General features: G+C 41.0%; 2 protein-coding genes across 6 annotated transcripts; one reads left to right on the plus strand and one right to left on the minus strand.

The window, feature by feature from the left end:
- Nucleotides 1-9,561: 9,561 nt before the first annotated feature.
- Nucleotides 9,562-15,535, minus strand: LOC121857108 (sulfotransferase 1C4-like). The gene is made up of 8 exons (XM_042352991.1): nt 15,458-15,535; nt 12,946-13,118; nt 12,079-12,224; nt 11,385-11,589; nt 11,070-11,196; nt 10,696-10,862; nt 10,380-10,503; nt 9,562-9,978 (listed from the first exon to the last, which is right to left on the minus strand). Exons 2-8 carry the CDS (start codon nt 13,111-13,113, stop codon nt 9,872-9,874), a joined length of 1,044 nt encoding a protein of 347 aa, XP_042208925.1. The 5' UTR covers nt 13,114-13,118; nt 15,458-15,535; the 3' UTR covers nt 9,562-9,871.
- Nucleotides 15,536-26,179: 10,644 nt separating this feature from the next.
- LOC121857106 (zinc finger MYM-type protein 1-like) lies at nt 26,180-59,136 on the plus strand. Of its 5 annotated transcripts, XM_042352985.1 has the most exons (5): nt 26,180-26,268; nt 26,658-26,805; nt 28,765-29,138; nt 39,444-39,595; nt 56,670-59,136. In XM_042352985.1, the coding sequence occupies exons 3-5, from the start codon at nt 29,044-29,046 to the stop codon at nt 58,994-58,996; spliced, it is 2,574 nt and encodes an 857-aa protein (XP_042208919.1). In that variant the 5' UTR covers nt 26,180-26,268; nt 26,658-26,805; nt 28,765-29,043; the 3' UTR covers nt 58,997-59,136. The 5 variants fall into 5 exon arrangements, with proteins under 5 accessions (XP_042208919.1, XP_042208922.1, XP_042208921.1 ...); XM_042352987.1 differs by lacking the exons at nt 26,180-26,268; nt 26,658-26,805 and adding an exon at nt 32,511-32,655 and having other exon boundaries at nt 29,035-29,138; XM_042352988.1 differs by lacking the exons at nt 26,180-26,268; nt 28,765-29,138 and having other exon boundaries at nt 26,565-26,805; nt 56,670-59,135.
- Nucleotides 59,137-72,089: the final 12,953 nt, after the last annotated feature.

The raw sequence follows: 72,089 nt of genomic DNA on the forward strand, positions 1-72,089 counted from the left end.
TCCACTGTTCCACCATCCACTCCTGTCTGTCCCACCAATCCACCCTCCATCACTGTACTGTTCCACCATCCACTCACTGTACCATCCACTCACTGTTCCACCACCACTCACTGTACTGTTCCACCATCCACTCACTGTCACCAACCACCATGTACTGTACCACCATCCACTCACTGTACTGTTCCACCATCCACTCACTGTACTGTTCCACCATCCACTCACTGTCTGTCCCACCAACCACCATCCATTCACTGTACTGTTCCACCATCCACTCACTGTACTGTTCCACCATCCACTCACTGTACTGTTCCACCATCCACTCACTGTCTGTCCCACCAACCTCCATCCACTCACTGTACTGTTCCACCAACCACTCACTGTACTGTTCCACCATCCACTCACTGTCTGTCCCACCAACCACTTATTTTCCACCTGTCTCATAACCACCCAGTCGTTCGGTATCTTTTTATTATCAGTATTTCTAAGTTCCCTGTTATCGCTTTTCTAATTAATTACATACACAATCTCTGTTTATGTCCTGGCAATTGTATTTATGTTTCTTTGCCATCTTCTATATTTTTGGAGGAGACTTGAGATTTGTATATTTGTGTCTTGCAGTTATAAACACCTCCATCATTGCTGTGTAGGATTCTGAGACTTCTTGACACATAACATCAAGTGGGTTGTTTTTGTTCAGGTGATAGGTAGCTGCGTGGAAGTCTTCGCTCCAGTGGATGTACAATTTTTTTTATTGTCACCTTGTTGGAAAGGTTTTGCCGTTGTGTTATAATGAGTCGCAGTGAGGCTTGCTTGTTTTAGGGAACTGCTTCATTATGTCAGCAGTGTTTCCCTTGGTAATGGTTCGCTCTTGGTGCTTTGACTACTGCTTCAGTATTTCGATTCGTTAATACACTGTTCTTGAACTAGCATATCCCTCAAGTCCCTTTTTATTCTGTGTTCAGTGTTTCAGAAGGAGGTTTCATTTCCACGAGGGTTCTAACCAAATAATTGTACAGTCTCACGTGTTTGTTATAGACAGCCAGATGATAAGATTCAGTTTGCACATTTAAGCTAAAAGAATCTTCTTGAAGTCTTATGAAACTTATAGAGTATTATATAAGTTTTGGTAGACGTGTCTCAATTGTGTATAAGCTAAATTATGATATAGTATATATAGATGTGGAATTAAATAATAAAACTTTTAATGTTAATTTTATTTATCTAGCCTTGATATTCTGATTAATGTTCTATCAATTTTACAATAATGAAACTGAAGGTAACTGATTGGTACGGCTGGCAGTGATATTACTCAACAATAACAAATGCTAAGTCCACACAACAAAGATAAAATACTGTTTTTAGTCCTTGCGTTACAGTACCTCCCTTGAGTGTACGTGTGTTGACTGAGGAGTAAAGCTTACTCTTCCTGTGTTCATTGGGGTTACAGTATGCAATCATTATCATCACAAAAATAATCTTTATTAGTGTATATATATATATATATATATATACATATATATATATATATATATATATATATATAGAGAGAGAGAGAGAGAGAGAGAGAGAGAGAGAGAGAGAGAGAGAGTTTTGTATTATTTGTATGTGCGAGTTTCAAACTCACTGTAGCGAAGTATTAAGCACGATCGTGGGTTTGAATCGTAAATACTTCAGGTACAAAGGTCTTTAAGTGGGCCAGTCACTGCCTGTAGCTCGGTCACCAATAAGAGAAAAACACTCGACGGCACCTACACACAAAAAAAGGCAATTAGGAACTTATCAAGACAAACAGTAGTCAGTGGTGAGATAAGATTATATAATGCACTTAGTGTAGGTGTTGGCAGACGGGAAGTTGAAAGTTGATTCTTATCGTGATTGACTTGGAAATGACTTGCAGATATTAAACTAGGTTGCAATTATTACTTAACTCATCTGCCGCGGTCACCCTCATCTTTCGCTACCTCGAAGAATGAGAGCTGGTTGACTCATCAGTCCAGAGTGGCATCACACCTTCACACAACTCGTGGGGATTTAACATCAGATAACAGTCTTGATTACGTGGACTGTCACTTATCTAGGTGTGGGGGGTTGGGTTGGTTGAGGGTGTATATTTTGACGTAAGTATGACCGTGGTTTAATCTCGTGTTTATGTTTGTCTATACGTGTAGATTCAAATGTTTGTGTGTGTAGATGGAGTGACATAAATACACTGACGTTTAATGAATTAACTCCATACCAGCATTCTCCTACAACCATGACAACAACCTTCCAGGAATGAGAGGTATAAGATTCTATCACTCTGCATTTCGCCACTTCAGTTAGTCGCAGTAGTACAAGTATGTAGGGGGACCATATTGAGTACGTACTTTTGTGGGTCTTAACAAGCATGGACGTCCTAGCTCTGTGTCTCGTCTGTGTAAAGAAAAAGCATGTAGTTATATATAGTAAGGTTAGTACTCTCTCACGTGTATGTACATATTGTTTGTCACAGTTCTCTACATAGTTTACAGTTACAGTGATTGCCTTGTTTGTTTAGTTACAGTGATTGGCTCATTTGTTTACAGTTACAGTGATTGGCTCGTTTGTTTACAGTTCTATATATATAGTTTACCGTCACAGTAATTATTTATCTAATTTATCATGTAGTTGTATACAGTAGTTTACCATCGCAGTATGAACTTTACCTGATAACTTCAGGACATTTTTGTTCATATGAGTGAATAGGACAGGGGCCGCATACACCTCATCAGTTACGTGCAGTAGCAGAGATACAGGGGCCGCATACTCAAACACATTTACGGGACTGCATCTCTTTGTTTACCCCGTAACTGGACTTACAGTCTCTGATCAGTATACTTGAAACAAATATTTGGCAGCGGACTCCGGAAGTGAGCCCGTAATCTAGCCCTTAGCTTACAGGACCTAAGGAGATGCTGTAACACGATCAACCTGGATATAGTAGTCGCTATTTCCCAATTGCATAAAAAAATACTATATGTTGTAATAATGCTTGTTAGACTTGTTGTATCATAGAATAATAAAGAAAATGTTTTGTACATCAATATACTTAAATACGATATTACTGTTTGTCTTTTTAGTTCATTTTTTTACGATAATGAGAGGCTCGACGCCTGTATTATTAAACAACATCTTCCCTTGAAGAGGGTCGTCGTGTTTCAACCCGAGTTTCAAACTAAATGAGTCCTAAGGGACACCGCAGTACTGTACTTAACGGGGTGGTGTGGCGGTAAAATTAACTAATTCCAATAATATTAATTTATAATATTGGAATTAATTAATTTTACTGTACAGTGCAGCATTGGCGGCTCGTCCATAGGGGTGGCAACCTCCTACAAAACTGCCAGATGTATGATACATTAACTTCTATACCAGAATTAAACAATTTCATAAAAGAAATATAAAAAATTCAGTTAGATTGTCGTGTTCTTTTTTTATTGACACAATATTCATTTGAATAATACACCTAAACTTATGTGAGTCCTATCTACAAGAAGGGCGATCTTCACTCCACGAACAACTGTAGACCAGTGAGCCTGACCAGCATAGTATGTAAATTACTTGAGAGTATTATAAGAGATGCCGCAATGGAACATTACTACGAAACAACCTTGTAAAGGATTGCCAATGCGGTTTTATGCTGGGGCGCTTCTGCTTAACTCAATTGCTCAAGGTATTGGATATTTGGACCCATATTCTGGAACGGGGTGGCAATATCAACAATATATACCTAAATTTTGCCAAGGCTTTCCACAGTGTGCCCCACGAAAGGCTGAAAATCAAACTAGAAGGGTACGGAATTCGGGGAAATGTCCTAACGTGGATAGAAGACTTTCTACATGACTGCAAGCAGTGTGTGGAGATGAATGTCACGAAATCATCATCTGTACCTGTCACAAGCGGGGTACCATATGGCAGTGTATTGGGCCCGCTGTTGTTTGTTTGTTTCATAAATGACATGCCTGACGTTGTACACTCCTCCATAAAAATGTTTGCCGATGACGCCAAGTTATTTCGGAAAAAAAGAACCATGTGGATTGTGAAGAGCTGCAGAAGGATCTTTATGAGCTCCAAGAATGGTCGAAGAAATGGCTGCTGAGATTCAATGTCACGAAGTGAAAGAGGATGCACCTGGGGCGTACCAACGGTAAGGAGGCGTATCATATGTCCCAACGGGATGAAGAAACTGCACTGTTTGAGAAGGACCTGGGTGTATATGTTGACAATGAGCTGAAGTTCTCTGGCCATTGCGAGAAGAAGGTAAATCAGGCAAATAAATTATTGGGTCTTATAAGAAGGTCGTTCAGATATCTAGACGGTCCGTCCCTCGTAACGATCTTCAAGAGTGAAGTGCTTCCCCATCTGGAGTACTGTCACCCCATCTGGTCCCCAAGATATGCTGGGGACTGTCAGTTGGTTGAAAATGTTCAAAGGAGGGCCACCAGACTGGTGGCTGCACTTCGGCACCTCAGCTACCCTGAGAGATTGGAGTGTCTGAACTTGCCTAGCTTATACTAAAGACGGGCAAGGGGTGACCTAATTGAGGTGTACAAGCATCTCAAGGGGCACTACTCAGTCGAGTGTCCTTACTTGGAGCTGGCGGACGCTCGCCCCACAAGGGGTCACAGCTCAAGATTGAAAAAGTCGCAAGTCCAGAAAACTGTGAGGGAAAACTTTTTTGGAGAGAGGGTTGTAAACTCTTGGAACAATCTACCAGAAAGTGTTGTGACGGCACCGAGTGTGAGCTCTTTCAAGACAAGGCTTGACCAACACTGGAGCGGGTTCAGGTACATTCAGGAGCCGGTGCATGCCCAGTACTTGCCAACAGTGCATAACAGAGACGTGACCGATCGCCCAAGCGGCTAACGAGCCGATGAGTGGTGAAGAGTGTAAAAGTAAAGTAAAAGTAACTCAGTCGCTGTACATTTAACTATGAAAATAAATGCCATGGGTCAGGTGAATTTCTGACGTCTATTCTTATGATCTAATCAGAGATTGAGCTTGCCAGAAAGAAGTGAAATACACACGCTGTTAACACTAGTTCTCCCTGTAACGGGCCGAGTTCTTTTCATTTTATATCCCACCTAATCTGCCATCATTTGTGGTGGCGCAAATTCATTCAGTTTAATATTCTATCTAAGCTGCCACTATTTGTACTGGGCCGAGGTTCTTTACTTCATATTTTATCATCCAGATATTCTTTTCTGTTATTATTCTTCAATTCTTTATTTATAATTATACTTTATATTCTTATTTTGTATTCTTATATAAGTAATTCTCTTCTCAGTTATGTATGTTTTTTATATTAAACTTTCATGGTGTAGTTATTTAATAATTTCTATGCTGTGTCTTTAGTTCCACATTGTACATACATGTCTTATCTGTCTTTTCTTATACTTTCCAAGTCTTTCATTTCTTTTCATATACTGTATATTATATTTTCTAAATTTATATGTCCTTACCTTTCTGAAGTATTTACTCTGTTTTACTTATATTCTCATACATGGGTTAGTCTGGGGAACCATGTTATTCTTAGTACCACACTTATTATACTTACAAAGGGTAACTGCCACCACCCAGACTTTTTATTATATAACATAACTCATGGAAAGCTTTGGGTAGTGTGGTAGATGTATAGGCACGTGAGTAAATCTTATTTTCTGGGAACCAATGTTTAGAAGGAGTAGAGAGGTGATACTCGTAGATTACTAATGCAATATTTATTAACACAGTGAGTGAATGCGATTTTACTTAAATTCACCCAGACAAAACTGGACCCTTCAGGTCTTACTGTACTATTGACAAAACAGAACCGCAATTACTTATCAATTCATCAAACACTTCAAGTACTTATTATATCATTAAACACCTCCAAGTACTTATTACTTCATTAGACAATTGTTGTATTATTCCTCTGACAAATGAGATTCAGTAATTATTGTACACGATAAGATAACACTGGACCCTCAGGTCTTACTTTATAAGTAACAATTTACATCTTCAATTCTAAGTTACAACATTTATCAATCATTATATTATTCCATTGTTACTGCAAATGGATATTATGACACACTTGACACTATCCCGAATTAAAATAGTCTTTATAACAACAGGTGATTTCGGTATGACTAATGTGACACTTTAACGAGTATTCAGTGGTTTGGTGGACTCAACTCCGAGAATAACAATAACCCTGGTACCACCAACATTCATGGATTCAATACTTAACCTGGGATGACTATATTTCTGCTAATCATCCCCAAGCAGGGATATTAATACGGCTCCATACATATAACCAAGAACAGTAGATGGACCACACTCAAGACGGAGTCAGTGGGCCAAAGTTGTTTACAGGCTCCTTCTCTAGCTCGGAGCGACCGCCCCGGGAAAGGTTGAATCGTGGCGGTGGGCCGTGGCGTCTGCCAAGGAATCTCGCCCTGGGATTCTAATCTCGCCACCTTAAAGACATCCTTCGAGAGCCATCTCGCCCAGAGGCGGCTCCCGAACCTCAGTCGTGTTGCCAACACACACAAACAGTTTCTGGAGACGTGGAGGAGAAATCACAGAGGGAGTGAATATTTAACTTCACTATACAAAACATACGTCTGGCAACGGTCCAGACGCTATCTAAATCTCTACGTTACTCGACCTAATTGGCACAGAAGTTACTATGTTAAAACATGAACACTGATATTCACAAAAATCGACTAAGTTAAACTGAATTAACACGGCGGCGAAAAACAATCATCTACACACCTGGAGACGTGGAGGAGAAATCACAGAGGGAGTGATTTTTCCCCGCGCGTCGGCATGTATACGGGCCTGAGGGCATATCCCTACTAGAAAGACTAATTTTACTAACAATAGGCCTTCTATTCAAATTAGTCGCTGGACACCTAGCTGTGACCGTCAGTGTCACAGATCAGATTAATTTTCTACGTTTATCTTTATGATCTAATCAGAGATTGAGTTTGTCAGTAAAGAGGTGAAATGGAGTTATATATGCGTTCGCAACTCTACTGGCCTGACCGCAAACCACAGCCCAGGCCGAAACAGCCGTTAAGTCTTGGATATTTGAGTTTGACAGGAAACGTTCAGGAGATTAATGACTTTCTTAAATAGACAACTGGCACGAACTAAACTACAAACATCAGATTCTCTGATGTCTGGGCAACAAAATAATATAACTTCAGTAGCGATCGGAAATTCAGGATACTCCCACGAACGACATAAAATACGCCACTCTAGCTGGCAAACTCGACACTCACTTACTTGACAAGTTTTACTAACAATGAGGACAGTTGAAGCTTTCAACACCACTCACAATGGATCTTGAATGTTCCAACTGTAAACAGACATATCTAGGTTGCCTCACCAATTGCAACCACAGTTGCAATTTCAAATTCTGTCATTACTAAGGAATAATGAAGTTCTCGGGTACATTCAAGATTGAGAGAAAACGGCAGACTCAGGCGTTCTGAAGCGCTGAGAAAACGGACTCTTCAGATGGGGAACTTCACTAAGAAAGCATAGCTACATGGTTTGTGGGCTATTGAGCGTAATATGAATCGTCTGATTTTACGATGACTGACGTGTACGACTGTGGTCATTACACTCGAACCTCTTCCGCTTCGTGTGGGACCAAGTAGGGTAGATCTGATAATACTGTCCACTTCGCTGATGCATTATGGGTCGTCTTACTCGTGTGTTTGTTTACCTTCGTTGGCGCTGTAATAAAGAGTACTGCGCTCTCATGGACATTTTTTCCTCCCAATCACCAAGGTCAATCCTATATTACAGAAAGAACGTGATTTTAGTCCATTTGATTGGGGAGGAAAAGATTTTACAAAATATAAATACTCGTGGAGAGCCTGTTAGTTACAAACACAGGGGAAATATAATTTTTCTAAGGTTTCCAATGTAATTTTCAAATATAACCAATGTACAGTAATGCATAAAATAACAGGAAGTGGTTTTAAGTGCTGATATGCCCTTATATTGTCACGGATTAAAAATTGTGGTTTACAGATAAAACAAATTTATAAACGCCGCAATTTCAATACGTTTTATAGGTAGACGGTCGTTTTATGTCAAATGTTTTAGTTTTATTTACAAGTTAGTTAACGTAACCTAGCATAACTTATCACATGCCGTGGGCGAACTTACTATTACTGAGACGGGGGAAGCTGCTGTGAAGTCCTCTATATTAGCCAAAATACTGTATCACATATGCTTCAGTCACATTATCATTAAATAATCAAACTCCATCTCCCAGTGAACTTGTTTTATTATGCACCTAATTCAGCCAAATGGAAGTTTACCAAAACGAAATAATGTAATTGATGAAAAATTAGAGCCTGCAGTATTTCACATATTATATCATGAACCACTGTTTCAAAGGTGTTTTTGTAGGTAATGTTACCATCAACTCAATTTCAATTTCAATTGTTTATTCCTTGATAGAGGAAGCGGGATCCTAGTGCTGTCACTAGGTACCCCTGTACAATAACACCAGAAGCATCTGGCAAGTGTGACAAGTATATACAGTATAAATATTATAAAGGGGCTTACTAAAGCCTAAGGAAGGAAGGATATTCCTTTAACACATAATCAATGTTATTTACATAATATCTGGCCAGTATGGGGAGGATCATCGTGTCTCCGTCAGGGGGTCGTGGAGTGGTGGTCCAGCAGGCGTCACGGAAGCGTTGTGTGTGGGGACATCTTAGGAGGTAGTGGATAAGGGTGCGGCTATCGGGTCATCTGCATAATGCACAAGAGCGTTGCTCAGGGGATGCGGGGATACCAATCTCCCAAGCAAAGTCATGTGCAAAAAAGATGCACCTGGATAGTACCAATAGTAAGGAGGCGTATCACATGTCCCAACAGAATGAAGAGACTGCATAAATTGAGGCTGAATGTGAAAAGGACCTGTGTGTGTATGTCGACAATGAACTTAAGTTCTCGCGCCATTGTGAGAAGAAGGTGAATCAGGCAACGAAACTAGTAGGTCTTATAAGAAGGTCGTTTAGATATCTGGATGGTCCCTGAATCGTCACGATCTTCAAGAGTGAGGAGCTTCCCTGCCTGGAGTAATGTCACCCTGTTTGGTCCCCGAGGTATGCTAAAGATTGTCAATTGATTGAAAATGTTCAAAGGAGGGCCACCAGACTGGTGCCTGCTCTACGGATCCTCAGTCATCCATAGAGATTGGATCGCCTGCAACTGCCTAGCTTATACTACAGACGGGCGAGGGGCGACCTAATCGAAATGTATAAACATCTCGGGGGGCACTTCTGGTCGAATTTACATACATGGAGCTGACGGATGTCCGCCTCACAAGGGGTCACAGGTCAAGGTTGAAGAAGCCACTAGTCCAGAAAACTGCGAGGGCAATTTTTTTTCGGTGAGAGTTGTGAACTCCTGGAACAATCTGCCGGAGAGCATTGTGACGGCACCGAATGTGAGCTCATTCAAGGCCAGACTTGACCAACACTAGAGCAGGTTCCAATATATTCAGGAGCTAGTGCATGCCCAGTCTCTGCCAACAGTGCGTATCAGAGACACATGACCGACCGCCCAAGCAGCTAACGAGCCGATCAGTGGCAAAGAGGATAAACGCTAAAAAGTACTTGAGGATCATCAAGTGGTTCTGACTTAATATGTGATGAAATGCAGCATTATTGGATATAAACCAATCATATAGGTGAACCAGAATTAGATGTCAGATATTGCTAAATGTTCAGGGACTTTTGTCTCCCACTGTACATGTTTTGCTTCTAATAATGTTACTACCGTTGTTGTTTTCGTTGTCGCTAATAGTGGAGACTTGCTGTTATTAGTCAACACATGTTTATAAGGAGTATCTGAAAGGGATTTCCCTGAGGTTTTTTGTGGTCCACTGGTCGATCTTGTTCACCATTTCAGGAGACAATTTCTCCTTCCAACTACACACTGTACCTGATAGTGTAACAACAAAATTATTAATTACACAGTGGACATCCCTTTCCTGGTATAATTGTGATTTTTATCTGAAAACTTTTATATTACAATATTCACTGATTAAATTACAAAATAAAACTCCATTTTTGAACCAAAATATACCTGGAAATTATCATGTAAAATAATATTATGTAAATCAGATGAATTCTATCACCTGGCCTCTTCACGAGCCCTTTACCAGCACATGTTTGTTCCTTAATTTGTTTCGTATTATTTTTCAGTTGAATGAAATTTAGTTTTCAAAAATAATATCTTCAATATCTATGGATTCCCCAGGCAACGTTTCTGCATAGTCCTAAAATATCATTGTAATTTCATTAAGCTATTATCATGTGAAGTTACTTCTATTTTAAGCTCACCTTTCCTAAAGAAGCCCCCGTCTTGCCTCACTATCTCCTTGAAGAACATAGGGTTGTCTTCTGTTTTGGGTCCTAACAATTTGTCCCGAGCTGCCATCCGATTGAAACTGGTGTAGTCAGCTACCTACAGTATGGATACAAGAAAGTTTTGTGAGAAAACAAACAAAACAATTGAATAAATGTCATTGTCTAAAGACACGTGGCATATTTTTCTTGCATTTTCTCATCCTATAATGATATTAATAGCTATAGGCTAAAGCTATGGTGTACGCAAACGAATACTTCATGAAATCTCTGAGAACGCATGTCATCATACATTACAGAGTTGTTTTTTAGTGAGGTTTAAGCCTAGAAACTTGTTCAGCTTGTTCAGTTCAGTCATAATGTCGGCCTTCAAATCTTCATAGAAGATGAAATGAAAGTTTGGGTGGTGACGCTTCGCCCACGCCTCCTGTACGTGTAACCAGTATGGTCCATACAGCACTGTAGGGAAAAACACCCACATCCTATCATAATGAGTACTGTATTCCCACACGTATAACGCGTGTGAAATTACATGATATCTGTAATTTCATTATTCATACTTACAAACTATTTATAATGCATCTGATGTTGAGTAACTTAAAATACTGTAATAGCATCTAATGGTACTACTCATATTGTGACATTGTTTTCGGGAAGTCTTCTAACATTTGTCGTTGACGAAATAGTTGACGAAATTGTCCATGCTTCCTGTGAAATTTAAAGATTTAACGATACGGTAGTGATGATGAAGAGAGACAATCACATCCCTGGGGTTCCTGGCCACGAAGACAACCTTAGAAACGATATTTCTATTAATGATAATTCGTCAGAGTTCCTGTGGAATATACTGTATACTCAAAAATATGATATGTTAATAACAAAATCAGGGCAGGCATGTGTGTGCACAGAATGACTGCAAATTATTTTGGTGAATGATCATAATTTGAAGTACAGGGGTGTATTGACAACGTTTATTATTACCTTACTGTTGTCCAGGATCGTTGGATGAAGGAGTGACAGAGGAATATGGGTCTTGATGGTTCTAGGGTCAGGCATAACGGTAGCTAGCTGCAACTGAACACCATCGGCTGGGTTGGCTCCTGGACACACCTTCAGGAAGTCGGATAGAAGTGGGTTGTCCGGATTGGGGTTCTGGAGGGTCTCGGCTAACATAAACATATCCATGCTGTGGGAACACCGGAAGTCTTATACACGTATTTTGGTCCCTGTCAGGTAGTTTTCATAATATCTACTTTATCAAGTAATTTTATATTCCTTTAATGTCACTCAAAGAGTTTCAAATTGATCTAGAGACACTTGGTAAACAAAGTACTGTACAGGAGTACTGTATTACAATTTATAAAGACTAATACTTTTAGCCAAGGTGTTGCCTGCTATAAATCTATACAGTATTATCATATTGTCTTACGTTGGAAGATGACGCCTTACATGTGGGAAATACACAAAACTGTAACATATTAAAACAAGCCTTACACTAGATGTTAAGTTTAATGCAAAAATAAATTGTATTTCCTGTAAGACATCTTTGAACTTGTAAAGTTTATTTTAGTGTAGTTTTTGACCAACAACTCATTCCTTACATAACAAGGGTGAAATCCCTGGGTCTCATGTTTTAGAAGAAAAAAATTGTAAAATGAGAACCGTCACTAATTACTCAATGAAGGGAACTCGGGAAGTAATTGACATGTCAGCCAAGGGGTTGTTCAGGTCAGGGTTGTTCCTCATAGTCCAGATGATCTCCTGCATCCATGTTGTGCCGCACTTGGGCCACGTCATCACCACCACGTCGCCCATTCGCCACTGTGGAGACAACATGCAGTACATATCCGAGGCCATTGTGTACCTGTTTCATGCCGCTAAAACAATATTCTTTATTCACCATATTACCTTCATAGGGCTGTAGCATAAAGTTAATTTACACTTTTGTTCTTGAATGTGATTTATTTGCATGAATACGGTAGGTAGTAGGCAGCTACCACACAGGGAGGTACTACCGTAATGTGTTGTCTAATGGTAGACCCTGCTACCATATGTGACCAAGTCCCAGGTTGATGATCTGACTTTCTGCCTCATTTACACACAATTGCAGGGTCTCAATTGTTTCTCTCACTTTGACAACACAACATACATACTGTATATTGTTTCTCACTATTGATTTTGTTTTTCATTTTTGTATTTCTTTATAGTTCTTTATTATTATTATTGTTATAATTATTATTTTAGTTTTATTATAAATTTTATTTACTATAAATTATTATTATTAATATAAATTATTTTTTAGATCGCCCCCGAGGGGGCTAGTTTATTGGGCACCCCCTTATATCCAGTGCAAGGTGAAGCACAGAAGCATTTGCAGCGCCCATCTGGGAAGCATTCGTAGTTCATGCTTGCCTTTATGACTCCACTTATTAATACATTTTCGCCCCCCAGGCCCCGATGTTGGTCAGTGACCTGTGCCCGGGTGGGTTAATCCCCGTAAAAATGAAAACAAATAAATAAACAAAAAGAGTAGTTTCCTCACCTGAAAGTTGTACAACTTGTCTGCATAATTGAAAAAGGCTCCGGGGAAGAACCAGTTACCAGGAGTCAAGCGAATCATCCCACCAGGCAAAGATGCAAATTCCTTCTCCATCTGAGCCTCGTGATCCTCCTCCAGTGGCACCACTTCATGGCCGCTTGCAAGAAACATCGTCCCTGAGGAAAGTCACCATAGCCAAAAGGAGTTTGATTCTCTTATGTTATTTTTCAGTGATAATGAAAATAATGGTAAAGATTCGTTTTATACACAAATTATTTTTTTATTACACACACCACACAGTCACACACCACACAGTCACACACCACACAGTCTTACACCACACAGTCACACACCACACAGTCTTACACCACACAGTCACACACCACACAGTCACACACCACACAGTCACACACCACACAGTCACACACCACACAGTCACACACCACACAGTCACACCACACAGTCTCACACCACACAGTCACACACCACACAGTCACACACCACACAGTCACACACCACAGTCACACACCACACAGTCATACACCACACAGTCACACACCACACAGTCACACACCACACAGTCACACACCACACAGTCATACACCACACAGTCACACACCACAGTCTTACACCACACAGTCACACACCACACAGTCACACACCACACAGTCACACACCACACAGTCACACACCACACAGTCATACACCACACAGTCACACACCACACAGTCACACACCACAGTCACACACCACACAGTCACACACCACACAGTCTTACACCACACACACACCACCAGTCACACACCACACAGTCACACACCACACAGTCATACACCACACAGTCACACACCACAGGCCACACCACACAGTCACACACCACACAGTCACACACCACACACACACACAGTCACACCACAGTCACACACCACACAGTCACACACCCACAGTCACACACCACAGCCACACCACAGTCACACACCACACAGTCACACACCACACAGTCACACACCACACAGTCACACACCACACAGTCATACACCACACACAGTCACACACCACATTCACACACCACACAGTCACACAGCCACACACCACACAGTCACACACCACACAGACACACACCACACAGTCACACACCACACAGTCACACACCACACAGTCACACACCACACAGTCATACACCACACAGTCACACACCACACAGTCACACACCACACAGTCACACACCACACAGTCACACACACACCACACAGTCACACACCACACAGTCACATACACCACACACACACACCACACAGTCATACACCACACAGTCACACACCACAAGGTCACACACACCACACAGTCACACACCACACACATACACCACACAGTCACACAGTCACACACCACAGTCAACAGCACACACCACACAGTCACACACCACAGTCATACACCACACAGTCACACACCACACAGTTACACACCACACAGTCATACACCACAGTCACACACCACACAGTCACACACCACAGTCACACACCACACAGTCACACACCACAGTCACACACCACACAGTCAACACCACACAGTCACACACCACACAGTCACACACACAGTCACACACCACACAGTCATACACCACAGTCATACACCACAGTCACACACCACACAGTCATACACCACACAGTCACACACCACACATCATACACCACACAGTCACACACCACACAGTCACACACCACACAGTCACACACCACACAGTCACACACCACAGTCACACACCACATCACACCACAGTCACACACCACACTCACACCACACAGTCACACACTCCACCACACACACAGTCACACCACACCACCACAACACACACACAGCCACACACAGTCACACACCACACAGTCACACACCACAGCACCACACAGTCACACACCACGCACCACACACCCACAGTCACACACCACAGTCACACCACACAGTCACACACCACACAGTCATACCACACAGTCACACACCACACAGTCACACCACAGTCACACACCACACAGCCACCACACAGTCACACACCACACAGTCATACACCACACAGTCATACACCACACAGTCATACACCACACACAGTCATACACCACACACCACCACCACACCACCACAGTCACACACCACAGTCACACACCAGTCACACACCACAGTCACACACCACAGTCACACACCACAGCTGCACACCACACACACACCAGTCACACATCACAGTCACACACCACAGTCACACACCACAGTCATACACCACAGTCACACACCACAGTCACACCACGTCATACACCACAGTCACACACCACAGTCACACACCACAGTCACACACCACAGTCATACACCACAGTCACACACACCACAGTCACACACCACAGTCACACACACCAGTCATACACCACAGTCACACACCACGGTCACACACCACACAGTCACACACCACAGTCACACACCACACAGTCACACACCACAGTCACACACCACACAATAATAGAGGACTTGCTGGTCACAGAGGAATCGTCGGTCCACACTGAACACTTCGTGCAAATCACACTGACTTGCAGCTGCTGGTGGTTGCCCGGCAGGTAGGCAGTTCACAGATTGCGGTGGTGCCAGTTCTCCTCGGCCAACCTTCTCTAGATGAGCCTACAAAAATTCCCTTTTTGTCACAATATTTCTAGGTTTCTTACATTTACTTTTATCCTCTTCACCACTGATCGGCTCGTTTGCAGGTTGGAAGGTGGGTCAGTAGTCACGTCTCTGCTACGTACTGTTGGCAAGTAATGGGCATGCACTGGCTCCTGAATGTATCTGAAGTTCTGAACCTATGCAGTACAGTGTCGTTGTCTGGTTGGTCAGTCTTGAACAATGAGATGAAAGCGCGGCGCTCTTGAAGAGTATCCCGTGTGTACTCTGATAGATTACCAAATATCCTATATCAGTACGATTTTTACTCTGTGTAAACCCCGCCATCTAGTGCGTGAGAAAGGTGCTGTATTAGAAAATGGCTCAGGAGTAACTGCTTTAAAACTCGGGACCCTATTCCTCGCCTATACCCCTATACTGCCTTCAGTATGAGACTTTTTATTATTAATTTTACCTAGTTAATGTTATTAGAAAATTGCAATTCATTATGTACTACACCATATGGCATGCTGGAAATCAATCAACACAGGCAATGCAATCTGAGGTAAATGATCTACATTTGTAGATATTGTAGTGTTACTTCACTCCCATATACAGTGACTAGTTTACATGGTATATACTGTACTTGTGGGGCAACATTTCATATGGTTGTTTTCAGTTATCATTATTACTAATGGCTCCACTGTGTTCACAATCATTCAAAGTACATAAACTGAGAATCTTGTGTCCTCTTTATACTGAAAAATTAGTTTTCTTGCACTACAAAACATTCCCCCAAAATGTATGGGAAATACATTATAATGGAATTTAAGTTAAAAAACAGTAGTATACTAATATTGATTTTTATTACAAGAAATGTCAGACAAACACAAGCACAACGATTTCTTAACACATGAAGTAAACATTGAAATGTTTTAGTAAAAGAAAGGAATAAAGACAGAAAGAAGAAAGATATATATATATATATATATATATATATATATATATATATATATATATATATATATATATATATATATATATATATATATATATATATATATATATATATGAGGCTGTGTATTTAAAATTCTGCTTAAATAACTAAGTACCCCTCGCCAGCGCCCGCCAGATGTTACGTGGTTTTATATTTAGACGAGGGTGTTAGATATAAACTGTCAAATCTAAAGGTCCATAAGAGTCCCGACATGATGCATCCCAGAGTGCTAAGAGCGTTGTGCAACGAGCTTGCCGAACCCCTGAAGATCCTGTTCTGTAAATGCCTGGATGAACAAAGGGTCCCCAGTGATTGGAAAAGGGCTCATGTGAGTCCGATCTTCAAGAAGGGTGATCGTGACTCCACGAACAACTATAGACAGGTGAGCCTGACCAGCATAATATGTAAAGTACTTGAGAGTATTATCAGAGATACTGCGATGGAGCATCTACTACGAAACAACCTTGTAAGGGATTGCCAACACGGTTTTATGCCGGGGCGCTCCTGCCTAACACAATTGCTCAAGGCATTTGATATTTGGACCCATATTCTGGAACAGGGTGGTAATATCGACAATATAAACCTAGATTTTGCCAAGGCTTTCGACAGTGTACCCCGCGAAAGGCTGAAAATCAAACTGCAAGGGTACATAATTCGGGGAAATGTCCTAGCGTAGATAAAAGACTTTCTACATGATCGCAATAAGTGTGTGGAGATTAATGTCACGAAATCATCATCTGTACCTGTCACAAGCGGGGTACCATATGGCAGTGTATTGGGCCATTGTTGTTTGTTTTGTCGTAAATGACATGCCTGACGTTGTACACTCCTCCAAACAATTGTTTGCCAATGACGGCAAGTTGTTCCGGGAAATCAAGAACCAAACGGACTGTGAAAAGCTGCAGAAGGATCTCTGTGAGCTCCAACAATGGTCAAAGAAGTGGTTGCTGAGATTCAATGTCACCAAGTGTAAGAGGATGCACCTGGGGCGTACCAACGGTAAGAAGGCGTATCATATGTCCCAACGGGATGAAGAAACTGCACTATTTGAGATTGAATGTGAGAAGGACCTAGGCGTGTATGTTGACAACGAGCTGAAGTTCTCTGGCCATTGCGAGAAGAAGGTAAATCAGGCAAATAAATTATTGGGTCTTATAAGAAGGTCGTTCAGATATCTAGACGGTCCGTCCCTCGTACTGATCTTCAAGAGTGAAGTGCTTCCCCACCTGGAGTACTGTCACCCCGTCTGGTCCCAAAGATATGCTGGGGACTGTCAGTTGGTTGAAAATGTTCAAAGAGGTGCCACCAGACTGGTGCCTGCACTTCGGCACCTCAGCTACCCTGAGAGATTGGAGCGCCTGAACTTGCCAGCTTATACTACAGACGGGCAAGAGGAGACCTAATTGAGGTGTATAAGCATCTCAAGGGGCACTACTCAGTCGAGTGTCCTTACTTGGAGCTGGCGGACGCTCGCCCCACAAGGGGTCACAGCTCAAGATTGAAGAAGCCGCAAGTCCAGAAAGCTGTGGGGGAAAACTTTTTTGGAGAGAGGGTTGTAAACTCTTGGAACAATTTACCAGAGAGTGTTGTAACGGCAGCGAGTGTGAGCTATTTCAAGACCAGACTAGACGAACACTGGAGCAGGTTCAGGTATATTCAGGAGCCGGTGCATGCCCAGTACTTGCCAACAGTGCGTAACAAAGACGTGACCTATCGCCCAAGCGGCTAACGAGCCGATCAGTGGTGAAGAGGATAAAATTAAAAGTAAGTTGAGGTGCCGAAGTGGAGGCACCAGTCTGGTGACCCTCCTTTGAACATTTTCAATCAACTGACAGTCCCTAGCATATCTCTGGGACCAGACGGGGTGACAGAACTCCAGCACTTCACTCTTGAAGATCGTTACGAGGGACGGACCAACAAGATATTTGAACGACCTTCTTATAAGACCCGTAATTTATTTGCCTGATTTACCTTCTCACAATGGCCCGAGAATTTCAGCTCGTTGTCAACATACACACCTAGGTCCTTCTCACGTTCAGTCTCAAATAGTGCAGTTTCTTAATCCCGTTGGGACATATGATACGCCTCCTTACCGTTGGTACGACCCAGGTGCATCCTCTTACACTTCGTGACATTGAATCTCAGCAGCCATTTCTTCGACCATTCTTGGAGCTCACAGAAATCCTTCTGCAGCTCATCACAATCCGCTTGGTCTTTGATTTCCCGGAATAACTTGCCGTCATTGTCAAACATTTGTATGGAGGATTGTACTATACTGCCAGACTGGGGGTCACTAATTCTAAGGGTAAATACTTAACTCTAATCTTAATCTCTAAGGGTCGCTGCCACCAGACCCCTTCTGGACAGCATGTAGCTCGTTAGGTAGCGGGCAGAGTGGACTAGGCATTGGGTTAGGCTTTTCATTGACCAGATCGATAAGGGGAAAGAAGGGTGAAACCATAACATGTCTTAATTAATTTATTCCTTATAAAGCATACTGGTAAAAGACATACAAATGAATTGGTCTTCCTCAGAAGAACAACGAAAATGTTGGTTACCCAGATGGGCACCAGACGTCTTACATTGATGGCGTGTCATCCACATACTTATTGCATAACAATCTGCGACCACCTTACCTCGGTCATTCCTTCTTACACTATCCCTTAACATGTCAGACTGCTCCACCTGTATGGAATATAGCACCGTCGGTTATCATACATAGTAGCACCATCTCAACGCACATGTTACACTCCACACCTGCAGGTATGGGACTCCTTGTAATTTCTAGGTATACATAACAGGCACCTCTTTCGCACACCGTCCTCGGTGGGTAGAGACGAGGGCTACACCAAGAGACATACCAGTACTATTTCTACGCCTGGTATTATAGGTCGCTCCAAGTGACGACCGCAGAGTTTCTCACGGTCTCCTTATTTGTTACTACTCATTTGGAGTGGTGTGCTGGGAATCCATGGGTTCACAGTGGATTGGCATAGCTGGGAGTAGTCACCACCTGTTGGGACGCTCACAGGGATAATTTCTCTGTCATCTTCCCCGCTCTGCCTTTCGCTACCAACAACTTTTTTGGAGCTTCTAAACTCGAACTGGGATAATGACTGCCGCGCAGAAAGGCACTCCGACCGCATGGAACCTGAGGTGACGGTAGAACGAAAGGGACTCAGTAATAATGCCTGACGGGCGGTTATCACACACCCTAACACATTACTATTACACTTATACATCAGGCAAAGCTTTAAACTGTAATAACTTCTATATAAGCCTTAATAATAGGGCTGGATATAGCCCGATAGGACACTGACCTGAGGTGACGGTAGAACGGAGGGTACTGAGTGTAGTGCCCCGCCGCTCGTCACCGCATAGGCCTACAGTTTCCAATCTTTAATTTTTACTTTTATTTCTTACGGTTCTCACCTGAACACTTTCCGGTATATTGTCACTCATGCCTTATAAACACATATTTTAATCCTAAATTACACACTAAGGTAAGGTCTTGGTTTGCTAGTTCGTGGGTAAATTCATTGGGTTATAATATCAACGCGGCACTCTCGAGGCGGGTACAGGGCGCTCCCCAAACAAAGGCAGAATGTTCATGGCGTGGGTATATCCACTTCACTTAAAACTTTAATTAGGGATCCTCCTCTCACACATTGCACTATTTGAACACAGACATAAGATTCTCTGATCACTGTACATGTCGTGGGTATATGTCACGTGAGGATACGAGGTGTATTAAGTTCACACCAATACATACAAGATATTTCCTTTCAAGTATAGTTTCTGGGTCACTTCCAACACCTCACATAGTACTGATGCATTTATCCTTTTTCCAGACCATTGTTCTCATGTATTTTCATATGATATCTGTGGAAGTTATGTTCGCTACACGTTCACAGACGTAAATAGTGTGACCTTCAAACCCTGATCCACACTTAGTCCTACAGTACACTAGTCCGGCTCAACTGGACTTTAACATTCATCTTATGGATACCCTGAGTGATCCTTAATGCTATGAATACATACAATTAATATGATATAACTGTACCTGGGTACAATACAACACATGGTCTAGTAACATTGAGTAGGTGAGTAATCCTTTATCATTGTTTCCCGTTTCCTGAGATTCTACAAGTGCGGTGGATTTGAATGTTATGTAGCGTAATATGAATTAACTGGGTTTTTTAGGAATGACAATGATGTGCGCAGTACAGTACAACGTCAGGCATGTTATTTATGAAACAAACAATCGTACTTCGTGTTGCTTTCATCTGTTTGCAATTATTCCATGATAATTATTACATGATATGAGTAGTCTACCATGTAATTGAACGTTATGTCATGTGAGCAACAGCCATACGTGAATATTCACTTTGCTAACGTTTGTTTACAAACAACACTCCTAAGTGCTCTCTTCTCCCCCAGGTAACAGGTGACCCAAGGTGGATCGCTATATATGCCAGGACGGGGTTTGCCCATATCCTCACCACTATTTTTAATCCGTTTCGTCACCACTGCTTTACCCGTTTCGTCACCGCGTTCATTCCCACCAATATATACACGAAAATAACTGTTGTTTGGGATAGAAAATAGTAAAAAACTCGAACACAAATTATAAAAAAATAATGTTAATACGTCTGCCATCATCTCACTGTTCGGTGATTTATGAAAATATTTACCGATGTTTAATCAAAACATTTAGTTTACAAAATTTTATTACGAAATTATGCCTCGGCATAACAATACATTTGTGGGGTATGGGATGTTTGGGTTCACACTCAGGATGGGATGGAGAAAGGAAACTCACAATGTGCTCTCTGTATACATGTTGTATTGGATGTACAGTGCAGCTTGGTGCTGGGAAGTGGCAGCATGGTTACAAGCGTGATGTAGAGAGAGCTGGTTGGTGAGGATGCTCAGAGGAGGACAGCTTGTGGGTCGCCATGCTCGCCGGCGGGAGCGAGGGCCGCCAGGCAGGAGGAGGAGGAGGTGTTGCTGGCTGCGGCTGTAGCTAGAAAGAAGAGAGAGTTCACCACGAGGTCAGGTCTTTTATAGCGGGGGTAGGCGTGGCTTAGTAGTTGACCTCCGTGATGTATGGCGGCGCTTGTTGACCCAGACCACGAGGCATACACTGGGGAATTCGTGGGGTCGGCTACTCAGCGACAAACAGCGTTTGTAGGGGAGAAATCCACTACACATTGGATCCTGTAAGCATCTCACTCGGACAATTTATTCAAGAAGAAAATGAGAAAATAAAACCGTTATTACTCATGCAAGCATCTCACTTAAATAATTTATTAAAGACTAAAACGAAAAAATAATAATAATTCGCTGCAATCATCTTAGTTAAACAATATGTGAAATACTAAAATTTACCCATGCAAGCTTGGCTGAAGACAATGACAATTTCTTTGGGAAATTAGAAGTGGTGATATTTGTTTCTGCATATTCATCCCACAGCTTCCAAAGATGGACTTATTCCAGGGCTGGATTAACCATTAAGCAAAATAAGCACGTGCTTAGGGCATCAAGGGAAGGGGGGCACCAAAGAAATTTTCCATAGCCGGATTTATCATGGACCATGGACCATATGGTGCAAAACTGCAAATGGTGCAGCTGAACCAGGGTTCACAAAAAGAGGCCCACACATTAAATGAAAAAAATACATACATATATATACAATAATAAAAATAAATAGTAATTATAGAAGTTAATGATATACATTAATCTTGGGGATACAGCACAACAAAATTAGGATCTGGTAACTGCCCCATGGTCCACGGAGGCTCACGTGGACGTTCTTGTCTTGCCCGGCCGCCTTGGTCATGTTGGCTGTCCTGTTCAGTCGTCCACTGAGTCTGAGAGTGTGTGCAGTGGCGCTTGTAGGAATTCGTGGTATAATGTTGTCTAGCACTCAGGATGGATGGAAACTCTAAGGTGGTTTTCTTGTATAATATAAGTTATATGATAGACAGTCTGGTGCTGGAGGTGCCGTGTGGTGAGGAGCTGCTCAGTAGAGACGTTCGGTGAGTAGCGTGTTGAAGGAGGTAGATGTGCAGGAGCTTCGTTAGAGAAGATGTTGCCTGTTGCTGGCCTCCTGGTTGAATGAATGCTGGACAGCGTGGAGCTTGCTGGAGTAGGTGTTGCGTGTTCAAGAAGAATGGTCAGAATGAATCTCAATGGAGAGACAGAGCTTATATACCCAGCTTATATACTCATGGTGATGGTGGTGAAATGATTCAGTCTGCAAAAACTGAAGTAAATATAGCAAACGATCCAGGGTTGTGGCTTGATTTCTCTGCTGATGATGTGGCTTATTGGACTGCTTGTGGACCCAGTGACTGTCAACACCACAATGGGCCATTTGACAAGTCTTACCGGCATTTCAGTAGTGGCAAACAAGTAAGATACTGTTCCCAGAAACTTTTTGTTGGGACAAAAGCCAATGGTGAGAAATACAAGAGAGAGTGGTTATTGTATTCACCATCAACAGGATCAATTTATTGTTTTGTTTGTAAACTGTTTGCTCCTAAAAAATTCTCACGTTTTGACCATCATGAAAAAAGCACTACTCACCGAGACTCTATGCTAACATACTTAACTCGCAGACAGGGTGCGGGGTTGGGGCAACAGTTGGAAAAACAAATTCAGGAAGAGTGTGATTACTGGGAACATGTCTTGAGGCGTGTTATAGCTGTTATTCGTACGTTAGCTGAATGTGGCTTGGCTTTTCGAGGAACAGAAGAAAGGTTTGGATAATTGCAAAATGGGAATTTTTTAGGGCTGCTTGAGCTCATAAGCCAGTTTGATCCATTTTTAGCAGGTCACATTTCGAAATATGGAAATTCTGGCAAAGGAAATCCTTCTTACCTGTCCAAAACCACCTGTGAGGAACTCATTCAACTACTGGCACAAAAGGTCCACGCTCTCATTGTTGACGAAGTAAAATCTTCTGGTTATTTTAGTTTGTCAGTTGATTCAACACCACATCTATCACATATCGATCAGTTAAGTGTTGTACGTAGGTACTTAAAAGATGGACAGCCTATTGAACGCTTTTTAACCTTTCTGGAAATGAAAAGCCATACCGGTGAGGAAATGGCAAATCAGGTATTGCAGTACTTACATGAAGTTTGTACGCTAAACTTTTCAAAATGTAGGGGTCAATCTTACGACAACGCTGCAAACATGTCTGGGCGTGATAAGGGGATGCAGCAAAAAGTTCTAGAAACAAACAAGTTTGCTATATATGTGCCCTGTGCGGCTCATTCACTAAATCTGGTAGGCCGACGTGCTGTTGACTGCTGTCAAGAGGCTGTTAATTTCTTCCCTACAGTGCAGTTGCTCTATACTTTTTTTTCAGCCTCAACCAGCCGGTGGAAAATTCTTGAAGGTTGTATTGGAAATGAAAGTGTCTTAAAATCCCTCTCTGATACCAGATGGCAGGCTCATGCTATGGCAACAGCAGCAATTTTGAAATCTTTCCTTAAAATTTTAGAAGCGTTAGAATGTATAGCCGAAGACCAGTCACAAAAGGGAGACACTAGAAGAGAAGCAAATAATATTGCAAATAAGATGCAAGAGCTAGAATTCGTTTTTATGTTGAATTTTTGGAATGAGATTTTGCAAAATTTTCATAGAGTAAGCCAAGTTCTACAAAATGAGGATGTGAACTTAAAAACATGTGCAGATCTGTATGGATCATTAGCTGACCAACTGTGTACTTCACGAGATAAATTTGAAAGATATGAAGCAGCTACAAAGGATATGCCACCAGATGTTGATTACAAGGCAGCTCAAACTCGTAAACGTATGAGAAAGAAGGTACCCAATGACGGAGATGCACCAGGAGTATATCTGAATGCCAGAGATAAATTTCGTATCACCACCTTTTACACAATTATTGACAAACTTGAAACTGAGATGAGAAGAAGAGGAGAGATATATAAAGAAATAGCAGAGAGGTTTTCTTTTCTAAGTGATGTGCCCCATAATGCCACTTCATCATCTACTGAAATTGAAAGGTATTCTCAGTGCTGTCAAAAGCTGACTGATGCTTACCCAGAGGATTTCAACACTAATTTCTCAGCTGAGCTTCAGCAGTTTCACTTATATGTGCGCCATAAGGTCAGTGCAACAAAAAATGTAAAAACAAGAGTCAGTCATGCTGAACTTTATTAAATGATTGTAGAAGACAATATTGAGTGTGCCTTTCCAAATGTTGATATTGGCTTTCGTATATTTTTAACATTAATGGTCACAAATTGCTCAGCTGAGCGTTCATTTTCTAGGTTGAAGTATATTAAAAATCCCAACAGAACAACTATGAAACAAGGCAGGCTGGATGCCTTATCTCTACAAATTTTTCGAATGGTCTGAAAAATGGCAGATGAAATTCAACGTGGACAAATGTAAAGTACTCAGTATAGGAAATGTAAACAGGGAAACCAGATACCAGATGAACAACGATGCCATAGAGAAATCCGACTGCGAGAGAGATTTAGGAGTAATGATAAGTAGGAACCTTAAGCCAAGTAAACAATGTGTTTTTGCTCGTAACAAGGCTAATAAAGTACTTGGGTTCATACAAAGGAGTGTTAGTTACAAGACTAGCGAGGTCATCCTAAAACTGTATCTTGCTCTTGTGAGACCACACCTGGACTACGCAGTTCAGTTCTGGTCACCGTATTACAGAATGGATATAGAATCCTTGGAAAGAATTCAGAGGAGAATGACAAGACTAATCCCGGGCATTAGGAACCTTGAGTATAGAGACAGGTAAAGCATCTTAATTTGCACTCCCTCGAGAGACGTAGAGCGAGGGGCGACCTGATAGAGGTGTATAAGTGGAAGGCAGGGCTAAACAAAGGGGACATAACAAAGGTACTCAAACTATCCAACCAGGAGCGAACTCGTAACAATGGTTTTAAATTAGACAAATTTAGATTTAGGCGGGAAATAGGTAAACACTGGTTTGGAAACAGAGTAGTGGATGAATGGAACAAGTTACCAAATATCATCATTAACTCGAATACGCTGAATAGCTTCAAACATAGGTTGGATGCTCATATGAGCAATAGGGGTTGGGTGTAAACGGGACTGTCCGCCCAGTATGGGCCAATAGGCCCGCTGCAGTTTCCTCCATTCTTATGTTCTTATGTTCTTACTAAGTATAGAAGCAGATGTGTTACATAAGACTAGTTTTGAGGATCTGATCAAAGACTGCAATTAAAAAAAGTAGGAGAAAACTTTTCAACTATAAATAAAGTGGACGTATATAAAAATAAACATTATTTTCCATCTTACTGTAAATTTTGTTTAATTTCGAAAAATAACATTTTATTTTATGGTTTATTATTGTTTATATTTTGAATTACATATATATGGGGGGGGCACCAAAATCTTTTAAGTGCTTAGGGCCTCTAAGGGTCTTAATCCGGCCCTGACTTATTCGTCATGATTTGCTTTTCTCGTGCACAATTTTACATGAACATGAACATGAAATGCTAGTGACAGGGGGGAAGGAGGTTCAGGGGAAGAATAAAGGGAGGATTGAAGTGAATTTTAGGAGAGAATAGGTGCAGTGGCTAAACACCGCTTGCCGTGGGGCAGGTTCAGGTACATTCATTAGCCAGTACATGACCAGTGGCCAGAACTTGCTCTCGAGCCTATCAGTGGTAAAGAGGATTTAAGTAATATGTACACGAAAATAACTGTTGCTTGGGATAGAAAAAAAAACCAACACTAAGGCCACTTATTAAAGAAAACAAAATACAGAAAAACATTGTTAATACGCCTGCTGGGTGATCTGTGCGCCTGTGCCAACTCTCATTCATTGTTCTGTATTTTGTTCACCAATGTTGAATCGTTTTCTGTATTAAACAATTAATATTCGTGTATAATAATGAAAAAATCTTCATTTGTTAAGTTTTTGGTTTATTTACCAAAGTTTTAATCGTTTTTATTAAATAATTAATATTCATTTATAATAATAATACAATTCACGAGTCGTCTGTATACATGTGTAATTTATATTTGTGTAAAATAATAACTTATAATTTGTCAGTTACCAGCGGCTGTTATTGGTGACGAAACGGACTTGATATTGGTAGCGAAATGGGGTGTATCCGCCAGGACTGTCCAGGCACCTGTATGGAGCTATGTTAATGCTGTTAAGTATGAAGTGGACACATCCTGCTCATAGTCAACAATAAGTAAGTTCATTAATCCCGTAGAATATTAATACGTCCATTGACTGTCTGCAGGTTTCCAATTTCAATTGCAGACACAAGACTAAAAAATGGCAAACAGATAACTTCATATAATTTCTTGCGTAAATCAGTATTAAAGGAGGTCAATATACCTCCATTAGCTGCCCTCAGATTTTGCAAAAAATTTATTTTATTTTTATGTATTATAGTGTGTTATATTAAAATCGGACCTTCATTTCTTGTGCAAATTAGCAGTTTTTAAGAATTTTTTTTTTAGTATATAATAAACCGCTTATTTCTTTCTTTGGGTATTAGAAATATGTTTTTCCTATGGTTTGTGACGAGGTTTGGACGAATTTGACATTCATTTCATCAGAAATCACTCGTTTTTTTAGACCCCCTCCCACAACCTTAAGGGAAGATGTATGGAGTTTTGGGGTTGGGGAAATGACAGACACCGATTATTTCCAATGGAGAATAAGGCCAAAATCCTTCAAAAGTCATAAAAGGCCAAAGGAAAAATTATTTTGGTAAAGGTTTACAAAACTGTTATCACCTGAAGGAAATGTGCAATTTGGTTTAAATTTTTTGTACACACTAATTGGATGATGTTAAACACAGAAATGGAAACGACAATACAAAGAACCTGACCTAACATACCCATAGTTTGGGTATGTTAGGTCAGGTTTTATTATGTTAATTAATGTGTTAAACAACTTAACTTAATATTAAGGTTGATATACATCACCAGTGGTGAGGAGGAATATGTGGAAGCGTTCACCATCATTTATGGGAAACGTTTCTTGAAGAGGGATTCAGGGAAATAAACAACAAAAATGGCGCCGGGAGGAGAATAGTGAAGTGGGATAGAGTAAATAAAAAAATAAAATACTTAAACTTACCAGGTACTCCCCGACTTACGACCTACCCGACTTACGACCTACCCGACTTACGTCCACCCGCACTTACGACCTGCCTCAGTCGTACCAAAATTTGGTCAAATTATGTATTTTGAGTCCCAAAGTCAGTACACAGAAAAAATTTTCATCTGTAATTCACTTTAAAATGGCTGGCAAGCTTAAAGGTGAGTGTTTTGTGGTGCTGAGAAGAAAAAGAGGCACCCATTTTAGATTTTCTGTGTTATTTAAGAATTTCCGACTTACGACCATTTTAGACTTACGACCTGGATGTCGGTTCCTAACCCCGTCGTAAGTTGGGGAGCAGCTGTACTGTATACTAGAAAGTTGTCTTTTCTTTTAATATACTTAAAATCATCAAAACAATAAGTATGCCAAAAATAAAGAAAATCAACAAACAATGATAAGTTTCATAAACGTTTCCCTATATTTCTAACACCGAAAGAAATATAAACTAACTTAAGCTACCCCTTATTCTGTGTGAAAAAATAACATAGAAAATCACCAAACCAACCTAACCTAACTTAATCGGGGGCTTTGTTCATGCCCCCTACATCTTACCTTAATCTGAAGAAGAATTGGGTTCTTCTGGGTAGTCAATGTTTGAATCGATTATTTGACATGGTGCACGTGGGAGTGGGTCACTTTGAGGAGGGTACAGGCGGGCTGCTTGAATGCAAAACCTGTGCAACGAGTCGTGTTTATTGTTTCCAACAAACAGATAACATGCTAGATACTGTTCCAAATATTCAGCACAAATTCCAGGTCGGGAGCAGGAACTGATGGGGGAAAGCTTCTCCGCCCGACATACAGTATTGGAAAAATAACATCTCGGTTATCCTTAATTTCTGACAAAAATATTATAGAAAGAAAGTGTTTTAGAATTGTCCAAACATTTGGAAAAACGGTGCACTAATATAAAACACCCAGCAAATTCGCACCAAAATGACGGTCAGGTTAGAGTATAGAACACCATAACCCCCCACAAAAACTAACTTAACCTAACATAACCTTATTTTGGACCTTACCTGCTACTGCGGTGGAGGATACAGCTGGGCAATCTGGTATTGTAGTGGATTCCTCCCCCACAAACGCTGTTTGTCGCTGGCTAGCCGACCCTGCGAATTCCCCAGTGTATGCCTCGTGGTCTGGGTCAACCAGCGCCGCCTTACATGACGGAGGTCAAATATTAAGTCATGCCTATCCCCCGCTATATAAGACCTGACCTCGGGGTGACCTACCTCATTCTACTTACCGCCAAGCAACATCAATCAACACCTCCTCCTCCACTTCTGCCTGGTGGCCCTCGCTCCAGCCGACGACCATGCCGACCCACAAGCTGCGTGTTCTCCTCCGAGCACCCTCACCAACCAGCTCTCCATCCCATCCTGAGTGTGAACCAACATCTCGTACCCCACGGTATGCTTATGGATAGACAAAAGCATTTCTGTCTTTTCTTAAAAATAAACCATTTCCACATGTAGGACTGTCTTGATGTTGGTAGGGCACCGTGATCTTGTAATACTTGGATTGCTTCACTAATGTTCTGATAAACTCTGAATAAGAGCTAGATAAGAAAGAGAGCACTTTTAGCGCACCACCGCGATCTTTCAAAATGGTTACTTCAGCCTCCAAAATGACTGCTTCAAAATGATTGGCCATCCTAGTCACACGACACGATAATTGAAAATCATTGATTGCCATGTCACAAAGAGGAGGAAGGGAGGACAAGAGAAATGACTCGGGCAACGTGACGGTACAGAAATGTACGCCTAGAAATATGTGAAATTCTCCGTAATATTGATTTCCACTAGAAATGATATTGAAGTTTTATGTTTGGTTTTATAGTCTTTAAATAGCGTTTCCACCAGACATTTATATTTTGGGGGTATTATAACCTATAAAATTACCAACAATAATGTATTACTTGTTTAAAGTGGGCAGGGCTTTGAAGTAGAGGGAAAATGCCAGGTAAAATACTAAAAAAAAAAAGCACTAAACAAATTTTGAAAACCTGACCTAATGTTTTGTAACCTTTTTAAAAATTATAAAAAGTTTTACCATATTCATGTTTTTGGTGTTTAGTAGAGGTGATGGTGTTTTTTATTTATTTTATTTTTTTACGGGGATTAACCCACCCGGGCACAGGTCACTAACCCACATCGGGGCCTAGGGGGCGAAAATGTAATAATAATAATAATAATAATAATAAATAATAGTCATAATAATTCATAATAAACTAAAAATACAAAAATGAAAAAAAAGATCAAAATTGAGAAACAATATATGTATGTTGTGTTGTCAATAGTAAGAGAAACAATTGAGACCCTGCAATTGTGTGTAAATGAGGCAGAAAGTCAGATCAGCAACCTGGGACTTGGTGAGGAAGGATCCATAAACTCAAAGTGATGTTTAATATTTTTACAAGTTTGGAAATGTTAGGTCAGGTTTTCAAAGGTTTGTTTGGACCCCCTCATTAGGCTAGGTTTGGTTTGGTTATATTTGGCTGGTTTTATATGATTTTTTTACACATTTCTAATACCCAAAGCTCTGCCCACTTTTAACAATTAAAATTGTGGGTAATTTTATTGGTTAGAATATTAGCTCAATTTAGCGAACCAGTTGTGTAAATCGAGGGTAATTCCATGCCAAATATGCCGCTTGGGGTTTGTTTACATCCGCTCAGTCTGTGTCCTGCCACCACTGCATCTGTTGTTCACTGCTACCACTCAGTCTACCTCTCAGTCTACCACTCAGTCTACCACTCAGTCTACCACTCAGTCTACCACTCAGTCTACCACTCTACCACTCAGTCTACCACTCGGTCTACCTCTCAGTCTACCACTCAGTCTGTTTCTGTTTAGACATCATGCCAAAAGTCTCTCAGAAGTCTCAGAAAGGAAGTGGTGTGGGGAAGAAAGTCAAGAGTGCAGCTATCAATTGTAAAAAGTTTAGAAATAATAGAACAAATTTAAAACAAACACTGACCCCCTAGTTTAAAGTAAGCCATCAGTAATGTTTCTATGTACATACCGTGTGTCTGAGGTGTCTCTGTAGGTGTGAGCGTATTAACAGAATTAATCTTTATTTAATGAACCAGTTCACTAAATCAAGCAAAAAAAATTACGAAAAAATTCCTAAAGCTAAATAGAGAGTTCGTTATATCGGATTCCGTTAAGTGGAGAGAGTACTGTAGTCATAAATTACCTGTATAACTTACCATTATAAATTAGTGAGACTAATTTGATTCTTTTATGCTGGCCCCAAACTTGTCTCTGTGCTGCTCTTTTAGCATTATTGATAAATGTGTTTTGTCATAATTTTTCTCAATTTGGTTGAATTTATTGTATTGTTTGAAAATTTGTTCCCTGTGTGTACCACTCACTGTGAGAAGAAGTATTTCCTAGTATATTTAGTGCCTTGTTTCTTATATTTTTCTATCATTTCCTCTTAACTAAATGAAATTTTCTTGAAAGAATTGTGTTCTACAATTGATATTTTCAACTCCATTCATTATTGTTTTGTTACAATCTCAAGTATAGAAGGATGAAGAAATGTGTCTGACAGTCTAAGGGAGAACTTGAGACTCATAACAATTCAGAATCGGTCTCAGTATAGTTAGGTACTGCAACTGCCACTGCATGTTATGACCATCAGGCCGTAAAAGAAATACTATCCTATTTCTGGTCTGTCACCAAGAAGGTCTATAAAAAGAGAACCAAATTTAAACGATTTACTAATAAAGATTAAAACTTGCAAGGTAATACAAAAAAAAAAAAAAGATCAGACTTTGTTACAATAAACAATATTAAATTAGTACACTTCACTTATAAACTATATAAACCTATACCAAGATCACTACCAATACCACCTTGTTATGTTTGAGGGAGAAACTGGCTGAAACGTGCTTATAGGGAGAAACAATACACACGGTAGAGGAGGCCGAGAAAATCTATTCTCCCTGTCAATACTCAACCTTCTTTTGATGTAGGGGAATGGAGTCCCAACAGTGAGGACACACACAGGGGGCACCAAAGAGTATCAGCCAACCTAGGCAGGGAGTAGCTTGTGGCCAACTGGCTCACACTACCCTGCCGACTTCCCACCAACCTTTGGGAGTGGCGACAGGGATGTTTCCAATGGAGGTGAACCAGGGTTGTTAGTGGCTTCTGCTTCAAGACTTGTACAGAGGGGGTAACGACTCCTGGGGTCTCCTCTAGTGTAACAGCTTCAGCTGCTGAAATCTATCATTGTAGGGTAGATTTCTTAATTCAGGAACAATTTTGGTGACTCTTCTCTGTATTTTTTCTATACAGTAGTATCTATATCTTTTCTAAGGTATGGGGACATTCCTTGTGCAGCATTTTCCAAGTGCGGTCTCAATTAACTTTTATATACAGTAAAATCTTGTATTTTGCCAGAAATATAGACTGGAAAAATTGCATCAAATTCAAATTTGCCAAATGCAAATACCTGTACATAAACTAATGGGAAAAATAATAATATAGACTGGCCACTCTACATCAACCTCTGATTTTTCCCATTTATAACATCCAAATAATACAAATTCTGCCTTTATTGACCTGATTGTGCTTTCCGGAACTAGTTTTTAGGCCTTCCTCAAGTAACTTAATCACACGCTGCTTATCCTGCATCTAGTACTTGGCAAACTTAACTCCCTTATGATAGTCCCACTTCTCCTTTTCCTAATTTGGCCACTTAGGTCGGCCTGTCCCACCCCCACCAGTAGGACCCCCAGTAGAGGTAGAGGCCATTATCTTGACTCAACAGGTGGTAGCACAACCCACACAACAACAGCCCAGGCGGTCGCTAGGATGACCAGGGAGTAACTGGTATGAGGGCTGTGACGTCATACAAGACGGCGACCAGCTGTTCTGTCTCGTGTCCTGTGAAATGATTGCCAAATGGCAACCCAGTATGTATTTATTTAATTTGTTTATTATAATATATTTATTTTACTAATTATAATTATATTATTTGCTGTATTCTTCACACATACTGGTACAGTATAAAGGCGACACATTTCATACGGGCAGTCATGAAACTGACTCAAGAGAAGTGTGTGGCTGTAAGCCCTGAGGGAGAGTGTGGCTGTATGCCCTGAAGGAGAGTGTGGCTGTATGCCCTGAGGGAGAGTGTGGCTGTATGCCCTGAGGGAGAGTGTGGCTGTATGTCCTGAGGGAGAGTGTGGCTGTATGCCCTGAGGGAGAATGTGGCTGACCAGTTACCAGAAACATACTTATGCTGCAACATAAAATATTACACCGTTCAGCTGTCTGGATCTCACGTTCAGCTGGCTAGATCTCGCGTTCAGCTGGCTGGATCTCGCGTTCAGCTGGCTGGATCTGTCTAACTCACAATATTTTTCATGAAATATAAGACTTGGTTGCGTGCATTAGTGCTTTCATGAAATTAAAAAGCGAGGAAATGAAATACATGAGAAATATGAGATCTTACTGTAGCACAATTAAGAATACACCATGTAGTCAAGGAAAGATTATTCATGCTTTTTCCTATTGTTTCTGAACATGTGGTCACTAAATTTTAATTGTTTGTCATTAAAACTCCAAGACCCTATTAAACAGTTTCTAAATTAGTCTTTTTTAGGTAAGTGGTTCAGTATACAGTGACCCCTCGGTTAACTGAACTCAATCCGTTCCAGAAGGTGGTTAGATTAACGAAAAGTTCATTAACGAAACCATTGTTTCAATGGGTTTTTGAGTAATTGGTTCCAGCTCACCGAAAATTTCCTAAATTCAACAAAAATGGTAGAAAAGTTCACTTACTTTGAGGTGTGTATGTTGAAGGCTCCTGGATGATGATGATGATGATGGGATTTAGAATGGGGGTGGAGGAGAAGGAAGAAGAGAAGGCATTGGGATGGAAGAGAAGTCACCCCATGGCGCCATTTCACCCATAAAATTTTAGTTCTCTTGGTGTAATTCAAGATTATTTTCTTTAAATCAACACTGCACTGCATTATATATTGTCAATATGTAAAATATATTTCAAAATGACCAATAATTTGCTTGGAAACAAAAAAAAAAGCGTTTAGTTGGAGAGTCTCAAGCAAGATGTTACCTCCAGTGAAAACAAGAAGAGACTAACGCCTGTTTGCTGTGTTAAGAGGCTGGATGCTGCGCATTAAACTAGTCACTTTGCCTTCAATTATGTTCAATAATTGTTAAAATGACTAAAAAATTGTGTGTATTAAACTTTTAAAATTATTGAATAGTATAAACTTCTTGATATTTACTAAAATAGTAAGGAATTTAAGCCCTAGAACCGATTAATGTATTGGCGGACTGATACTAAAGCTGGTTGCCCGGTCAGTGCAAGCGAAAACATGTTGAGGTCGGTTCCTAAGAAATTCGTTAACCAAATTTTTGTTCGTTAACCGAATTGAAGATCCTTATGGAAGGCAGTTCGTTAACCGAGGTGTTAGTTAAACGAGGGGTCACTGTAGCTTCCTTTATAATTCTCTCTATTATCTTTACTACTTATGAAGTTAATGCTGTTGGTCTGTAATTCTTTGCTTTTTCTTTTCTCCTTCTTGAAAAGATTTATTAAATAAAATAGTTAGTGGGGTCATTAGTTGCCTCTCTCAGGATCTGGTGTGTACACCAGCCACAAAAAGTCTTGTGACCTACCCCCGTGCGGTTACATTTTTTGTGACAAACACATTCTTTATGGTATATAAACAGTGTTAGGCCTGTACTTACCCCCCCCCATTAGTATGTGGTGGTCCACCCCTTGTTGTCAATCACCATTTGGAGCCGTTTTGGCATAGAATGAGACAGCTTCTTGAAGTAATCGACGTCAAAATCATTTAACCACATCTTCCTGAGGGATTCCTTCAGTCTTGGCACGGACGATGTATCCATGGAATACAGCTTTTGTTTCATATATGACCAGACATTTTCAATTGGATTTAAGTCTGGCGAGTTGCCAGGCCACTCAAGCACTCGTATATCATGATCACTGAGCCATTTCATTGATTTCTTGGTTGTGTGGCACGGTGCACCATCCTGCATAAATAAGTCACATCCATGAATGTCATAAAATGTGAGCAGGTGCTCATTTAACACCTCGATATACCGGTCACTATTCATTGTAACATTGTGAGGGAGGAAATACAAGCCTCCTCTACCCACAGCACCACTGAAGCACCCCCACACCATCACATGGTCCGGATGTTTCACGGTCGTCGTACCCTGTTCCCACTCATCTTTACACACTGAACTGTACTTTCGTCACTCCATATCACCTTTGCCCACTGCTGTGGTGTCCAGTGTCGATATTTGCGGGCAAAGCCAAGACGAGCCTTCCCCATTTTGTCCGTGAGAAGTGGTTTTTTTGCGGGGCGACGACGTGGCAAGTGCAGTTCCTTTTGCAGGCGATGCTGAATGATACGCGGTGCCACGTTTCCCAGGACGTCAGGGTGGTTCCTTTGCAACTCGGCTGCTGTAATGTGTGGAGTTTTAAGCACTTCTCTTCGCAGAAGGGCATCTGTAGTCTTACTAGTCTTGCGTGGACGTCCAGACCGAGGTTTGGCTGGTGGAACTGAGGCAGGAGGCAGTTCACATGCAACTGCCTTGAGCCGGTGGATGGTGGCTTTGTTTCGTCCCGTACGTCTAACAATTTCATTCACAGGCACCTTTTCTTCAATTAAAGTGAGGATTCTAACCTTCTCCTCTCTTGTAATATTAGTCCCAGGCATCCTGAACACAATCAATGAAAAATATGGCGCATAAACACAGTACACTGGTAATCCACACAAGGGGGCGCTTGGAAAATCTGACACAGATCCACTCAGACGGCAGCTCATTGAGCACTGCTGGTTTTGCTGTGGTTCCCATGACACACCAACCCGGGAGAGTTGCCAAATACTGTCGGATGTCGACTGGGTAATTTTAAAGGCGGATAAACGCAATAATTCCTGCGACACTCACCCCTTGTTATAGAGGGCCGAGAGTCGCACGACTTTTCGCGGTTGGTGTATGTTGTCAGGTCTATAGCTTCATGTATGTTTATGTTTTACAGTAGTTTATGAACTAATGATTTTATTATAGTTATGTTTCTCAATTTATTTATGTTCCCACTTTCCAATGTAAATTCTAAAGGGTCTGATACTGTGTTTCCATATAGTTGCGCTGCCACTTGCGTCGGTGTTAGTGTATCGGCATCACCTTAGTCGGCTACATATTGGGGTTTTCTCTCCCCTTTCTATTTTCATAATTGTAAAATGCTCTGGGGTTATTTTTCATATCTTTAGTCAGTTGTTTTTCAATATTACATTTTACTTTACTTTTGTTTTCTAGTTCCATCTCTTTCTTTGGTATATTGTTGATACCCCTGTGATGTTTGTTGTTGCAAAAATCTGTTCCAGGCACATCTTTGGTTTTTGATGGCTCTTGTGGCTTCTTTATTAAGCCATGGTGGGTGATGTCTATTATTTCTGGGTACAACTTTTGGGATATATGATTTGACATTGTCTCCATATACACAGTAAACCCTCGAAGATCCGGACAAAAAATTTGAGGGTTCTGGGCTAAGAAGCCTCCTAGAAGTTTCTCTAAGAAACATTCTGAAACCAGAGCAAAGAATATTGTATGCCCTTGGGCGCTGGTTAACCGGTCGGTTGCGGTGGACACAGGTGCCAGAGGAGGTGGGAAACAGTTGACAATTGTTGTTTGTGGTAATATTTTATCATTCACTCTAGTAATGACACAATGTTTCTTATCATGTTAGCCTAGGTACCATAAAGTCATGGTTTATATACGGTAATTTGTTTATCACTACATTAGTACTGCAGTTTTGGTGTTTCTTATATCATTTATTATTCACCGGAAAACCGGACAATCGGCTTTTGCGGACAGGTGGTGCCCCCTTTAGTAAAGGATCTTCGAGGGTTGACTGTACTACTGTTAAATATTTCCCAGGATTTTGAGGGTTTTTCTTCCAGTAGTGTCTCCCAGTTTAACTTGAAATGGTCTTTAATTCTCTTGTAATTTCCCTAATAATAATTATATTTAATTGACCTTGTGTTTTTATTAACATATAGGTAATTCATTAGATAATTAAAGGTTTTAACATTATTTGTGGTTATAATTAAGTCTAGTACATTTGGTTTGTTTTCTCCTCTGACTCTAGTGATTTCTTGAACATGCTGATCTGTTGAGAGTCTGTATTGCACATTAACCAGAAACGTCAGGAAATTATTTTGCAGAAGATAAATATTGTACTGTCTCGCCTTCAAAAAATCCCTTTAAGTGACGAGGATTGGCAATTTATGGAATATTTTTGTGATATTTTCTTCTTGATCACCAATATATGTCAATGGGCTACCTCCCACCACCATCAATGTTACTATCCAGAGTGTTGTGTCACATCGTTCTGTTGAGTCTAACAACCTACAATATACCATTTAGGATAGAAGATAATTTTCTCATTACATTTTGTAATATTACTGTAGCAAGTTTCTCCTGAATGTTTTTTTATATACACAAACACTTTCCAGCTAATGTTACATAAACAGAACCCAACTAACCTAACCTACCTATTTTACCTAACCTAGGATAGATAGGTTAGGTATCTTATACAGTACCTGAAAAGCTATATAATGTAATTGTAGCTGAAGTTTTTGGAAGTGTTCCTGTGGAAGAACCGAATCATTCATCATGTAAATATGCTGTACTGTACTGTAGTGTAGTGTTCAAAGGTAGAAAGTAACCAAAATATACTGTATATATTGCTGCAAATCCTCATCATTTTACGGCATTTATCCTGTAGGACCTAGAGGAATGTTTTCTCAAGTCCCTGATTAATGTGTGAAGTAGTACAGTGCTGAATTGTGTATAGGAGGTGAATATATGTGTGGAGACAGTGGGCAGTTTGTCAATAGTGCATCGGTGACTTCATGAGTGAGGATCTCACTCACACATCTGCTCTAAGTTTGCTTTATTCTTTTCTTTACTGATTGTCAAGTTACTAGTATGTACAGTATGGTTAAATTTAAGCTCCAGTTAAAATACTACGACTATTTTCTCTTTAACAACTGTACGAGTTGTTCCTGCCTCCCCCAGTATGACACCCAAACATGCACGTGTCTCTCAGTCTGCTGGGTGACTGGCTGCACTATGTGGCCTACTCTCGGCGTTGCCTCAACAGTGGTTTGTGAGTGCAACGACGTATATTTTGTAACTACATAAATGAGCTATGTATCATTTTTATTGTTTATTATAGCAGTTTTTATTAATTTCTGCTGTGAAAGAGACAGAACAAAAATCTTAACTAGGTACCAATATATTTTTATTTTATATCATATACCTGTACACTGTGTATATGTATATATATATATATATATATATATATATATATATATATATATATATATATATATATATATATATATATATATATATATATATATATATATATATATATATATATATATATGGTGATTCAGCAAAGTGTACATTAAATTGGTGGATCTAAACTACAATACATAGTCTCGATTTACGCGGATTTGGTTTACGTGTTTGGTAATTTACGCGGCACCTTGCCAGAATGAAAATTTTAAGTTATGCGGTTCATTCAATCATTTACGCGGGAAGCGGCGCAGGGAGTGTGCGCATTAGGTCGCTCTTACGTTATCGCTGACGTCATATGACGTATCGGACTGTGATTGGGTCACGCATCCTCACCTCCCTCCGCCACTAGCTGTGATTGGTCTAATGTAACATGACGTGCCCTGCTACCAGAGGGAAGAAGTCGCTGACCTAGCCGGGCCAGTCTCATTGTTCTCAGTCTCCGTGTATACAGTTCTCTCTTGTGCCCGCTATTCTCCTCACAATGGCTTCCGCTGGACCCCCACCACCCCCGAGAAACCTTGAATTACCTGGACCAAGCCATGATAATGTGAAGGAAGTCATGAAGTTGGGGGAGAAAATCAAGCTCATCCTTGACAAAGACACAGTCAAGCAGCGGCATGAAGTGTCTAATAACCTTCTGTCGAAAGTTATGGAGCCGTATGTCCAGATGTATCACGACAACATCAATGCTAGTCGTCAACGTAGTTTTACGGACTTCTTCATCCGCAACCCACCACAACCACAGCCAGCCCAGTCAGTGATAGTGACAGTGAGGATATGGACTTTGAGGGGTTTGTCTGGGAGGCCCTGCAAACCTCTGTGAATAGTGATAGTGATTCACCGGAGGGCCACTAATCTGCCCTCTGCCTCGGAACCAGCCCCCATCCACGTATGCCGACCCATCTCTTCTACTAACGTAAGTGTTAAACCTTGACTTTTCTTTTATCTGGTACAGTATATTATTCTCTTATTGATATTTCTCTTCTATATTATGTGTGTGCGCATACCATCATAAAATTAAGATACTATTTTTACTACAACGTAGGTATTGTGTCGGAAAAAGTGGAGTTTGGGGGTCGGCCCGGTCTCTATTTCAATTAATCCCATATGTTCTGTTATTTCGTTTACGCGTTTCTCGTTTTACGCGGACCTCCACGGGTTCAATTGACTTCGTAACTGGAGACTATACTGTACTGCATATATATATATATTTTTTAAATATGCTACACAAGAGGTGCAATTAAGATTTAAGCTAGTCACAGTGAATGGGTTTAATGTTATGCTGTATTGTCATTATCAACATTTTAAAGCCACTTTCCATGCTTTACAGAACCAAAATGCAGCAACACGGTAAAGAAACAGAAAAGCCACCAGACTCCCAGGGATCTCAAGTACATCCTCTGATCAGTGTGAAGGAAACTGTACCAAATTTAGAGGAACCTGATGCAGGTCTTCATGTTGATGATGTTATAGAGGATTGTGGTAAGATATTTACAGTCTTGTCTCCATTGAGCAGCACATGTCACAACTATCTTCTTTCTATACACTTGGTTTTGTTTTTATTCTTTCAAGTTCCTTTTCACTTTACTGCTGGATGGTTGGTTGTATGGTATTCATATATTCCTCTCTTAGTCTCAGCCACAATATATATTAACAACTCACCTCTATTCTCTTTTGTCCCATATAATCAGTTCATCATCCACCTCTGTTTTTCTTTGCAGTTCTTTTTATATAGAATATACCTCTTCCTCATGTATTTTGTTATATCTGCAACTCAACTCATACTTGTCAAATATAGGACAGACACCCACTTTTATTACACAGTACAGTATTACCCCGCTTTACGCTGTTTCACTTAAAGCGACTTCTCATATACGCGGTGCCTCGCCAGAACCGAACTTTCACTTAACGTGGTTCATCTACCCATATACGCGGTGAAGTATAATTATTTTTTTTATTTAGCTCATAAAATTCATACAAATTACCCGGCCAGAATATAATTTACATTGCTGGAATTCTTACAATATGATGATCATTTTGAATATAAACATCATGGATTTTGCATTAGACATACAAATTTTCGATCTAATGTAATAATTTGGTTTACACAAAGCAAATATTTTATTGTTTGTGCAAAATATATGAAGTTTACATTCAAAATATTCCCTGACCTGCAAGGAATCTAGAAATGTCAATTATATTATCCTAACTTTAGTCTGAGGTATTATTTATTACTAAACGTTAAAATCTAGTGTTTTCACCCAATCATTTCTCAGAGAGGTAGGGGCCAGTGACCTGGGAAGAGGGGGGATTTGAGTCCATTAGTTGAATAGACATTAACCTGGCGACTGTATTCCTCTTAAATATTAATTGTTTGAGCATACCATCATAAAATTTAGATGTTATTTTTACTACAACATAGGTATTGTGTTGGAAAAAGTGGAGTTTGGGGGTCGGGCCAGTCTCTATTGGAATTAATCCCATATGTTCTGTTGTTCACTTTACAAGGTTTTCACTTTCCGATTACCCTGTGGGTTCAATTGACGCCGTCGAGTACTACTGTATTCCTTCATTGTAGGGATGGCGTGCATGTTCAACCACTGGCTAAATAGGCGGTTATCCATACCTTCTTATTGGCCTTGATAGATCACTGGAAGATGATTCCTCAGATAATCTTTCAGGGCCCGTGGGTTAACAGCGCGAGAAACATTATCGCTTCAGCTTGAAGTCACCGGCAGCGTTAGGAGTCAAGCAGCAGCGTCAAGCGGTCTTGCGGCTTTAAACCTGGCGCTCTTTTCTCCCCTTGAAGATATAGGTCCTCTCAGGCATCCTCTTCCAAAAGACACCAGTCTCATCATGAAGACTTTCTTTGATGATTAACCTACTTCCTGGATAATCTGCTTGATTCTGGCGGAATATCTAAGCAACAACCGTATCTGAACTGGCAGCAGTCATCTTAATATTGTGGAAGTTATAATGATGCTTAAATCGTTGAAACCATCCTTGACTGGCCGTAAAGGTCTCTTCCTTGATCCTTCACCCTCTGTTTCCTTCATGTCATCAAACAAGGATCTGGCCTTATGCTGGATAACCATAAGGCTCACAGGGCATGCGTTGATTCTGGTCCTCCATCCACATAGCCAGCATCTCTTCACCTTTTCTGTACAGTACTCCCTCTTTATCGACGGGGGTTACGTTCTGTAAACGGCCGTCGATAAAGAAACCGTCGATACCGTGATGGTTACGTAATTTTTCTAACTATTATTAGCATATGTTGAATAAATGTACCTTTAAGCATTAATGCGTTTCCTTTACACATAACCTTAAATAATAGTGTATAAATAATAATATAATAAGTGGACAAAAATACTAGCAAACTTACGATTTCATTTATTGAAGTGAACATCGGTCCTTACAGTAAACAATACAGTGTACAGTATATACCAGTGTGATGATTGAGGCTTATTAAAAGCGGCGGCCAACAGCTGCGTAGCTCATACCGCTGTCGAGTTGTTTCAGCACTTCATTCTTCTCATTCAGCGTCAGCACTCGTCTTGCCCTCTTAGGTGTAGATCCAGAGGGAGCAGCAGGTCGTTTGGGAGGCATGGTGATATAAGTTGATGTGATGAACCACCAGCAAAAGTTGAAAATCAAAGACTGTTGCCCACGCGGCTTGGCTGATGTCTGTGTTCAGGGAAGGCGGGCCGCGGGTAGACGCTAGTCACGCCACTAGTGCCGCCTAGCGGCGAAAGTACAAACAAGGCCCGCAGAGTTCAAATAAAGCCAAAATAAAAATCCGTCTAAATAATCCGTCGATAATCGAAACCGTCGATAATCGAAACCGTCGATAAAAAATCCGTCGATAAAGAGGGAGTAATTGTACTATACAGTTGGGTCGGATATATGTTCGCTGTACACTAAATCATGATATATAATTACATGTAATCAATGGGGAAAATAGGGTTAGGTTCTGGAGGCCAATAAAAGTGACTAAACTTGACATAAAATGGCACAGTCTTAAAGTTAGCAGAATATAAATTACATTGCTGGAATCCTTGCAAGACAGCTATTTGAATATAGACATCATATATTTTGCACAAGAAATAAAAATTTTAGTCATTTGTGATAAAATATAGTAATTATACTAAAATTTTTGTCTATTGCAAACTATAGCATGTTTTATTCCAATTAATCACTATCTTACAAGAATTCCTGCAATGTTAATTATATATTTTCTTAAGTCAATTCATTGACATTTTATAAGAGAAAAACATAAACTTCCCCTATAGAGGACAGATACATGAATACCACTAGGTAACTATTGTCTGACTCTGGCCCGGCTGTCATAATAAATCAACCCTCCTCTGACTTATGGTCAGAGTGACTGTGGTTTTTAGGCTTAAAGTTTTGATCTTATAAAATGTCACAGACTAAAGATAGCAGAATATAATCTGCATTGCTGGAATCCTTGCAAGACAGCAGATAATTTGAATAATAAATGTCTTATATTTTGCACAAGAGATAAAAATTCCTCACCTGTATCACATTACAGTAGTGATTTAAGAGTTCTAGTGTATGTGCACGATATATACAGTCTCTCCTGACTTCTTACTTAATATATTCAACTTGTGATCTACCTGGACATACTTCCACAGCCATGGTCGTGATACAGTATTACCCTCACTTAACGTGTTTCACTTAACGCCGCTTTTATCATATATACGCTGTGCCTCGCCAGAGCTGAACTTTCACTTAACACTCGATTTTTCCACATATACGCTGTGAGTGTGCAAAATATATGACATTTATATTCAAAATATTCCTGGTCTTACAAGGAATCCAGCAATGTCAATTATATTATCCTAACTTTAGTTTGAGGTATTATTTATTACAAAAAAGTTAAGTATTCTGGTTTTCCCACACATCTCCTTGGGACGGTTGGTGGGGGGGGGGGGGAGGGAGGGACCGACCGACCATCTGTTACCCTGTGAAGAATATATTTTTTTTTTTTATTAACTGAAGATATTTGTTTTAGCTCATAAAATTCATACAAATTACCCGGTCAGAATATAATTTACATTGCTGGAATTCTTATAATTTGATGATCATTTTGAATATAAACATCATATATTTTGCATTAGACATACAAATTTTAGATAAAATTTTTAATCTGAGTAAGTATGTTATCTTTTGTGCAAAATATATGACATTTATATTCAAAATATTCCTGGTCTTACAAGGAATCCAGCAATGTCAATTATATTATCCTAACTTTAATCTGAGGTATTATTTAATACAAAATGTTAAAATTTATTTTTTTCACCCCACATCTCTTGAAGGGACGATTGGTGGGGGGTGGGGGGGAGGGTTGGGACTGACCGCGCGGTTGGAAGAGGGGGAGGCAAGGTGGGGTACTTTGATTGACAGATAGTGTCCTGAAGATTATTTTTTTTTTATTAACTGAAGATATTTGTTTTAGCTCATAAAATTCATACAAATTACCCGGTCAGAATATAATTTACATTGCTGGAATTCTTATAATTTGGTGATCATTTTGAATATAAACATCATATATTTTGCATTAGACATACAAATTTTAGATAAAATTTTTAATCTGAGTAAGTATGTTATCTTTTGTGCAAAATATATGACATTTATATTCAAAATATTCCTGGTCTTACAAGGAATCCAGCAATGTCAATTGTATTATCCTAACTTTAGTTTGAGGTATTATTTATTAAAATTTAGTGGTTTTCCCCCAAAAATTTCTCAGAGAGGGAAGAGCCGGCAGTGTAGTGTGAGAGGGGGAGGGAGTTGAGTCCATTATTTGAATGGACATTAACTTGGCGACTGTATTTCTCTATTTCTCTTAAGTATTAATTGTGTGCATGTACCATCATAAAATTAAGATGTTATTTTTACTACAACATAGTTATGTGTCTTCAAAAAGTGGAGTTTGGGGGTCGGGCCGGTTTCTATTGGAATTAATCCCATATGTTCTGTTGTTCACTTAACGCGGATTTCACTTAACACGGGACCCTCTGGGTTCTATTGACCGCGTTAAGTGGGGTACAACTGTAAAATATTTTTCACATTACACATTTTCGAGTCCCGACGTTAGTGATTGCGCTATGTACTGAGAATTTTTTTTTTTGTAATTCCCTTTAAAATGGCTGGCAAGCATAAAAGTGAGAGTTCTCGTGGTGCTGAGAAGAATAAGAGACAACCATTTTAGAATTTCTATGTATTATTTTCGCCTTTTCGACTTACGACCTGGTCGTCGGGACAGAACCCCGTTGTAAGTCGAGGAGAGACTGTATAGTGATATAAGGGCGAGTTAGGAGTGTTTCTGACTTTACACGAGGTCCCAGTTACGTAACCCTACTATATGTACAGTACCTGCTTTTATTGTACAGTACCATCAAAACCGTTTTATCGGAAATTATCATGTAAATAGATAGTAATTTCCATTGCAATAAACATAATTGCCAACTAGACATAATCCTGACAGCTCTGTCCTCTTGTTCAACCTTAATACAGTGGGGTATGCTATAACAAATCTAATTGGTACTAGAACCTCGTTCGTTATAGCATTCGTTCATTATAGGATTACAGTGATCCCTTGGTTAACGAGCGCCTCGGTTAACGAGATTTCGGTTAACGAATTACCTTCCATAAGATTCTTAACTTTGGTTAACGAGCATTCCCTCGATTAACGAATTCCTTACGAGCGTCCCTCAACATGTTTTCGCTTGCACACTAGCTGTCGTATTAGTCCGCCAATACAGTAATCGGTTCTAGGGCTTAAATTCCTTACTATTTTAGTAAATATCAAGAAGTTTGTACTATTCAATAATTTTAAAAGTCTTATATTAAATTTTTTAGTAATTTTATCAATTATTTAACATAATTGAATACAGGGAAACTAGTTTTTAGCACGCCAAACAGCCACCCAACACACCAGTCTCTGTGTCTTTTCAGTGGAGGTAACATCTTGCTTCAGACTTTCTTCAACATAAATGCTTTTTTCTGTGTTTCCAGTCAAATTTTTGGTCATTTTGAAATTTATTTTACGTATTGATGATATATAGAGCAGTGCAGTGTTGATTTAAAGAAAATATTCTTTATTTATAGCAATTAAACTTCAAATATCACTTGTTGAAATTGTTTTTGAATCCAGCATGGGTCCCAAGAAATCAAGAAAAGCGATTTCAATCCAAGTGAAAGAGGAAATTATTAAGAAACATGAAGAAGGCATTAAAATAAATGTGCTTAGTAAAGAATACGGCATGTCAACATCAACTGTGTCGACAATTCTTTCACAGAAGGACAAATTCAAGGAAGTGAAAGTGAGAGAGACAAATCTACCAGAGTGTTTAAAGGCAGATCCCTAATAGCAGAAACAGAGAGGTTACTTCTCATTTGGATTAGGGATAAACAAATGAAAGGTGATTCAGTTTCGACCGAATTTATTTGTGAAAGAGCCAGGGAGATTTACGAACATTTAAAAACAGATCAACCTGGTTCTTCAGGCACAGAATTTGAAGAGTTTAGGGCCAGCAAAGACTGGTTCGAAAAATTTAAGAAAAGAAGTGACATTTATAGTGTTCTTAGGCATGGTGAAGCTGCTAGTGCTGATAAGGAAGGAGCAGCAAAATTTTTAGTGGAGTTTAAAGAACTGATGGATACAGAAAATTATCTTCCACAGCAAGTGTTCAATGTGGACGAAACTGGGCTGTTCTGGAAAAAGATGCCCAAAAGGACATTCATCCCAGAGATGAAGCCTCTTTACCTGGGCATAAACCCATGAAAGACCGTCTCACTCTATTGCTTGGTGCCAATGCTTCAGGGTATTTCCGACTGAAGCCTATGCTTGTCTACCACTCTGAGAACCCCAGGGTGTTCAAGCAACAAAAAGTGGTAAGAGGACGGCTTGGAGTTTATTGGAAGTCCAACCGTAAGGCATGGGTAACAAGACAGTTGAGGTGTTTTGCCCTTCTGTGACGAGCTACCTAACCACCAATAAACTTCCTTTAAAGGCTCTTCTACTTATGGATAATGCCCCTGGTCATGACCCTCAACTTGCCCGCACTTTGGAGTCTCAATTTGACTTTGTCAAAGTGTTGTTTTTGCCTCCCAACACTACATCAATCATACAGCCAATGGACCAGAATGTGATCAGCAACTTTAAGATGTTGTACATGAAGAAAATGTTCAGGAGGTGTCATCAGGCAACTTCCGATGATCCTGAACTAACACTGGCACAGTTCTGGAAGACACAATTTAACATCCTGGAGGCTGTAAAATTGATTGTGTCCTCATGGCAAGACGTCTACACTAGATCCCTCAATTCTGCATGGAAAGCACTGTGGCCATCAGTAGTCCATGATTTTGAGGGATATCAGGAAGAAGCAGAGTTGCACCAGGAGATTGTGTCCATTGGTCAGTCATTGGGCCTTGAAGTGGAGGAGGATGATGTGGAAGAGCTTGTGATGTCTCATGAGCAGGAACTTACTCCTGAAGACTTGCAGCAACTGGATGAGATGTTAGAAGCTGACAGTGGTGAGGAGAAAAAGGAAAGTGATGACCATATGTCTTCTTCAGATTTGAAAGATGTTGTTGACCACTGGGAGAAGTTCAGGAAACTGGCTTCAAGGCACCCTGATGTGGAAAAATCAGAACTTGCTTTGATTAATGTTGAGGACACAGTGGTCTCCTTCTTTAAACATCAGTTAATGATGAGGAGGAGAGATGCCCCACAGAAAAAATTGACAGTTTCTTTACTAAAAGGCAGCTTGAACAAGATGCTATCCCTCAGCCTTCCACTTCAAGAAGGAGAGAGGATGTTCCTGGTGGAGAATCTGTCCCAGTGGTTCCTGACATTTTCATGGAAGGTGACTCACCCTCCAAGAAGCAGTAAAATGCTCCTCCTCCACCTCCACTTCCTTCTCTTCTCCCTTCTCCTCCTCCACCTCCCACTTCAAATTCACATCAGCATCATCATCCAGGAGCCTTCTACATACTCACCTCAAAGTAAGTGTACTTTATTACCTTTTTTGTTGACTTTAGGCAATTTTCAGTGAGCTGGAACCAATTACCCAAAAACCCATTGAAACAATGGTTTTGGTTTACGAATTTTCCGGTAAACGAGCAACCTTCTGGAACAAATTGTGCTCGTTAACCGAGGGACCACTGTAATCCGTTCCAGGCCCCCAAATACAACCACTTAACACTGAAAAATTTCTGTGGAAATTGTAAAAAATACGGTACTTTATCTTACCTTAGTGTTGTTCAGCATGCAGGACAGGAGGCAGAGGGGGAGGGGGGAGGAGAGAATTATGGAGAAGAGGTGGAAGGAGAGGAGTCATCCTTCCTAGCCCTCTTTGGTGATTGTCTTACAGGCACTTTGTCTGTAGGGTCTTTTGCTACTTTTTTAAAGAAGGAATCCAGGGTTGGCTGCTTCAACCTTGATTTCTGGACCTTCCAAAAGTAGTTCATCACAGTGTCATTAAGAATAGTGAGGCCCTTTTCCACAGCACCAACATCAGGATGATAATCCTCCACAAGCTTAGACAGTTTGTTCCAGCACCAGAACACATCCTTGAGATCTTTGGCTGGAATGATGCTGCTTTCCTCCTTGTCTTCATCCTCCCCTGACTCCTCAGAAGCTAAGCTCTGTTTCAGTGTGTCTGTCTCTTCAGTATGAAGCTCAAGCAGCTCCTCAGTGGACAGCTCCTTCCTGTGCTCATCCACCAACTCCTCAACATCATCCACTTCCAGGCCCATGGAATTGCCCAGACACACAATTTCATGAACAACAGCCTCTTCCTCTAACTCTTCAAAGCCTTCAAAGTCTCTTTGAAGCACACATTCAGGCCACAATGGCCTCCAAGCAGCACAAAGACACCTCAAAGTAACCTCTTTCCAGGCTGACACAATTAAAAACACAGCATCTGCTATATTGAAGTGACTCTTCCAAAATTCCTTCAAACTAACATCACTGGAAGAAGTGGACGCAAAACACTTTCTAAACAGTGCCTTTGTGTACAGCTTCTTAAAGTTAGAAATTACCTGTTGATCCACGGGCTGGATGAGAGGTGTTGTGTTGGGTGGCAAGAAGTGCACAGTGATGAAGTTGAACCCCTCTGGCAATTCAACCATCAAATTAGGAGGGTGGGCTGGTGCATTGTCCATCACCATCAAAGCTTTCAGTGGAAGAAATTCTCCCTGAGGTATTCCTGAACACTGGGTCCAAACACCTCAATCACCCACTCAGAGAAAAGACTCCTGGTCACCCAAGCCTTTGGGTTTGACCGCCACATAACACCAAGGCGGTTCTTCCTAATGTTTTTAAAAGCTCTAGGGTTTTCTGCATGGTACACAAGGAGTGGTTTTATCTTGCAGTCACCAGAAGCATTAGCACAAAGAAGGAGGGTAAGCCTGTCTTTCATCGGTTTATGGCCAGGGACAGAAGTGTCCTCCCTTGTAATGTATGTACGGCGAGGCATTTTTTTCCCAAAAAGTCCAGTTTCGTCACAGTTAAATGCCTGCTGAGAAACAAAGCCTCCCTCTTGAATACATTAAAAAAAATGTCATGGTGTTCCCAAGCAGCTTCCTTATCTGCACTAGCAGCTTCACCATGTCTCACAACACTGTGTAACTGATTTCGTTTTCTAAAACCAGTAAACCACTCCTTGGTACCCCTAAACACTGGCACATCACTAGCACTTGCACTGGGAGTCTTGGCTTTAAGGTCCTCAAACAATTGTCTGGCCTTCTCACAAATTATAGCTTCACTAATGTTACCACCTGCCATTTCTTTCTCCTTTATCCACACTAAGAGTAAATTTTCTGGCTCCTCAATCACATTACACCTTGCTTTGCTAAGTCTAGAGATTCCCTGAGCCACTTGCACAGTTTTCAACTCCTTTTTATTCTTCAAAATCGTACATATAGTCGATTTAGCCATCCCATACTCATCACTAAGTTTCGCAATGCTTGTTCCATCCTCATGCTTATTTATAATTTCTTTCTTAGTGTCAAGGGTTATTAGCTTTCTCACTCGCTTTTGACGATTCATTGTTACAATTGTACACTTGTATAACAAAATAGTTATAAAAATAACACGAATTTCCACATCAAAAGACAAAATTTCAACAAGTTCAGTGGTGCATTGACTACACAATGAACTAAGATGGCGCCTGACGCTCTTGCTGTGAGCCGCAGTACAACGATATTCATGCGCAGGACGAAATAGTCCTGTATTCATCCGTGTTCGTTGTAGGATTTTCGTTCATTATAGCATTCTCAATTTTATAGGTAAAACCGTTCGTTATAGGAATATTTGTAGTAGAATCCGTTGGTTATAGCATACCCCACTATACAACCCAGGTTGTACTGCTCCCTCAATTATACTTATGTTTTTCAATTCCACTGTAATTTATGTACTGTATACTGTATATATAAATTAAAAAAAAATAAAATAAAAAATAAAGAAAATAAATAAACATTGAAGTGATAACCGTGGTAACATTATGAGATGTACCTATTACTACCATGCTATTGTACTATTCCAAATGATACTAAATGTTACATAATACTTCCTTGAGATAAATGTATAGTATATATCAGGTGCAGCTCAGGTTCTCAACTGGCTCAGCCATGTTAATATTGTTATTATTATCCACTCTGTATCTGTGTTTTTCTGGCTAAATAAACTGTTTCAATTCAACTATATATTGAAAGATTTTGATAATTTTGGTAGCTGGGATATAAAAATATGGTTATATAAAGTCACTATACAACCCAACCCTACTGTACTGTATAGTATGAGTTGTTTTAGTTGCACTGAGAGAAGAACTACTTCCATCACTAACCTTAATCTTGTCAGCGTTGGTCCGGATAGTACGCACCGTTGTGGGGGTTAGACCAAGCACAGTGGCTATGTCCACAGCACGTTCCCCTTTTTCAAATCAGGTTAATACGTTGCCTCTTCACTTCACTAGCATCAGTAGCACTTGATGGGTGCTTGGAAGCCATTTTGAATGGTTAGAGTACAGTTTTAGAGTAAAAACACTTAAGTACACACGAATGATGTGAAGTCATAACAGAGACTGGCTCGGCGTCGCTTGGGGACGCTGTTACGTTCCGCGAGTGAGGGCAGCGGGCCGAGCCGAGAGAGCGTAGCGCGGCTGGACAAGAGCGGGTGATGCGCAGGAAAGAGTAATCCGTGACGATGCAAAATGACGTTGTACCGAGTCACCGGGACGTTAAACTAATTTTTGGTCTCTAAAGTTTAGCGACGTAGTACCAAAACAACGTTAAGTGGAACGACGTTAAGCGAGGACTTTCTGTAGTTCATGAAACACAAATCAACTTGTGGCATGATGGATGACTCATTATTGAGTAATATGATATAAAATCAAGAGGTTTGTAGGGAATTTTTTTAATATACGTACGTATAATGTACAGTATTTATGAAAGAATACAAATAATGATGGACCATCCAACTTTTTCAATTTATCAATCTTACTATTTCTACTTTCCATTCCTTTTCATTAATGTATTAATGTATTTTAAAATTTCTATAAAAGGGCCCTCGCTATTAACACCAATACAGCGATACACACACCCTTAACAATATTTATTATACAGTAACATCTTGTATTTCGCCAGAAATATAGACTGGAAAAATTGCATCAAATTCGCCAAATGCAAATACCTGTACATAAACTAATGGGAAAAATAACAATATAGACTGGTCACTCTACATCAACCTCTGATTTTTCCCATTTACAACCTCCAAATGATACAAATTCTGCCTTTATTGACCTGATTGTTCTTTCCGGAACTAGTTTTTAGGCCTTGCTCAAGTAACTTAATCACACGCTGCTTATCCTGCATCTAGTACTTGGCAAACTTAACTCCCTTATGATAGTCCCACTTCTCCTTTTCCTTATTTGGCCACTTAGGTCGGCCTGTCCCACCCCCACCAGTAGGACCCCCAGTAGAGGTAGAGGCCATTATCTTGACTCAACAGGTGGTAGCACCACTCACACAATAACAGCCCGGGCGGTCGCTAGGATAGAGCAGGCTACAACGCAATAGTTGCATTCTTGTAAACCTCTTTTACGTTCATCACCGGCAATTTGATCACCAGAACGCTTCTTGGAAACATTCTTCTTCCCTTGTCTTCCTGTATTCATCGCTAACACAACAAAATTGGAAAAAACAGCGAAAATCATGGAGTAATTGAGAGAAACCGTGCGATTCAACTGGTCACATGATGTAAGCAGAGAGCGCTGGTGTAAACATTTATTAGTCCTCACTGCAAAAAAAATAAATAAAAAATTACAGTGTCTTTCAAAAACACTTCACAAACAAAAGACACGAATCAATTGAACATGTGATGTCGAACGTGAACTGTAAACATTGCATAACCCCGCGCCTCGCTCAAAATTTTGAGGATGGAATCCAAACGTTGAGGATGGAGTCGCGCTATAGCCAACATTCGTATGCAAAAGTTCACATTTTACAAACAGCGTTCCCCTATTCATCAATCACGTTACAACCAATTCGCGTTGACAAAACACGTGTTGTAGCAGAAATGACTGACTGGTATGAGGACTGTGACGTCAATCAAGACGGTGGCCAGCATTCTGCTGGCTGGATCTCACGAAATTCATGCTACAAACGCCTCGGTTAACGAAATTTAGGTTAACAAATTACCTTCCATAAGAATCTTCAATTCTGTTAACGAAAAAAAAATTTGATTAACGAAATCCTTACGAAAATCACATTTTGTTTTGAACATCAGCTGATAAGCTGAGGAGGTACTCAGCCAATTCAGTGATCTCTTCTATGTTTACATTCAAATTAATCACTATCTTATAAGAATTCCAGCAGTGCAAATTAAATTCACCCCGGTCACTTCTATTAAATTTTATAAGCAAAAAACAAAAATTCAGTCTAAAGGACATAAATTAACAATTAAATACTTCACACCACAGGTGCCAACTGTCAAACATGTCACTGTCACCCCTCCCCCCCACCTTTCTGAGAAATGTTTGGGGAAGAGGACTAGGTTTACAGGTTTAAAAATAAATAATACCTCAGACTAAAGTTAGGATAATATAATTTGCATTGCTGAAATCCTTGCAAGACAGGGAATAACTTGAATATAATCGTCTTATATTTTGCACAAGAAATAAAATTTTTGCTCTCCCTAATAAAATTCTTAAATTAGATCTAAAATTTGTATGTCTAATGCAAATTTTACCTTTTAATATTCAAATTAATCACTATCTTATAAGAATTCCAGCAATGTAAATTATATTCTGGCCGGGTAATTTCTTTGAATTTTATGAGCTAAAAACAAAAATCTCAAATAAATAAACAAATTATACCGGTACTTCACCAGACACTATCTGTCACCTCACCTCCTTCTCCCCCCCCTGCTCCCCCCCTCTTCCCACGCTCGCTGGCTCCCTCCCTCCTTGCGTTCCCAGACAAAAGTTTGGTGTTTTCTTTATGCTTTAAGTTGTTTATTTTATATAATACCTCAGATTAAAGTTAGGATAATATAATTTGCATTGCTGAAATCCTTGCAAGACAGGGAATAATTTGAATATAAACATCATATATTTTGCACAAGAGATAAAATTCATCACCTATATCACATTACAGTAGTGATTTAAAAGTTCTAGTGGATATGTACGATATATATAGTACTGTATAGTGATTTAAGGGCGATTTAGGGGAATTTTAGGAGTGTTTCTGACTTTATGCATTTTTGGCTTTACTTTGTATGTACTCTTCTGTGAGCTGGAACCAATTACCCAATATCCCATTGAAACAATGGTTTCAGTTAACGAAATTTTTGGTTGACGAATGACCTTCTGGAACGAATTGTGTTCGTTAACCGAGGGACCACTGTATTTTACGCCAAATATAAGACTTGGTTACATTAGGTAGTGCTCGCGAAATTCAAAAACGCGAAATATGAGATTTTACTGTATTATATATTAAGTGTGATCAGCCACTTATGGTGTATGTTTTATCATTGATAATATAAAATATTAAATACTGTGTTATAACACGTATAGAAAAATGACCAAATATTGCGCCATGCTCCCGGGTCCTCTGTGGTGGAGGGAGACCAAAAGGTTCCTCCCTCTCCCCTACTCCTCCCCCCTACTCCTCCCCATGCCTTCCATTCCTATTGTAAAATGGTTTAATTTGTTTTTTATTTATTAATTAATAAAGATATGTTTACTCTAATAATTTGTGCTTAATGTTTTTATTATTTTATATTAACCATGATAAAACATACACCATAAGAGGCTGAGAATTGGTGAAAACGGGAGTGCCAGCCTCCCTGCCTCCACCTTGCCCGCCTGCCTCCCCCTTGACTACACCTTGCCTCCCCCTGCCTCCCCCTTGACTACACCTTGCCTCCCCCTTGACTACACCTTGCCTCCCCCTTGACTACACCTTGCCTCCCCTTGCCTCCCTCTGCCTGGTCCCTGCCTCCCCCCCCTGCCTGCACCTTGCCTCCCTCTGCCTGCTCCCTGCAACTAAGTGTTTCACACAAAAGACTGTGAACTGATGATGTGATGTTGGGGTATTAACCCTTAGGCCCCGGGAGATGTTCCAGAACGCGCCTATTCCCGCCACTGTTTAAATGCCCAGCGCAGGTCATCAGGTTCCAGTGTGACTATTTGCCTGTCACGCCACACCTCGGCCACAGGGAAGCTTCCTGAACATAATTACCTACTTTTGTTTGTTTCATTTTCATTGTTTGTCTATTTTATCATGTTGTATCAAAGTACCGATTATCCGGCAACTGATGGTCCGGCACCTCCTCTAGTCCAGACAAAATTATGAGAGGGCACTTAACTTCCCTCCCAGCCAGGGTGAAGGTAGTTTTAGGATTAAAGTTTTTATCTTATAAAATGTAGCTGACTTAGCAGAATATAACGTGCATTGCTGGAATCCTTGTAAATTGGTGATTAAGTTGAGTATACACATTACATAGTTTGCACAAGAGTTAAAGTTTTTAGTCTAGTGTACTTGTAGTACATTTAAGTACAAAGTGTGTACAGTAATGTTGCTCAAAATTATGGCTTTTTCACATTTAATTTACATTTAATTTTTTGAACCAAGGGTGCTGGAAAATCGTTGGTTGTCTGTAATCTTACTAAAAGTTGTGTAGCTTTATTTTAGTTTAGTGTTAAGAGATAACAATGATATGATTATGTTATAAATGTATTTATTTGTGGAATAATTATTCAGATAATTATTTGTATGACCTACGTGGTCTCCCAGACATAAAGCCTGACGACAGACTGTGTGCGTGTGTCGCAGAGAACTTTTTATGAAGAGTAAGGCAAATAAAATAAATTCTAAATGAATTATTTATAGGATATAAGTATTATGATCAGTAAATATATGCATTATTGGTCATCTCGGACACAAAGGCAAGTGGGAAGATGACCCCTAAGTGCGTAGTGACTGCGAGCACTCGACGTAAAAAAAAAAATTCCCTTTATTTGTCTCGTCACTGAGGCACCAGGGAAGTTTCTAGAGGGACAATATAAAGTTTTTCTTAGGTCTTTTTTTATTGTTTTATTATTTATAAAAGTTAAAAAATTTTTTTGGAAAAGATTTTTTTGCATTTTACTGCACTTGGGATGTCGCCACCCTAGCCCGGGGCGTAGGGGTTAATTAAAGAATAAAAAATAAACAATATTGTATTGTTACTATTCATCAAACGACTGTCATTAACGACACAATATTGGTCATTTATTAATTAATACCACATCACACCCCCACACCCCCATATTGTAAGACATAAATTTATGCGTGGTTAACTATGTGGAGTTGAATTATAAGATCAGCTGTTGAGGAGCTTAGTGCTTGGCAACACTGGTGCATGTTACCACTCCTTTCCACTCCATCTCTCTAATCACCCACAACTTCCTCAGTCCATGTTTTAAAATGTTATGTAATGTAATGTTGAAGGGATATAATGTGAGAAGTGTAAGTATAAAAAATACTGTATTTTAGCTTTCATGTTTATTCAAGACATCTTCAGGTCCTGAGACCCACTAATCCCCCACCCGATAATGGGTGACCTGACACTGTATCAGAAGGTCAGTAATATGAGACCACTAATCCCCCACTCTACCTCCACCTGACATTGTATCAGGTCAGGTCAGTTACAGGAGACTCACAGCTCCATGGGAGAGGAAAATACTGTACCAGTCTTTACTCTAACACACAGCTTCATTCATGACCATATCATATAGATTTTTAGTTTAGACTCTTGGAAAACTCTCCAGCACACAGAAACATTCTGAGGATGTGGGCTAGTGTTGCAAGATGAATAGTTTAGACACTCGAAAACTTTTTGCCAGTAAACGGAAATATTTCCGGGGATGGGGGATTTTTCCAGGCTTGACAAAGTCGTCTGGTTAGCCGTAAATCTCTCATCCCCGGGAGTGCTCTGCACCAATTGTTCCGGCTAACGGGGATATCACTGTATTTAAAAAAAATTTTCTTATGTATGTTGTACTTTACAGTAATCAGAAAATCTGGCTTGAATATATTGTATGTTATTTTGTCAGTTACTGTATACAGTACTGTATTAACCTTCAGAAGCAATACTGTCATCACTATCTCCCTTAGACCTGTAACTGAGCTAAAACATACTGTAACTGAACTGTTGCAGGAAATCTTCATGACTGCATCGTTCAATGTTATTTTGTAATATTGTACAGTACAGTGAACCCTCACTTTACGCGGTTAATTCAACCCACAGGGTACCGCGGAAAGTGAGAAACGCGTAAAGTGAACAACATAACATATGGGATTAATTGAAATAGAGACCGGGCCGACCCCCAAACTCCACTTTTTCAGACACAATACCTACGTTGTAGTAAAAATAACTTCTTAATTTTATGATGGTATGCACACGCAATTAATAATTAAGAGAAATATCAATAATATTAGGTTTTTTAACACTTACATTAGTAGAAAAGATGGCTGGGCACACGGGGATGGGGGTTGGTTCCGAGGCAGAGGGCAGATTATTGGCCCCCACCTGTATCACTTGTATCAATTGTATCACTCTCCACCACAGAGGCTTGCAGGGCCTCTTTGTCAAACCCCTCAAAGTCCATATAAGTCCGTATCCTCACTATAATTATCACTATCACTGACTTGGGCCGGCTGTGGTGGGTGGCGGGTGAAGAACTCGGTAATGTTTTGATGACTGGGCAACCTTGTGCGCACCCTGCTCGCGCCGCTTACACAACATGGCGGATGGCGGGAGGTTTGGATCCAAAAATGGCGCGGCTCGCCAGCCGCTCTCCGCGTAAAGGGGTACACGCACTGCGGAATGTGAGCATTCCGGTTTCGGCAGGGTACCGCGTAAACGTGGAAACACGGAATGTGGGACCGCGTAAAGCGAGGGTTGACTGTACTATTTTTAAATGTTATATATGTACTGTACAGTATTTATTGTACTATATATATTTTTGTTCTTCATTTCCAGGAAGTCAAAATTTTCCTTTATCCAGTGGATCCTCCTCATCAGTGATGAAATTTAGGAGTGGAAGTTCTGAAATAGTATCTTTACCAGGCATTGGAGACAGACCCCATCAACCACGGTCAACCAATTTTCCAAAGCGTGTGATAGGGATAAACCGTGTGGCAAGAGGATTTCAGGCTTCATGGTTTGATCGCTGGCCATGGATACATTACGATGAAGCAGGAGATAAGGCATTCTGCTTTGTATGTATTAAAGCTTGTACACAAAATCTAATTTCAACGACAATAGAACCTGCTTTTGTTTTACGTGGATTTGCAAACTGGAATAATGCCACAGGAACCAAGAAAGGCTTTCAAGCACACGAGAGGTCTGATTGCCATAAAGAAGGAGTAGAGCGCTGCTTGTATTTACCTTCAACTTTACAGGAGAAACAAAATGCTATTAATATAAAGAAAAAGCTCATTAATAAAAAGAAAACAGTTGTTAACAGAAAAAAATTCTTAAAAATTTTGTCAAACTTGCGATTTCTGGCAAGACAAGGCCTTGGGATTCAGGGAGAAAAAGATAAAACCAATTCAAACTTTATTCAGCTGTGTCATTTAAGAGGTAAAAGTGATCCTCAGCTGATGACATGGGTTATGAAATATCAGAATAAATACACTGGCAGTGAAATGCTGAATGAAATATTACAGGTGATGGGTATGAAGGTGTTGAAACATATAGCAGTCAGTTTACAAGACACCGAGTTCTTCAGCATCCTGGCTGACAGAATTACTGACCACTCAAATAAGGAACATCTTGTTGTTTGTGTACGATGGGTAGATGATAAACTTAAAACTCACGAGGAATTTATTGGTTTCAAAGCTTTAGAAAATGTTGATGCTTCTACTATGACAGCTGTAATAAAGGATCTCTTAATACAAATGAATCTTTCCTTAGAGCATGCCAGAGGGCAGTGTTATGATGGCCACACTCCAACAATGGGAGAAATGAAGAGTGTATCTGAGCTAATAAAGCATTGTGAGCCCAGATGCTTGTACTATGACTGTTATAACCACTCGTTTAATCTGGCCAGTGTGGAATGTATCATGAAGGTCAAATTAATAAAAGAAGCTTTAGAAACTACTCATGAAATTACCAAGTTAATAGAACGATCCACAAAGAATGATGCAAGACTTGAGAAAATGAAAGAAAACATGAAAGAAGACAGGGAGGAATCTTCTGACTTATATATGTTATGTCCAACACGATGGACGGTCAGAACAAAAGCACTAAGTTGTGTCATACAAAATTATTCTCTCCTGAAAGGGCATTGGTCCTGGTCACTGGACCACTGCACCGACACTCAGATGAAAGCAACAATCCGTGGCATTTATGTTCATATGTTGCAATTTGACTTTTTCTTTGGGCTTACTTTGGCTGAATGTTTACTCCAACATGCAGATAGTCTGTGTACAACTCTTCAGAAGCAAAGATTATCAGCAGCTGCGGGACAGCCTGTTGCTGCCCTGACTATAGCAACACTTACTAGTTTACAGACAGAGGATAAATTTGAGTTATTTTGGGCTAATGTCACCACAAAAGCAAAAGAAAATTATACGGAGGATCCAAAGTTACCACAACACACACACTGTTTTGCTGATGAACAAGCAACCCCAGAGTGCCCTGATGCACCAAAACGTATCTACAGAGCAGTTTACTATGAGGCCATACACCTCTTAGTTTCTTGTGTCGAGGACAGATTTGAACGGCACGACTATAAAATATATAAGAGTTGCGAGCAGCTTCTTCTCAAAGCTGCAAGCGGATTGGATTACACGGACGACTTTCACTCGGTCACTAGTTTTTACGGTTCGGATTTTGTGAAAGAAGATCTACAAACACATCTTAGTACATTGACCCACAACAGGTCACACGTGGGCGTTGTCACACTCTCTGTTGTGCTCGCGTACCTAAGGTCACTGTCATTGAGTCAGCAACAACAAATATCTCAGGTTATAAAATTAGCCAAATTAATTCTCATAATGCCAACAGCAAATGCAACTAGTGAACACTCGTTCAGTTCCCGAAAACGCATCAAAACCTTTCTGTGTACATCATCGTGGAGCTGCTGTAACAACCTCATGGTGTTGTTTGTTCACAGAGAGAGAACCAGCAGTCTCAGCCTGATTGAAGTTGGAAATGAATGCATGAGTAGATCAGAAGACACCTTAGATATGTTTGGTAAATTTGTATCTTCAGATCTAACCAAAGGTAAAGATCCAGTAAGAAAAGTTAGTAAATGCAAACCAATTAGATTTAAAGCAAATCGTAAGGATTTACAGTATTGAGTCAACTCAAATGATTTAAGAAAAATAGTACTGTATACAGTATAATAATTTATAAATCACAAGGCTATTGTTGCCATTTTCTGTTTTCGTCCCACTGCTGCCGTTAATCACATGTAAGGCGATTGTATTAGCCCCTGTCTTATAGGCAGAAGTGTACATATAAACCTTTTATAATAAATACAAACAAAGGAACATATTGGATTTCACTACAGAAGATCCAATAAACTTTGATCTATACTGTAGTTTAGTATGTCTAAAATATAAGGTAACGTGCTTCACAAGTGATTGTTACAAGTGGTGACAACCCAAGAAAGTTGTTACATATATGACAGTTTCACAAGTAACTGTTATATTCACGGTAACAGTCACCTCAACAGATACATGGTTGGTAAAGGTAAAGTCTTTATGTTCTCCCCATTATTGTGTCATACTGTTACATCTGTTAATAAGAGAACATTAAAATGTTAAAGGGGTTATAATTTTTGTTCTATGAATTTCTCCAAAAAAAGGGATCAAAGTTTTGGAATCACCATAAAAATCTACATAAAAAAAAAATTTCATTTTTTTTAGTGTGTTGCATATCAAACCAAACAAATATGAGTTTCCATTGGAATTTTTTATTTTTATTATTTTTTTAACAGACAAAACTACCCACAATATGTAGGTGTTGGAAACTTATAAATATTAACCCTCATAAATAAAGATGGTTTAGAATTCTCAAATTTAACTAACACAATATTAATGACTTTAGTTTCACTTACAGGTAGAGATACAGCTGACTATTCACCTTTCACCAATACTGAAGAAATAAATCTTGGTATCATGATTGATGGGGAATTTTTCCGGTTCCAGGAAAGATTTTGGAATTTGTTACCTAACCTAACCTCGGAACTAGTTCCCAGACTCAGAACAGAAAAATTTGGAGACTTTCCGTAAAATCCCCAAATTACTCATAGACCAGAAAAAATGCAGTTTCTGGAATTTTCTGAACATATACCTTTGGAGAAATCATAACGGACTGTATGCCTTAATTATTAATTTTTTATTTTACACTCTGCATACATACGTGGATATTACGTATTAATATATTTGTGAAATTTGTGGATGATTTTTTTTTTAAATACTTTACTCTTGATCATCCATATATTATGACATATCCTGCTTTTAATAAAGGCTATATTCTGACATAAGCAAAGTCATTGTATTCTTATCTTTATTATTATTATAGTTTATATTAAACATTAAAAAATGCAGGAATGATTTGCGATTAACATTGCAGACTGTATTGAGGATATTTTTAAACCATTTAATTATCATCTTGTTCTATGTTAAACATTATTAGTCTCTGATTAGTTGGTAGAACTTCATGACTGTACCTACTGTATATGGGTTCCATGACATTTTCTCACAAGATGAACCTAATCTAACCTAACCTAACATGTCTTCATTTCCATAATAGTTGAGTACTGTATATGCCTTGTAAACAAATGTCTGCACACTAACTATATGAAGGCTCTCTGGTGAGGATCCATATACAGTATTTACATGGAATATTTTTACAAATAAAAGATCATTTAAACAACAGATACTTTTCTCTAACTGCTGGTTTAGTCCATGGCATTGGCATGTTGTATACATTTTTACTCCTGACATTGGGAAAGTGTTCATGTCTTGCTTTTTTGAAAGGGCATTTACTGCATTACTATATCGCTGTAGATCTTTCAACTGTCATTACCTTTGTCATCAGAGTAGACTTAGCTTATTATATATTTCAAATGACATTTCTTTTGATTATTGATTGTTTGCCTGCAAAAAAAAGTCTTGTTTTTAATCAGGTTCACCACAGGATCACATTGAAGCTGTGTAGTGTCCATTTCATAACATTAATTGAAACAAAGAAATATATGAATAAATAAAACATTATATATAAATTTCTATTTCCAATGCCTCACAGGGAATGTAAAATAAATAATGTCATTAAATAAACTTCATAATACTGTTTCATTTATATAACTATTTTTACAGACAAGCATTGACACACACACATGCACACACACACACACACACACACACACACACACACACACACTACAGGTAGCAGTGAACCGATGATTCTGCGTATTCCCACAGCGAATTAAAACAGCAGTTTGTGTTGCATGAAATCAGCGTCTTTAGAAAGAAGTTTGTTTAGCATCAGTTAGATACAACTGGATTCATTACCCGAAATGGATTAAACGTTTGAAGATAATATTAGTACAGTATAAATTAATGATAAACAGGCAACCTCATAAACAGCCTGCACACAGCTGTGCCTGATGCATGATGTTCTTTAACATACTTACCGATTTTTACTTATGTTTATTTATCTAAATATAAATTCATATAGGTTGGCTCATTGCTCTATCCATTTTAAAATCAAATTAACAGTATATACTAGCAGAAAGGCATAATATAATGCCAAACAACAAAGCCCAACCATTAATTAAGCAACGGGGAACTAAGTAACCAATCACTGATCACTTTTACATTCATTCATAATATTTACTACGTACTACAGCAAACAAACAGCCTTGAGTTGCCAGCTGTCTCCAGCATTGTTGGAAGAATCTTGAATGAGACTGTAAGGCGAAGCGCAGAAGCGTTTACAGCGCCCAACGGGGAAGCATGCTAAGTTCATGCTTGCCTTTATGTCTCATGAGTTAAGGGCGTAGAAGTCTGGAGAGTCAAGGGCGTAGAAGCCTGAAGAGTCAGTGGTTTATGTCATCAAGTTATTGGAAGCTCCAACAACTTTCCCTGAATACGAAATCGCAACTTTCGATTTACACCAGGTACCTACTTTACTGCTAGGTGAACAGGGACTAATGGGGGCTAGGAAGTATGTCCAAACAACTTCCACCGGCCCGGGAATCGAACCCGAGACATCTCGCTTGCGAGGCAAGAACGGTACCGCATCTACCACCGGTCCCCCTCCCCCCCAACGGGAAATGTTGTCTGCTTAATTGTTTTATGTGGCACCACTGTATATGTGCACGTCAGCTGGAAAGTAAATATTTACCTGTTATTATGCATTCTTTATACTTTATCTTCAATACATATCTAATAACTTTAGAGAGCCACACAATTTTGGTAGAATAATTATATAACGCTTATTGATGTATAAGAGAAATGTTGGCGATTATTTACCGTTATGTTCAAATTTTGTCTGCTGGAGCAGTCACGTGAGTGTCAAGGTAGGTAGATACCAGGTAGCCTCACGCAGGCCCATAGGAATTCACTAATTGGCAACTATACTCTCGAGATCGCTAAGCCACGCCACTTATGCCACTTCATGCGTTTGTAATATTGTGGTATTATTATCTGTATAGATCCTTTCTCTAATCAAAATATACTAGCATAAAATGTTATTAATCAGATATATATTTAATAATATGTAATATAGAGTGTATATTGCCATGTGAATTATACAATAAGAAAATGTTTGACGAAATTTACAATAAAACGGGAATTCTAGTCGAATTGTAAAATATTCATTACAGTTCCTACTATTCTAAATATCCCGCTTCTACTGTTTGATGTATTTAAGTGGGCGGAGCTTAATAAGTGATGTCATTGCTAGCCAACCAGCGAGGTTGGATGAAATCCAACGGTCGCAAACAAGATATTTATATTTATTTTATATATTTAATCAGTGGCTCCAATTAAAATAAAACCAAAAAATCTCCATTCCATACATTTATTGTACAACTTTTTATACCATCATAAGCCTTCAAAAATCCGTAAATAAAAATTTCATTTTTATTTTCATTAGCGTAGATCCTATGGGAGTGAGGCTACCTGGTATCTATCTACCTTGAGTGTCGTCACCTATAGCGCGTTTTTCTCAGCTGAGAAAAGATGCCCCGCCCCCTCCTCAAAAGTTACAGCTGATTGGCTGTTGCAAACGTCCAATTTCGTCTTGAAGTAATGATGTATCTCTAAATAAGTTATTCCTAGTTGTTGGGATGACCGTTTCTGACGAGAAAGATATTTAGCTAAATTATATAAAGATTCATATATTTGTTATTTCAAACATAAGCACGTAAGAAGTTTATCAGAAATCTTATACAGTGAGTTCTGCTATAACGCGTGTTTTGATAACGCGAATTTGCTCTAACGCGATTTATGAATTAGGAACGATATTTGTATAACGCGAACGCTTGTTTGCTATAACGCGATTTTTGCTTACTATTTCTCCAATTTTGTGGTATTAACTGTGAATATGGTAAAGAAGAATATCTCCAAGAAGCGTTATGGTGATAGAATTCCCGGTGATGATCGTAAAAGAAAGGATATAACACTTGAAGAGAAGCTCGATTTTATCAACCTCAAAATCACCCTTCTCCCCCATCAAGTTGCATTCATATTTTTTCAAGGTAAAGTGTTACATTTACTGTATGATTTCATTATTAGATATGAATGTAACATTTATTTAGACTGTGCTATCCTTTGTGTTAGGCTAACTACTAAATTTTTTCGATTTCGAGTAATCTGCACCTAACCCTATTTTCTCCATAGCCCTGTTATTTCTATTACGCGATTTTCTATAACATGATATTTTACAAGAACACAATTATCGCGTTATAGCAGAACTACCTGTACATGAATAAACTGTTAAACTCTGGTAGCAAATTTACGCTTTCCAAAGATGCATTTAATATATACTTATTTTTACCCATAATAAGTCATGATAAGACAAATTACATATTAGTAATACTACATTATGCAAAAACTAACATTTTTAAAGATCAAAATCACATTGAAATATTACAAGGCCCTAAAAGCTGGTGGATGTGTGTGAGAGACTGGGGAGATTGGCAGCTCGAGCAAACAGCCATTAGCAGAGGCGGGAAATATGACTGCAAATAACTTGTAGCAGATGACTTTTGGACTTTCCCAGAGAACTCTCCGCTTTCACTCCAATGCTACATTATGCTGTCTACTCTCGCATCAGCAGTAAGTGTCTTGTGATTTTGCTGTTTCTGTTTAATGGGAATATCTGCTGTTACAACAGTTGTGGTGATATGTGCAGCGGGGTATTTAAAGGTGGCGGGAGACATACATCCCTCCTCCACCCGCTATAGTGAACTCATATTTTGTTTCAGCATTATACCTATTATATTAGGAATGAGAATTTGCATGAGTATTATGGTGTATTTTATAAATTTTATTTTGTCTTCCCTTGAAATAGGGACATACAAGAATACATAAACGATGTTATGATATCAGAGCTCTCTAATGAGACTACGAGAGGAAGGAGGGAGGAGTTACACACCCTCCTCCTGGCTCATTCACGCTCGTGGCGGGCATTGGTAAACACAGCTGTGAGTGCTAGCTCCCAAATTTGGGATGTTTTCGAGCCTATTACATTATCTGAAGGATATATACTTACCTACTTGTGTATAAAGACTTGAGGATAAGATAGTATCGTCAAGCAACTTTGGTGTTGGGAACTTACTGTTTACCACACGAAAATAACTGCTCGGGGTCCCATCACTCCTGGCTGGGTGTTGTGGGATGTCAACATTGCCCCATGGAAAGTGAATTATCGCTTAAGAACTCTACATGGAAGAGTAAAGAAAAGATAGTATTGGACGAAGTTCTTGAAGACCTTGAGTTGAGTAGTGATGAGTCTAATACGAGTGATGAAGCACAAGGGAAGTTCGAAAGTGAGATAATACAGCTACAACAAGAGGTAGTGAAAAAGAAAGAAATTTTTAAAAGGATGAGGGAGACAAGCTGGCAAGAGGACAGTGAAAGTGGAGAAGTAAGAGAGGAGAAGAGACAAAAAAATCTAGGACAAAAAACGTGTGTGGGTGGTAATAATAATGGAAATAACAGAAAGGAGATAGTGGAGAATGGATCAAGAACAGAGCAAAGTATGGAATTTGAAGGAAGCAGACAAGAACACGCACAAGGTGAAGTTGGTCGTGTCAGGAAGAGATTAATTTTTCCACAGTCATGCCCGATGACCTTCCTTGAAAAATTAAAATGGGCAGTACAACTAGGACGGGAGCATCGCAGCTTTGAGCCTCTTTTGAAAGAAGGCACACACAAGCCTTATCTTACAGTGGGGACCATGGAGGCTGTGGAAATGTTGACAACTGTTGGGTACAAGGGATTACTGATGGTTTTGCCAGAGGAGAGCGACATACTACTTACAAAGGTAATAATCTTCAGGTACCCTGTAATACTAGATCCAGAATACTTATTGAATGACGAAAGATTTGTTTGGGTCAAGAGGCATTTAATAAGGGGCGAAGAGAGAAGCTAGGTTATTGCTCTAATGAGAGGAAAGGTTCCAGAGAAAGTGTTCATCACAGGAGCAGGGTATAGGAATTGATTTTGATTTTGCCGCTTGCAGCGGCTACTTTATTGTGCACCCCACACTCATCCTGTGAGCGGTAGCGCAAAAGGATTACAGAGTAGGGCTTACAAAGGGTCATAATAATTAACCCCCGTTGTCAGGATATTATGGCACTGAAAGTTACACAGTATTTCATTTACATTATTTGTTTAGTTCTATACATAAAGGGTAACTTATTCACAAATGCGTGAGTACAGGCGTGTGAGGCAGTATGTCTGGCCTCACACTTTGTTATTCACATTTACGTGAGAGGTATTCAAGCACATTGCGTATTTGGTTCTGTACATGAGAATTGATATAGTTACTAAGTGCAAAAAGTGGATACAATCTTAATATGTCGGCTATCTTGCCATTAGAGATGAAGTGTTGTGCCATTTCACACACAGTGTGCTTGGACCTGTCCCTAAAAGGTTCTATCTTCACACAGTCGAGGACGTAGTGTTCAAGTGTGTGGCCATATGTATGGCCACACACTTTACATTTAGTTTTGTTTACATCTGCTTGAGGAACATACTGCCAAAGGTACTTATATCCTAACCTTAATCTAGCGGTTACAACATCTTGTAATCTAGTGATCTTGTTACTTGCTCCATATACATGTTTCACTTGATACATCTCATCATGGTAACCTATGGATCGACTAGTGCCTGTTTGCACTTGTCTACTTGCGTCAAACTCATCAATAAGTTCTTTCCTAATTACAGTTTTAAGGGTTCTTTTTGACAGACCCAAATTGTATTCAACGGTGTCTTTGTTAGACGCGAGTTTGGCGAGGGCATCAACTCTGTCATGTTTTATGAGGCCTATGTGAGAGGGGATCCACAACAGTTTGACCCTGACACCCCGGTCAACAAGGCACGCATATTTGTGTCTGGCTTCAGAGACAAGAGCGTGACAACCTGAGTCGAGGGTACCAAGGGCAAGTAGTGAGGATAGAGAGTCAGTGATGATGAGACTGTCAGTAACAGTGGTTTCAATGAATTTAATTGCTGTGAGTATGGCAACTAATTCAGTTTGTAGAGTGGATGCCCAGTTATTAATTCTAACTCCTTTCTCAATTATATTACCGTCAGGTTGAGTCACAACAATAGCACTTCCAGCCCTCCCACAGGCGGTGTTTAGAGATCCATCAGTGTAGATGGTCTGTGTGATATTATCATCAGTCTGTAGAGTGTGTATGTGTTCAAGAGCTCTCAATTTGGCAGTGTGTTAGAGATAAATGCTTTGTATAATTAATTTTTTAGGCGGATACGTCGGTATTGTGATATCGAAGGGAACTGTCCGCCAGGGTGGCAGGAAGCGCTGTTGTGTCTCAACTTTGTACAGGTGGTCTAGTCCAAACATCTTCATATGTGTAGCTGTAGTTTGGATCCATTTAGACTCAGTAGTCCTATGGTTCATACATTCTAGCAATTTTAAGGAAACAATGTTATCAGGATCACCACGCAGAAGCCTCAGGGCTATCATGAGGTTGACTTCAATTATTCTATCTTTAACACTGGGTATACCTAGTTCTTTCCTCATATTAAGTACTTTAGTGCTCATGGGACATCCTAGGATAATTCTGAGGGCTTTATTTTGCATTTTCTCGAGCTTGTCAACGCCTTTCCTGTCACGAGGGACCAGGGCTGGTGCGTGGTAATCTATCAGAGATCTTATATAGCCTAGGTACATTGTTTTAACAATTCTAATATTAGCACCATAGTGCGAGCTGTACCCCGCTACACTTCTAAGAGGTCTCAGTCTGTCAGTACATTGGCGGGTTAGCTGTTGTATGGCAGGTAGGGTACAAGGGACGGAAACACCAAGATATTTAAAAGAAGAAACATAGTCAATAGTGTTGTTACCTATCTTGAACTTGGCGGGGCGGCGTTTGCGGTTACCAGCTTGTTTGTTGAACACCTTAGATTTGTCAGTGGAGATATTAAGACCGAGGTGTTCACAGGCTGCGTATACATGGTTCAGGGTGGTTTGCATTTCACGATGAGTTTTAGTATGTATAAGAATATCATCAGCATAGCTGATTGAGATATTGCTGGGGTTGTCTGGTATTAAATTTAATAATGCATTCATAAGAACATTGAACAAAGTGGGGCTAAGTACTCCACCTTGAGGGGTACCAAGTTGCATATCTTTAACTTCACTTTTGTAACCCTGAAACAGTGCAGCAGCCCTTCTGTTGGTTAGGTAACCACTTATCCAGTGTAACAGCCTACCTCCTATATCCATTTTGGCTAGTTCGTACAATATCAGTTGCCTATTGGCAATATCAAATGCAGCTTTTAGGTCAAGAAATGTGGTGTATCTGTGCCTTTCATCACCATGCACAGTTAGGAATGTGGTGATGCAATTATGTACACCTTTACCATGGGTGAAGCCATTTATGTTAGGAGACATGTGTTCTCTGATTCTATATAAGAGTCTGCCAAGAACCATCCTCTCAAAGGTTTTACACAGGCAGCTGGTTAGTGATATGGGACGAAAGGCATCAGGATGTGTGTTGGTTCAGGCTGTTGACATATGTCTCCCATGCATTTTGTCTGAGTTCGTTTACACGTTCCCTGACAGCAGCAAGGGAAGCTTGATACAATTGTAACATTTGAGGTGTTCTAAATTGTCTGTAACCCTTACCCACCCTCCTGACCCTAGCCCTGAGTTTTTTCAGCTCAGGGTCATTATAGCACTGCTGTTGCCTGTTCCCATTATGCTGACCACGTTTTCTCCTTTTTTTGGTGGAGGCATTGTTGGTGAAGTATACATAAGTCCTATCTATCAGATCGTCATGGAAACTTTGGTAGTTGTCAGGCTTGTAGTCCTTGTACCAGTCATGGATGAAGTCTATGAACTGGCTTTCATGTTCTTGCTTGACTGTGATTCTACGTCTGTTGAGTTTACCACCAGTGGGGGTGTCATTGGCTACATGTATACTAGCTTGGATTGGGCTGTGGTCAGACATAAGATCAGTGACAACATCAGAGCTATGAGTTGTGTATGATAGATTAAAGCCAATACATTTGTCTAGACCCCCGCCATAGATGTGTGTTGGTTCATTATTACCTATAATTTGAACATCTTCATATGCGCTGAGAAGTGAGATAAGTCTCCTACCATTGGTGTTAGTGGTGGAGTCACCTAATTTCTTATGGGCAGTGGCTGTGGTGGGGCAGTGGTGATGGTAGGTCAGTGGCTGTGGTGGGGTTGCGGAGCAGTGACTTGTGGTGGTGGAGCAGTTGCAGTGGCTGTGGTGGCGTGTCAGTGGCTCTGGTGGGGCAGTGGCAGAGCAGTGGCTGTGATGGGGGGTCAGTGGCTGTGGTGGGTCTGTGGTGGTGGCGCATTTGCAGTGGTGGAGCGGTGGTGGTGGGACAGTGGCTGTAGTGGGGGGTCAGTGGCTGTGGTGGGGCAGTGGTGGTGGTGTTCTGTGGTGGTGGTGATGGTTGTGGTGGGGCAGTGGTGGTGGGGCAGTGGTGTGGCGGCGGTGTGGTGGGTGGTGGTGGAGCAGTGGCTATGGTGGTAGTGGCGGCGCAGTGGTGGTGGGGGCAGTGGCTGTCGTGGTGGTGGGGCAGTGGCTGTGATGGTAAATGGCTGTAGTGGGGGGGCTGGTGTGGGGCAGTTGTGGCGCGGTGTGGACAGTGGCTGTGGTGGGGCAGGCTGTGGTGGGGGCAGTGTTGTGGGTGCAGGAGTGGTGGTGGCTCAGAGGCTGTGGTGGGGGCAGGTGATTTGTGGTGGTGGTGGTGTGGGTCAGTGGCAGAGGTGGTGGTGGTGGGGCAGGTGGCTGTGGTGGGGCGGGGCAGGTGTGGTGGCGGTGGGGGCAGGGTGTGGCGGGTAGTGGTGGCGGTGGCGGGGGCAGTGTGGCGGTAGTGGTGGGTGGTGGGCAGTGGCGAGGTGGGGAATGGTGGTGTGGCAGTGTGGCGCAGCTGGTGGTGGAGCAGTGGGTGATGCATGGTGGTGGGACAGTGGTAGTGTGAGCAGGGTGGGTCAGTGGCGGAGCAGTGGTGGTGGTGTGGGAGTGGTGTGATGGTGGGGTAATGGTGGGGATGTGGTGGTGGGGCAGTGGCGGAGCAGCTGTGGTGATGGGGACGGTGGTGGGGCAGGGCTGTGGTGGAGCGGCGTGGTAGTGGGGCTGTGATGGTGGTGGGGCAGTGGTGGTGCTGGGGCAGTGGCTGTGGTGGGGCATTGGTGGTGTGCAGTGGTGGTTGTAGGTAGGACAGTGGCTGTGGTGTGGCTGGTGGTGGTGGCGGTGACTGGTGGTGGTGGAGCAGTTGCAGGTGCTGGTGGGCAGTGGCTGTGGTGGGTCTGTGGTGGTGGGTGCAGGGGTGGAGCGGTGGTGTGGGTCAGTGGCTGTAGGGGGGTCAGTGGCTGTGGTGGTGGCGCGGTGGCGTGGAAGTGTGGGCAGTAGTGTGGTGGTGGTGGTGGGCAGGTGGTGTGGTGGTGGTGGAGCAGTGGTATGGCAGTGGTGGGGGCAGTTGTGGGGAGGGGCTGTGGCAGTGGCTGTGGAGGGGCAGTGGAAGCATTGATGGTAGTGGGGCAGGGTGAAGCATTGTGGTGGTGGGAGAGTTGTGGAAGGAAGGTGGGGCGGTGGTGAGCAGTGGCGTGGTGGGGCAGCGGTGGTGGTGGCGGGACAGTAGAGTGGAGCAGTGGTGGGGCGTGGTGGGTGGGGGATGTGGGGTGGTGAGGCGTGGGAGCAGTAGTGGTGGTGGGGTGGTGGTGGTGGGGGGTGGTGTGGTGGGAGGGTGGTGGTGAGGTGGCGGAGCAGTAGTGGTGGTGGTGGGGCAGTGGGGAGCTGCTGTGGTGGTGGTGGGGTGGTGGTGGTGAGCAAGGACGGTGCAGTGGTGGTGTAGTGGTGGGTGTCGGTGGGTTAGTGGTGGTGAGGTTGTGGGTTGTGGTGGGGTGGCGGAGCAGTGGCGGGGGGCATGAGTGTGGTGGGGGGGCCAGTGATTGGTGGTAGGGCTGTGGCAGGTGGCTGTAGAAAGGTGGCTGTGGTGGGGGATGGCTCTGAGGGGCTGTCATGGCAGCTGCTGCGATGGTGAGTCGTGGGGCAGTGGTGTAGTGGTGGTGGGTCAGTGGTTTTGTGGTGGGGCAGTGCGGGTAGGGCTGTGGGGGTGGTGGGGCACTGGTGTTGGTGGGACAGTTGTGTTGTGGTGGGTCAGTGGCTGTGGTGGGGCAGTGGGTGTGGCGGCAGTGGTGGTGGTAGGTCAGTGCTGTGGTGTGGCGATGGTAGGGGTTGGTGGAGCAGTGAGTGTGTGGTGGTAGTTGCAGTGGTGCTGGTGGTGGGGCAGTGGTGGGTGTCAGTGGCTCTTAGTGGGGAGCAGTGGCAGTGGATGGGGGGGTCAGTGGCTGTGGTGGGTCTGTGGTGGTGGCGCATTTGCAGGTGGTGGAGCGGTTGTGGTGAGGGGTCAGTGGCTGTGATGGGGGGTCAGTGGCTGTGATGGGGGGTCAGTGGTTGTAGTGGGAGTCTTTGGCTGTGGTGGGGCTGTGGTTGTGGCGCGGTGGTGGGCCAGTGGCTGTAGTGGGGCAGTGTTGTTTTGGGGCAGTGGTGTGGTGGTGGGGCAGTGGGTGGTGGTAGGTCAGTGGCAGTAGTGTGGTGGTGGTGGGGCAGTTGGCTGTGGTGGGGCAGTGGTGATGTTGGGTCAGTGGCGGAGCAGTGGCTGTGGTGGGACAGTGGTGGTGTTGGGTCAGTGGCGGAGCAGTGGTAGTGGTGGGGCAGGGGTGTGTCAGTGGTGGTGGTGTGACAGTGGTGGTGGTGAGTCAGTGACGGACCAGTGGTGGTGGTGGGGTGGGCAGTTGCTGTGGTGGGCCAGTGGTTATGGTAGGGCAGGGGCAGTGGTGTGGGGGTCAGTGGCTCTGGTGGGGCTGTGGGCGTGGTGGGACAGTGGTGGTGGGTGGGGGCAGTGGTGTTGTGGTGGGGCAGTGGTGTTGTGTGGTGGGGCAGTAGTGGTGGTGGGGCAGTGATGGTGGTAAGTCAGTAACGGAGCAGTGATGGTGGTGTAGTACACCCTGGCCTCCCAGTGCACGCCTGGCCTCCCAGGCCACACCTCCGACACTCCCAGGTACACCTCCAGGCACTCTAGGTACACCTCCATTGCTCCCAGGAGTACCTCCGACACTCCCAGGTACACCTCCGACACTCCCAGGTACACCTCTGACACTCCAAGGTACTCCTCTGACACTCCGTGGTACTCCTCTGACACTCCATGGTACATCTGTCACTCCCAGGTACACCTCAGACACTCCCTAGTACACCTCCGACACTCCCAGGTACACCTCTGACACTCCAAGGTACTCCTCTCTCACTCCGTGGTACTCCTCTGACACTCCATGGTACATCTGCCACTCCCAGGTAAACCTCAGACACTCCCAGGTACACCTCCGGCACTCCCAGGTACACCCCTGTCACTCCCAGGTACACCCCTGACACTCCCAGGTACACCTCTGACACTCCCAGGTACACCCCTCACACTCCCAGGTACACCTCTGACACTCCCAGGTACACCTCTGAAACTCCCAGGTACACCTCCAACACTCCCGGGTACACCTCCGGCACTCCCAGGTACACTTCTGACACTCCCAGGTACACCTCAGACACTCCCAGGTACACCTCAGACACTCCCAGGTACACCTCAGGCACTCGCCAGGTGCACCTCAGACACTCCCAGGTGCACGTCTGACACTGCCAGGTACACCTCAGACCGT

This window comes from Homarus americanus, unplaced genomic scaffold, assembly GCF_018991925.1.
Source record: "Homarus americanus isolate GMGI-L3 unplaced genomic scaffold, GMGI_Hamer_2.0 scaffold20465, whole genome shotgun sequence".
NCBI lineage: Eukaryota > Metazoa > Arthropoda > Malacostraca > Decapoda > Nephropidae > Homarus > Homarus americanus.

Bases quoted from the DNA above. Each gene is read 5' to 3' on its own strand.
- LOC121857108 (XM_042352991.1), bottom strand. From the start codon at position 13,113: ATGTTTCTTGCAAGCGGCCATGAAGTGGTGCCACTGGAGGAGGATCAC. The intron at 11,197-11,384 runs GTAATAATAAAC...ATCGTTTCTAAG, and splicing joins CGATCCTGGACAACAGTAAG to GTTGTCTTCGTGGCCAGGAA. The intron at 10,504-10,695 runs GTATGATGACAT...TCCATACTGTAG, and splicing joins CTAAAAAACAACTCTGTAAT to GTAGCTGACTACACCAGTTT.
- LOC121857106 (XM_042352985.1), top strand. From the start codon at position 29,044: ATGCCGACCCACAAGCTGCGTGTTCTCCTCCGAGCACCCTCACCAACC. The intron at 29,139-39,443 runs GTATGCTTATGG...CATGCTTTACAG, and splicing joins CCAACATCTCGTACCCCACG to AACCAAAATGCAGCAACACG. The intron at 39,596-56,669 runs GTAAGATATTTA...CTTCATTTCCAG, and splicing joins TGATGTTATAGAGGATTGTG to GAAGTCAAAATTTTCCTTTA.